The sequence below is a fragment of the Uranotaenia lowii genome, chromosome 2, assembly GCF_029784155.1.
Source record: "Uranotaenia lowii strain MFRU-FL chromosome 2, ASM2978415v1, whole genome shotgun sequence".
In the NCBI taxonomy this organism is placed as follows: domain Eukaryota; kingdom Metazoa; phylum Arthropoda; class Insecta; order Diptera; family Culicidae; genus Uranotaenia; species Uranotaenia lowii.
This window is the reverse complement of record NC_073692.1, coordinates 31,687,403-31,751,747: the sequence shown is the minus strand read 5'-3', so window position 1 is coordinate 31,751,747 and position 64,345 is coordinate 31,687,403. Positions and strand designations below refer to the sequence as shown.

General features: G+C 37.3%; 10 protein-coding genes across 13 annotated transcripts; 3 read left to right on the top strand and 7 right to left on the bottom strand.

Moving 5' to 3' along the window:
- Window positions 1–18,980: 18,980 nt before the first annotated feature.
- LOC129741221 (uncharacterized) lies at window positions 18,981–19,543 on the bottom strand. Its single transcript, XM_055732934.1, has 2 exons — window positions 19,511–19,543; window positions 18,981–19,445 (listed from the first exon to the last, which is right to left on the bottom strand). The coding sequence occupies exons 1-2, from the start codon at window positions 19,514–19,516 to the stop codon at window positions 18,981–18,983; spliced, it is 471 nt and encodes a 156-aa protein (XP_055588909.1). The 5' UTR covers window positions 19,517–19,543.
- Window positions 19,544–29,575: 10,032 nt separating this feature from the next.
- Window positions 29,576–30,478, bottom strand: LOC129747157 (uncharacterized). Its single transcript, XM_055741198.1, has 2 exons — window positions 30,114–30,478; window positions 29,576–30,050 (listed from the first exon to the last, which is right to left on the bottom strand). Exons 1-2 carry the CDS (start codon window positions 30,117–30,119, stop codon window positions 29,592–29,594), a joined length of 465 nt encoding a protein of 154 aa, XP_055597173.1. The 5' UTR covers window positions 30,120–30,478; the 3' UTR covers window positions 29,576–29,591.
- Window positions 30,479–30,537: 59 nt separating this feature from the next.
- LOC129741220 (uncharacterized) lies at window positions 30,538–31,060 on the top strand. The gene is made up of 2 exons (XM_055732933.1): window positions 30,538–30,543; window positions 30,602–31,060. The coding sequence occupies exons 1-2, from the start codon at window positions 30,538–30,540 to the stop codon at window positions 31,058–31,060; spliced, it is 465 nt and encodes a 154-aa protein (XP_055588908.1).
- A 174-nt stretch (window positions 31,061–31,234) lies between these two features.
- On the bottom strand, window positions 31,235–31,992 carry LOC129747158 (adult cuticle protein 1-like). Its single transcript, XM_055741199.1, has 2 exons — window positions 31,854–31,992; window positions 31,235–31,792 (listed from the first exon to the last, which is right to left on the bottom strand). The coding sequence occupies exons 1-2, from the start codon at window positions 31,857–31,859 to the stop codon at window positions 31,373–31,375; spliced, it is 426 nt and encodes a 141-aa protein (XP_055597174.1). The 5' UTR covers window positions 31,860–31,992; the 3' UTR covers window positions 31,235–31,372.
- A 565-nt stretch (window positions 31,993–32,557) lies between these two features.
- Window positions 32,558–33,079, bottom strand: LOC129741219 (uncharacterized). Its single transcript, XM_055732932.1, has 2 exons — window positions 33,074–33,079; window positions 32,558–33,001 (listed from the first exon to the last, which is right to left on the bottom strand). Exons 1-2 carry the CDS (start codon window positions 33,077–33,079, stop codon window positions 32,558–32,560), a joined length of 450 nt encoding a protein of 149 aa, XP_055588907.1.
- A 346-nt stretch (window positions 33,080–33,425) lies between these two features.
- LOC129741218 (uncharacterized) lies at window positions 33,426–33,950 on the top strand. Its single transcript, XM_055732931.1, has 2 exons — window positions 33,426–33,431; window positions 33,492–33,950. The coding sequence occupies exons 1-2, from the start codon at window positions 33,426–33,428 to the stop codon at window positions 33,948–33,950; spliced, it is 465 nt and encodes a 154-aa protein (XP_055588906.1).
- A 5,046-nt stretch (window positions 33,951–38,996) lies between these two features.
- Window positions 38,997–43,786, bottom strand: LOC129749062 (uncharacterized). Of its 4 annotated transcripts, none has more exons than XR_008737916.1 (6): window positions 42,375–43,786; window positions 42,129–42,318; window positions 41,697–42,063; window positions 40,583–41,646; window positions 40,345–40,490; window positions 38,997–39,400 (listed from the first exon to the last, which is right to left on the bottom strand). XR_008737916.1 is itself a non-coding variant. In XM_055743902.1 (5 exons), the coding sequence occupies exons 3-5, from the start codon at window positions 41,275–41,277 to the stop codon at window positions 39,360–39,362; spliced, it is 882 nt and encodes a 293-aa protein (XP_055599877.1). In that variant the 5' UTR covers window positions 41,278–42,063; window positions 42,129–42,318; window positions 42,375–43,786; the 3' UTR covers window positions 38,997–39,359. The 4 variants fall into 4 exon arrangements, 1 of the variants encoding a protein (XP_055599877.1); XR_008737917.1 differs by having other exon boundaries at window positions 40,583–41,637; XR_008737915.1 differs by having other exon boundaries at window positions 40,583–42,063; window positions 42,375–42,789; window positions 42,856–43,786.
- A 3,911-nt stretch (window positions 43,787–47,697) lies between these two features.
- On the bottom strand, window positions 47,698–48,277 carry LOC129744887 (uncharacterized). The gene is made up of 2 exons (XM_055737639.1): window positions 48,227–48,277; window positions 47,698–48,160 (listed from the first exon to the last, which is right to left on the bottom strand). The coding sequence occupies exons 1-2, from the start codon at window positions 48,230–48,232 to the stop codon at window positions 47,702–47,704; spliced, it is 465 nt and encodes a 154-aa protein (XP_055593614.1). The 5' UTR covers window positions 48,233–48,277; the 3' UTR covers window positions 47,698–47,701.
- Window positions 48,278–48,602: 325 nt separating this feature from the next.
- LOC129741217 (uncharacterized) lies at window positions 48,603–49,169 on the top strand. The gene is made up of 2 exons (XM_055732930.1): window positions 48,603–48,651; window positions 48,711–49,169. The coding sequence occupies exons 1-2, from the start codon at window positions 48,646–48,648 to the stop codon at window positions 49,167–49,169; spliced, it is 465 nt and encodes a 154-aa protein (XP_055588905.1). The 5' UTR covers window positions 48,603–48,645.
- Window positions 49,170–55,183: 6,014 nt separating this feature from the next.
- Window positions 55,184–55,706, bottom strand: LOC129741216 (uncharacterized). Its single transcript, XM_055732928.1, has 2 exons — window positions 55,701–55,706; window positions 55,184–55,642 (listed from the first exon to the last, which is right to left on the bottom strand). Exons 1-2 carry the CDS (start codon window positions 55,704–55,706, stop codon window positions 55,184–55,186), a joined length of 465 nt encoding a protein of 154 aa, XP_055588903.1.
- Window positions 55,707–64,345: the final 8,639 nt, after the last annotated feature.

Genomic DNA, 64,345 nt, shown 5'->3' with positions numbered 1-64,345 from the left:
AGTTTGTTCCAAACTGTCTTAGCAATTGATAAATTAGCATTTGTAAATATTATGAAGGTGTTTTGTATCCTTTATAATCAAGAAAACTAGGTTAAAACCGTCAAAATAGAGACTGATCAATGTTACCCTAAAGCATCAAATTCTAAAGAAAGACCAAACCGGTTTTCAAATCAAATTTAAAGTAGTCTAATGAATTTCTGCAACCATGTTTAACCTTAATAGGAGTCCAGAACTGGTTTAAAAAATATGAAATATGCCACATTAGACTGAGTCGATTTGGGGTCATTTTAGAATTTCTCAAACCCTGGGGTCTAAAAAGCTGAATATTTTGTTCTGAAAAATCAACATCGTTTTTGTTTCTTCTGTGGAACCGAGGCAGCTGACAGTTTTTTTGCCAATTTATAAAATTCCTAAGGGAATTTTCCGCTGAACAACTTTGTCGAAGATCGTAACTTCATATCTTATTTGGCAAAAAAAATTAGGTGTGTATGGGGATATGTCTTTTCGCATTGATAAACAATAAATTCAATTGACATCACTGCAGGGCGTCTAGCGAGGTATTGCATGACTACTTTTCTTGCATTACTTCGTGAGGCTTCAGCAGTGATGTCAATTGAATTTGTTTTTTATCAATGTGAAAAGATATACCTCTGTTAAACAGCTAATAACTTTTCTGCCTTATAGGATACGATGTACAGTCTTCGGCAAAGTTGTTCAGCGAAAAATTTCCCTTAGGAATTTTATAAATTGGCACAAAAACTGTAAGCTGGCTCGGCCCGTCAGAAGAAACAATAACGATGTTGATTTTTCAGAACAAAATATTCAATTTTCCCATACAAACCTATAAGTTCAAATTTACTCATGTAAACGTTACTTCAAAATTCTACAAAAAAAACATGGATGGGTTTAGGACCAAGATGAAGCTTTTTAGACCCCAGGGATTGAGAAATTCATAAATGACCCCTAATCGACTCAGTCTAATGCCACATTCCCTTTAACAGAAAAAATAATCGAGAAATATTTAAAAGAGTGGTCAATTTTACCCCGTTTTACGGTAATTATAAGCCCAGGACTTCTTTCATAACTCTTTCGTGAAACTAATTTTACACTACATAGCTAAGTTTGCTAAACTTATCACATAAACTATTTATTATTGCTTTACGTCATCAATATTCCATAATTCTCAGCTCCAATTTTCTCGGGATCATTCTTTCGTTTCACGTTTTGCTATTGGAGCATTTGGCATCCGAATGTAGTTATTGTAGTTCCAGCCATAGTTCCCGTAAGGCGTTCCCCAAGGATTAGTCCGAGCATAGTGTGCGTTACCATTGGGCCAATTCCATGCGTTTGCTCCATAAGGATAGTTTCCGTAGGCAGGCTCAATGACAGAGCTCACACCGGCTCCATTCCAACCACTCCATTCACTCCAGCCGAAGGGGCTGTTGTTGTTGTAAGGGCTCGGAAAACCGTTGAAGACATTCGAGTTCCAGAGATCGTTGTTCCACCCATTGGCACTGGGCCAAGCTCCAGAAAATCCTCCATACTGAGCAAATGCTGCTGCCAGTGCCATTGAAAAGACTGCTAGAACCTGAAAACGGAACAAAGTTTTAGTTTGGATGATGAATGAATGCTTTTATTGAACTCACTTTCATATTGTTTAAAAAATTAAAATTTTGATAAGAGATTATTTTAGATGTTCAGACAGAGCTCTTTGCGTGAACTGTGACTTTCAGAGAAGAAAGAACCATATTTATATCATCCAACTCTATGGTTCAGATTTCTTCCAACTCTATGGATCAGATTTTTTGACGAGCTTCTAATGGTTATCGTTTATGCGTGAAATTTGATTATTGCATATATTAAAGAAGCCCAAAACAACTGATCCAATGGTTAATGAAGAAGGCTATTGATTTAATAGTCATAAAAAATTAAATCTTGATTCGTAAACAAAAAACTTCGTTGATATCAAATTTAGATGAAAACCCCTATTTTGAACAATTTGGCATTTGAGTGCTCAGTGATTTCATCTCAAACGAAATTTTTGACCAACTAATTGATTATCATTTGTCTATGAAAAAAATCTGATTGATTTCACGCCTAGCAGATCATCATTAAACTCCGTCTGTGATCATACTGTGGCATCCACTGGAGTGATCTTGACGATCATTCATCAGATAGTATAAAAATCATTATGTTTTGTTCAGTGATCACAGTTTTTCCTCAGTTTTTTCAGCTAACTGTCTCCTCGTTTAACAAGATCGGTTATTTTGGGTTAACAATGAAGGTAGGTCACTCATAAAAGAATTCAATATTTTTTTTGAATATTTTGAATCATTGCAGTTCTTCGTCATATTTTCAATGGCCCTGGCAGCAGTATGTGGTCATCATCAGTCGAGTGGGTTTCCAGCAGCTTGGCAAAACTCTTATGGTTCTGCTGTTAATACTTGGAATGCTGGACTTTACAATCCTATCGGTCCTTTCGGCAGAAACGGATGGAACAATATTGGGCCAAACCCGTTGACAAATTGTGGACATCATCCTTTTGGGCCATACGGTGTCAACCCCTACATTGCTCCAGGAACCTCCCGATGGTCACCAAACGGACTTTACCCTAATGGCATTAATGTTCCGAACAGGAGAGGCAGTCCAGCGTATGGAGCTTACAACGGGTTGCCACATGAAGCTTTTCATGGACCATTGAATGGACTCAATCATCAAGTAAACCCCTTTGCATTGAATCCGATAAACTTTGGAGGCGGTCATCGTTCATTTAAGCACATTGCAGCCACTCCTGGATCACTGCATATTGTGGCATAAAGAAGGAAAATTTTCATCAAAAATAAGTTTTGTAAATTTGTTTATATTATCTTTGAAAATAAATAAACTGTTTGCGTTGCATTGTTAAAATGTATATTTAGTTGTCTCCAACGTGAACCTAACTTATTAAAATTGTACCTAAATTCAAAAAGTAATAAACATTTAAGTACTTACACAACAAAACAACACTAAGGCTTCAACTATGATCATTAAAAAAAATCTTTAGTCGAGGATTCGGTAAAAGCTTTTTGATTTTCAATTGTAAAATTTTAAGGTTTCTTCATTTCAATTAAAGTTTCATTCTTTATTCAATTTCTACTTAATATTTCACATTTCTATTCTGTCAAAAGAAAACGTTAGTGAATTTTTAAAACAAACACTGATCTGATCTAAAATGAATTCTTTTGGGAAGAGAAATAAAATATATTTCAAATAAACCTTAAACGTTTGTTCTCACCTCAAAAATATTTGATAAATTTCTTATAAAAATTTCATCAATATGTTTTAATACATTATTCAATATTTATAAGGCTCCATTATCAGAAATCGTGATTTCTGTCATCCAAAACATACTACAAAAATGACTTAAAATCAGTAGACTACCAGTTTGAATTGAAATATATTTATTAAATTCAAAATATTTAGGCAACGATCAGCTTCTGATTGACGGCATGCCCAACCAATGGGGCAACATGGACTGATCCTGGATTGGCAGCAACATACTTGGCAGCAACGACTGGACCACCGTGAGCAGCATAGCTGTTGTAGCCATGTCCATAACCATATCCGGCCCATGGAAGACCCCACGGGTTGACCTTGGCTAAGTTGGCCTGAAAGACAGTTGGCTTCGCTCCATACCATCCGTTTCCGTTAACCCAAGCGTTGTCATAGACAGAGTTCACTGCTGGCCAGGATCCATGAACGGAAGAATGAGGATAAGACACCAGACCCTTGGTGTTCCAGTTGTTCCATTCATTCCATCCGTTGTTCCATCCGTTGTTCCAGGAGTTCCATCCCAGGGAGTTGATCGGCCACGAGTTCTCCACGTATCCGGCTTGAGTAGTAACGGTCAATGTAGCTACCAGGAATGCGACGAATGCCTGTTTTGGAAAGACGCAATTTGGTCAATCAGTTCGTCTTGGGGAAATAATTTTCGAAAAACTTACCTTCATTGTGTTATGGATGGTTGAGTTTGGGATCAACTGTTTGCTTCAAAGTGCTGCAGACTGAGTATGATTTTTGCTGCTCGCTGTGTGACCTTTTATATTCCAAGCGATCGATTCTGCAGAAAATCGAAAATGGAAGGTGTTTACAATTACTTTTTCATTTAAACTGTGTGAACGTAAGTCTCTCAAAAGAAAAATCAAATAAAAAACAATTACATGAATTGTTAAAAATAATTGTGTGTTTTCAACCCGTAAAATAAACGTTCGTTTTATAGATTTTTTTTTATAAATTAAACTATTTTTGAAACTATGACAATCACATCGGCATTGGTCATTATGAATCATACCTCCCAAAAAAAGAAAATAATAGGAAACGATTTGCTTTCTTACTTTTATTATTCAAGCGATGCCCAAGTATGTATATAAATAGTGAAAAATTGAGCAGTAAACATCATACTTCTAGTGCTCATTTCAAGAAACAGTCGCTCTTTAGCTCAACCCAGCATAACACTATGAAGGTTGGTGACAATTTTGGTATAGAAATATTAAACGATACAACATTTAAATGATAATTGTTCTTTTCAAAAAAAGGTATTCGTCGCATTCTTGGTAGCCAGCATGGCCGTTGCCGCTCAAGCCGGATATGTCAAGAACTCGTGGCCAATCAACTCCTTGGGATGGAACTCCTGGAATAACGGATGGAACAATGGATGGAATGAATGGAACAACTGGAACACCAAGGGTCTGGTTTCGTATCCTTACTCTTCCGTTCATGGATCCTGGCCAGCAGTGAACTCCGTGTATGACAATGCCTGGGTTAACGGAAACGGATGGTATGGAGCAAAGCCAACTGTCGTTCAGGCCAACGTTGCCAAGGTGAATCCATGGGATCTTCCATGGGCCGGATATGGTTATGGACATGGCTACAACAGCTATGCTGCTCACGGTGGTCCAGTCGTTGCTGCCAAGTATGTTGCTGCCAATCTAGGATCAGTTCATGTTGCTTCTCTTGTTGGACATGCCGTCAACCAGAAGCTGATCGTTGCCTAAATATGAAATATTAAATAAAAAATCCATTAACACAAAATCATTCTCACTTTCAATTCGGAGGACACAAGGTTCAGCAAGGAAAGCAAAATATTTTCATTATTTTGTAGTTAGATTTTCACGATACTAGAGAGAACAATCGCAATATCAATGAGGACACTCGTGATCAACAGTTCCAATTACTCAACTGAATCAATTTTACGTATCGTATTGTTTGACAAGAATTATTTTGCATTGTTGTTAAAAGTTAAAGGTTGATGCCATAGCTTCCATAAGGCGTTCCCCGAGTATAAGCCCGAGCATAGTGTGCGTTACCATTGGGCCAATTCCATGCGTTTGCTCCATAAGGATAGTTTCCGTAGGCAGACTCAATGACAAAGCTCACACCGGCACCATTCCAACCGATCCATCAACTCCAGCCGAAGAGACTATTGGCACTGTAACGACTCGAGAGCTCCTTGCAGGGCCAATAGTGTAAAGTCTCGAGGTTCCACTCATTATTGGTACTGGGCCAGAAATGAGGAAAATGAGGTATGAAAATCTTTCATACCGCCAACTGGGGCAACATGCAACAATTTTCAACTTCAATGGCTTCTAAAAAACTTATGTTCACAATTAATGCCCTTATGCATCAAAAGTTTTAAGGATGCTGGGGTATCAAATTAACGTAGTTAGAAAAATTATAGGTTTCTTCAGTTATTTTTAATTTTCTAAAAACATGCGATTTTCACCCTCCTTAGAAAATGGGGTAACTTGCAACAAACTTTGTTTTTAATGAAAAATCTTATGAACACGTACAAAAATTTATAGTTTTTAATATATTAGCGATGCCTTAAAGATCATTACGCATGACAACACCAATTCCAATAGTTTTTGGGTCTGTAATAACTAATTTTCACATTTTTTCTGAAAATGAAGATGCTGCATACATTTAGGGGTTAAATAATACCACGAAAAATTCTAAATGCTGAAATCATTAAAATAAATGTTTGGATGAATGAAATTTCAATGTTTACAAACGCGTGATGCAAAACATTCATATCCCAACACATAGAAACAAGATTTACAAGGTATTTCTTTGATTTGCGTTTTGTTGCATTTAACCCCAGACACCTAACGGAATTTTAAAAATATTTATTTATAAAAATTGGATGATTGTTCGAAAAATATTTTCACACCAACAATATTGGTATAACATGAGGAAACCAGTAAAAAGTTTGTAGGTTATATTATCAAGCCAATCTGTCATACTGGGTAAAGCTTTTTTCGGCATCAAAAAATGTTCAAATTTGTACGTTTATTGCTCGATTTTTCAAATTTTAAATAAAAATGAAAAACTTAATAAAACTAGCTTAAAATGTGAGAAATTATGTCATCATCATTTTGTGATCATTAAAAGATAACTTTATAACAATACATTAAATTAAAAATTGATTTAATGTAGTGTTATATAAATGTTGCATCGAACCCCGCTGTTGCATGATGCCCCGTTTGACGGTATTTCGAATGCGCTACTGCGCGAGCCATTGAGAAGATCAATTTAACTTAAACAGAATTCAATATTGAAATTTTATTAAATATCAGTCGTTTCACTGTTAAAATAAGAATTGGTTTATCAGCAGTTACAGAAGACTTTAAAAGAACTTTTATTTTTAGCAAAGAAAAAGTGAAATTGATATTTTAACAAAACTTTAGTAGCCTAACTAATAAGTTTTCATTTATCTGTAGTCTGATGAAGATATCAATCCAAATTTGATCTTAGATACCAGCCACGCTGATTGAATTCATTTCAACTGAAATTTTCAATAATCAAATATCAGTTCGCCATGGGAAAACCTTGATTGATTTCACGCAAAGGAGATCATCTACAAACTGTTTCAAAGCTAAATGAACCAAGCCTTTTTCGAATCGTTTAAAAACCACTGTGCTCTCTTCGTCAATCACAGTTTCACAGCAGATCTTCTCAGCAGAACAATCTCATCAATCAACAAGAATCTGTGTGTTTTTTCAATAATGAAGGTAAGTTTATTAAATTATTACAAAAGTGCAATCCTTTTCATGTTAAATAAATTATTGCAGTTCATCGTTCTGATTTCGATGGCACTGGCAGCTGTTAGTGCTCATCCTGGTGGAATTCCAGCTGCTCAGACGAACTCTCATATTTCAACTTTGAATCCCTGGAATGCAAGAGCTTTTGGTCCGAATGGTTCGTTCGGAAGGTTCGGCTGGAACAATTTTGGCCAGAATCCAGTGACAAACCTTCATTGTGGGCCACATCCGTATGGACCAAATGGAGTTAATCCGAACACAGCTCATGGAGCTTTCAGAGCGTTTCCTTATGGCATCAATTCGCCGAACTGGGGAGGTTTTGGAGCAAACAACGGATTACCATATGGGACGTTTAATGGACAATTCAATGGTCTCAACGCTCGTGTAAATCCTTGGACATTGAACGCTGGAAATTTCGGTAACAATCGTCAGTCATTCAAGCACATCGCGGCCACTCCAGGATCTCTGCATATTGTGACATAAATCTAATGCTAAAAATATATGCCTTTATTATTTTGTAAAAATGTTGATAAATAAACTGTTTTTGCTAACCATATGTATGTTTGCATTGACTTTTTTGTTTACCGAATTGCTGACAGTTCCAACCAGTGCTGCAAATAATCATTTTCAGCTTTCAATTTTCAATTGAATTTACTGCAGTGTACGCTCAGTTCATTTCCATCCGCATTCATCAGATAATGAACAGAAAGCTCAATCCCGAAAGCACTCTGCATACTCATTCACGAATCGACAACATCGGAGCTCAGTATACATTCAGGCTCTTTGCAGGTTCATGAGATTATCCAATCTTCATTTTCAGTATCAAGCAAACATTGCTGAAAGTGAAAAAAGCTCGATTCGATTATCATTAAGTTTAGTTGAATGGTGACAAAGCTTGTTCGATGCACTAGACTTGCGGAAATTGAATTATTACTGCTGAGATTCCTATTTTTTAAGGATTTTGATAAGGAAAAAACGTGATTGTGTGTAGAGGTGGGAAGGTTGAGAAATAGGTGTTCGGATTGGCGAGAAGAACGCTGGCGAGGGAGCGTGTGGGACGAATGTGCTGGACAAAATTACGACAACATGTAAAAAAATTAAGACACAAATATGACAAAAATTTAGCAATAAAATTACAAAACACGACAAATGTGGTAAAGTATGACAAAATTATGACAAAAAAAAGTACAAAAATCTGACAAATATGACTTAAATTTTACAATATAATAGAAAAAACCAACGCAACTCTGTCGAAAATATGACAAATGTGATAAAAATATGACAATTTTTTTTAACAAAAATGACAAAATTTTGGAAAAATATAACAACTGACAAAAGTGTGACAAATGTAACAAAAATATGACGAAATATTGGCAAAAAAACTCAAAAATAAGACAAGCGTGGTAAAAATATGACGAATACATAACAATAAATAAATTAAAAATTAAATTGAAGGGACAAAAATGTCGTCAAACTATATAAAATTATGATACAGTGATGAAAATATGACAAATGTCAAATCTTTCAGATTGTTGTCATTTTTTACCAAATTTGTCATAAGTTTGCCAAGTTTTTTTCATTTTATTGTTATTTTTTTGTAATGATTTTATCATATTTATCAGATTTATGTCATCATTTTGTCTTATTTTTAACATATCTGTTATATTTTTGGCTAAGGTTTGTCGAATTTTTGTCATTTTATTGTTAAATCGAAGTCATATTTCTGTCTTAATTTTGACATAAATTTGTCATATTTGTCAGATTTTAGTCATAATTTTGTAATTTTTTTTGTCATGTTTTGTTATTGTATTGTAAAAATTTCGCTTTATTTTTGTAAAATTTTTCATATTTTTTGTCATATTTTTATCACATTTGCCAAATTTTTATCTCATCTGTCAGATTTTTGTCATGTTTTTGTTATTTTTAGTTATTTTATAGTTAATTTTATTGTCATATTTAGGCCATACTTTTGTCATATTTGTCAGATTTTGGTCATACTAAAAACAGTCATAATTTTGTAATTTTTCACCATATTTATTACATTTTGTCAAAATTTTGTCATTTTTTGACCACAATTGTCATATTTTTGTCATATTTGTCAGATATTCGCCATGTCGTCATCAAGAAATTTATATTCATCTCTTTTCCCGTCCCTTCTGAATAATCGTATAGTCTTAGCGAATTTCCAATCGTGTTTTCTTTTCGAATCCCATTTTACAATTTTTGAAAATGGCAAAAACAAATGCCTACTGAAATTATCAGCAACTTTCGCTGACACTGATTGAATGCTAAAGCTACATTCACTGATCGTATGCAGTGAGTGACAGAAACGCCTAAGCGAAAGACGCTTTCGTAGCAGTCGAGTGAAACAAGTTAGTTCGGGTTTACGAGTAAGCTTCCTACTGACTGATAGACATACTCGCAAAGCTTGCCGTAGGCACGAAGATGACCGAGCCGATCAGAAGCTTTTATATTCGTTGACTTTTCTATTCCGTTCATTTCAGTTCAAGCTTTTTACACTGATAGAAAATCACAGTCAATATCATTCGTGCTTTCAGAAAATTTGCAGCACTGGTTCCAACAAATCATTCTTTAAACGGGCTTGTGATATAGCTCAGAAAGTGCGTCAGTTGGCTTTTGAGTCGATGTCCGCGAGTTCGAGCATAAGAGTTAACATCGAACACAGTTGTAGTGGATAAGTTTTTCAATAACTGTCCGCCAAATGCATCGTTGATATAAAGTCGCCAATGCCATAAAGATGGTAAAATGGAACAAAAACAATAACAATACTTGGGCGAAAGGCATACAAAGCAGACATTCTTCCACACATTTCGCACCATAACAAAAAAAACTTTTTTACATTAAAATACTCTTTATTCATCAATTGATTCAAGCAACAATCAGCTTCTGGTTGACGGCATGTCCAACAAGTGGAGCAATATGAACTGATCCTGGATTGGCAGCAACATACTTAGCAGCAACGACTGGAGCTCCATGAGCAACATAGTTGTTGTATCGTTGTCCATAACCATATCCGGCCCATGGAAGTCCCCATGAATTAAACTTGGCAACGTTGGCCTGAACTACGATTGGCTTAGCTCCATACCATCCGTTTCCGTTAACCCAAGCGTTGTCATAGACGGAGTTCACTACTGGCCAGGATCCATGAACTGAGGAATAAGGATAAGAAACCAGACCCTTGGTGTTCCAGTTGTTCCATTCATTCCATCCATTGTTCCATCCGTTGTTCCAGGAGTTCCATCCCAGGGAGTTGACTGGCCACGAGTTCTCGACATATCCGGTTTGAGCAGCAACGGCCAAAGAAGCAACTAGAAATGCGACGAATGCCTTGAAGAAAAATTTTAATTAATAAATCAGCAGTTTTGAACCAATTCGATGAAAATTACCTTCATTGTTATGGTTGATTGAATCAAGGAACAACTGGTTGCTTTCAAGTGCTGACGACTTTGAATGTGCCTTACCACTCGTGTGGTGCCTTTTTATATCCTGGCTCAGCTTTGAACAATGAATTGAAAACTTAAAAGTTTCTTTCCAATCGCTTCCTCCTTTTGAAGGTTCATCGGTTGACGCCTTAAACCTACTGACTTCTATTTCGCATTCTTTCATTCATTTTTTTAAGTGATAGATTGATATAAATTCACATAGGTTTTTCCGAGTCTACACATTCTCGGTTCACATCTTAATCAACAAACAATTGCAATTCGGCTCGATAGTTTGAAATCATGAAGGTTTGTAAAGTGCTTAAAAAGCATTTTTGTTGTGTTTCATCAAATATTGAATTAAACCTTTTCAGGCTATTATCACCTTGTTGTCCCTGGCCGTTGCTGCTCATTGCGGTTATGTTGAGCCAACCTGGGATTCCGTCAACAACCTGGGATGGAACTCTTGGAACGGGTTGAACTACGGAAACAACGCATGGAACAATGGCTGGAACAACTGGAACTCTAAGAGCTTGGTGTCTTATCCTTACTCTTCAGTTCATGGATCATGGCCAGCAGTGAACTCCGTCTATGACAACGCTTGGGTTAACGGAAACGGGTGGTATGGAGCAAAGCCAACCGTTGTTCAGGCCAATGTAGCCAAGGTCAATCCATGGGGACTTCCATGGGCCGGATATGGTTACGGACAAGGATACAACAACTATGTTGTTCATGGTGCTCCAGTCGTTGCTGCCAAGTATGTTGCTGCCAATCCAGGATCAGTTCATGTTGCTCCACTGGTAGGACACACTCAACCAGAAGCTGATCGTTGCTTAAGTATTCGTCAGTATTATGTGAATAAATCCTTACTTAACATTAGTTGAATTGTTTTCTCTGTGAATGTTAAAGTTTAATGGGTGAAATATTTTCGTTAAAATCAACATACCTATTATCAACTATCTAAGCAATGAACTCACAACGTGTTCTTTATCTTTATCCGGAGGCTACTCACGAACTGGGAATTTATGGTGTATAATCGATAATCCCGTAGAAAATTTAGGAAGCATTGCGAAGGCATCTTCAGATGGCAACCCAAAGTGAAAGATCTTCAGATTTTAGCTGGGATTCAATCGACCCCAGAAGCTTTATTGGTTTTCATGTCTTTTATTGCAGCTTTTATTTCAGCCAGTGAGCGCGCTTCCGTTTGACTTGCTGTTGGCGCTTCGAGCTGCCGGTTCTGTTGACAATCGCTATTCATGAAAAAAAAAGAGTTGTTTTAAGTGCTCAGTCCATCGTTTGAGCTGATCTGTTCGATTGGTCTTCATCCTGCTTGATCTTTAAGCGGCATTCTTGTATTAGTCCTTGCACCACTAAGGCGGCGGGAAATGTAACAAAGTAATCGGAAATCCCAATTGGCGGTGGCTCTTTCTTCCTCTTCGGCTAGTTCCAAGTGCGAATTCGTGTCCGTAACATTTAAATAAATCGGGAACAGTAGGTTGTTATCCTAAGAAACCTATCCCGTGATGGGACTGCCATCTTGGACTTGGAGCCGCAGTTAATAAATTCATCCGCTCGGTGCGAGACAGACGCTGTTTTAGCCGCTCCTGGCCCGATGTGGTCCGGCCAGCGGTAAGAAGTGTTTATCGGATCCGATGTCAATGGAAAATCAAAGATGGAACCCACACCTGTTGAATTTTTCTGCACACTTCGTGAATTTATTTTCTCACTGTGTGAATTTCTTGCACAGTTGGTGAATTCTACTGCACATCTGATAAATTTCCGTCCGTTCCAGCGCACACTTTTACACACTATAATGTGCTAGCAATAACGTGCTTTCTACGCGTTCCAAATGAACATTTCATATCACTGGGTCCGGTAGCCGGCAGTCTCGGGCAGACCATGGCAAATTTCACTTCCGGCAATCGTCAATAAGTACAAAACGCTTCATTCGAATAAACTTAACTTTCAGATTCTCTTCACTTTCGGAACTTCACCTCGGTTTCTTTCGTTCGAAGATAGCAATCGTAATTTTAATTTCGAAACCAAATTTGAGCAAATCCCTTTCAATGAGAGTTTCATTGCTTAAAGCGGGCCACAGACTACACAACATTTGTACAAATGCGATGAAATTCGATGAAATTTTGTCGCTGTAAACACGATTTGCATAGTGTATGGCACTGCTTGAATGAGCGCCCAAACGGTTGGAGTAAAATCGGTAGGGATCGAAATATATTGTACAAACCATCCTCCCAGCCGGGGTGGAGATGGTTTTTTTTTGTTGCTGTTGCTGTTTTTGCCAGCAACCGTTTGTTTTCGCGTGAAATATGTTTGTATCGTGTGTGGGCGAGCATAGATCAAACAATCGTCGTGGAATAATCGAATTTGTACAGGCCATTTGTGTAGTCTATGGCCCGCCTTACATATAAAAGCCTGCTGGCTGGGAATCAACAATACACTCCAACAATTTGCTGGCACCCAAGAATAACACCAACATTGCCACATTTAAATCTATATTTTCGAGGCAAAACATCTTTTTAATCTGTATAAAATCTCAAAAATCTGTATAGAAATCTGTATCTAAATTTTTTATTCTGGATACTAACGCTGCATTACGGTGACCTTCTTATAATCTGTAGCGCACATAATTGACTGCAGACTGTCAAATCTGTGTAAATTTTGCCATTTTGCTACACGCGAACCGCTTTTTGAATTAATTTTGTACGAAGAAAATGCGATTACAATACTTTGCCGAAACATGATGTGCACCGCACGATTTAAGGTCAAGCAAAGTTTTGAGTCGATGTATTTCGTTGAATGTATCAAGCCTTATCCTTCCTGGATTTAACAGTGAATTCGAGTAGTCTCTTTTCTCAGTTATATATGCAGTATACTTTGAGATAAATGTTCAAAGATGCAGAAGTAATTCAATGATATTAAACCATGCGCGGTCCTATGGGGGGGGGGGTGATCGGGGTGATCACCCCCCCCCCCCCCCAAGCGGCAAAAATCCGTTACAAAATATCCGTAAAAGCTCGAATTTCTTTAAAAAGTTGAAACTTTTCTTAGTAGATGTGCTTTACAATTTTAAAAATTTTCCACTCCGTGGGGGTGTTTATTCAACAAAAAAGTTAATTTATCACTTTAAAAGGCTAAATATTGAAAAAAGTCGATCCATCAAACTCAAACAGCTTTAACTTAGGATTCCCTGGACTGAATTATACCAAATAACTTTTGTTGATAAGTTACTCAACAAAAGTGTGTTGTTGAGTGTTGATTTGGAATTTGCTATTAATAAAATGTAGAGACAACTTATTTTTAAATTGTCACTAACTTCCCTCATATGCCTCAATTAACACGAGCAAATCGCAACAAATTTTAGTATTTGCTTCAAATTCAGAGCTTCTGAATTCTTGATTTTGTTTTGAATTTTAATGAAATGAAAAATTTGGAAAAGTCATATAGGGGGGTGAAAATGGTTATAACACTGAAAAACTTGAAATATTTGTTCTACTTTCATCATACATTTATTGCCTTCAATTGCAAAATAAAAAATCAGCTTCTGAATCACAGTAAAGATTCTCTTTTGCGAGAATTTTTCACCTTCAATTAATCCACCATTCAAATATGAATTATAAACTTAAAATTAATAACCTATATTATGAAATTCAAAAACAAAAATTTAAATTTTAGATCTGTTCTTTTTTTAATTCTGTTTAAAATGTATCACATCAAATATTCATATTATGGATGACTGTGAAAAAAATATAAGTACTGCCAAACCGAAATCGAATATAAAATATTCATAGTAAGAGTTTAAATTTCAATAGATTATTTTGTTGTAAAATTACTTTTGCGTTTCCTATGAGTTTTTAGTGCCAAAAAGGAACAAATATCAGCTGTTTCAGGAATTGGTGTTGGATATAGAGATTCAAATTCATCTCTAGAACCCAAAATCTGCATTCAAAACTATAACACAAGAAAACAAAATTCACATTTCCCGAAGTGCAAAGAATTTGAAAACTGATTTCAACTTATTTAGAAGCTCTAAATGCAAATTTTTTATCATTTTATCAGCTCTTTTTTCCGGTATAAATTTTGAAATTACAAGGCTCATTGGAGAAATTTGTGCTCTTTTTAGCAAAAGTGTAAAATATAAAAAAAAAAAGATATTAACTAAATGATCAATTTTCATAAAGACTGTGAGTAATTTACCCTGAGAAAAATTATAGAATTAAGTATCTTTCCCCATTTTGAAAAATACAAAGATTATTTAGACGAAATCTTTATTGTTTTTTTCCGGAAATTTGTTACTTTTTAGCATTCTTCTTTCTGGCCTGCATCGTTGAATGAATAAAGGATAAGTGAAAGATTTTTTGTTGCTCAGGTTAGTTACTTCATCAATTATCATTGATCGATTTCACTCTGAACTGCTAAATTTTAAAATTACTCAATGCCAGAAAATAAGAAGGGGAAAAACAGACAAAAACCGAGTTAGAGACGCAAAAAGCTTCCAAAATTAGTTTGCCACGTTTTTAATTTTTCCCTTGTGAATTAAAATTTTCCCCATACCATTTCACTATTTTTTCGGCAACAAGCAAGGTCGGATTAAAGGGGGGGCAAAAGAGGCAATTGCCCCGGGCCCCCCGGCTCAAGGGGGCCCCCCGAGGGGAAAAAAGTTTAAACATGACTTAAATCATACTACCTAAATTTCTACAAATAAATGAAAAGTTATCAAAACTAGAAAATCGGAATCAAAACTTGAAATATAACAACTAAAGGGGACCCCGTGAATTAATATCTAGAATAGTTTTCCTCTCACATAAATTAAGGGGGCCCTTAGGGTAAACAATGAAGAATTTCTCCCGCATTTTTTGGGCTGAGAACATCAAAATCTTGGTATTAAAATTCAAAATTTTCAAAATCTGGGAAAAAAATGTAAACCGAATTCGAAAAAAAATATGAGGAAAAATACCTCAAATTTTTCATTTTTTGTCAGAAACATGTCAGTCAGGATATTTGGTCAGGATCTCCTCATTTTCATTCCATACAAACGTCTTGCACAATTATAATGTTTATTTTTACGTTAACGTTCCAAGTAATGGTTACTGCTCTAAAATAGCAGCTAATTTCGTCAAAACTGGCTAACAGTGCTAAGAGAGTACAGAGAAGCTTCATGAAAAACATCTCAGATTTTTACCCAGGCAATATCCGGGTTAATACCGGGTATTATTAAAACTATTCACTTATCAATCATTTTTATTGAAATAACCGTTGGTTGATAAATTCTTTTTTCCTCTCTATTTTTGAAAACAAAATCTTTGAAAAAAAAACTGTAGTTACGTAAATTGAACCAATCGACAGTACTGAGTTTCTTTATTGAATTTCCATTCCAGTTCCAGATCATTCTAAAATTATCATTAAAACGATCTCATAGTTGAGTTGCTAATATCATTGAGTGATTCTCTTAACATGAATATTTCTTTGTTTTTTCCAATTTATCCAGATTCAATGCATTGAGATTTTCAAGTCTTGTGTTGTTTCTTCAGTTATTGAAGTTCAGTTATATAGTTTTTCTGAATTTTGAGAACTTACAATCTTTGTTTAAGGTACTAAACCCATTTGGATTTCTTATCTGATTTTTTGCAATGATAACTGATTCTGTATTTTAAACATTTAATATCTATTCTGTTTTTTTTCACTTCTACCCTTTTGGCTTTGGGGACATCGAATGAAACTTTAGTCACATTTTGAAAAACAATTTGATAACTTTTTTTTTATCTGATGAGAATCATATTCATAAACATCTCATGAAAACGCTTTTTGTGTTTCAAAGATATAAAATTGAAATATGTATTACATTTGGTGCAATTTCTGCTGTGATTGTAACTTTAAATCTTCATTTTTTATATTAAATTAATATTTCGTTTCTCAAAACTTGATTTGAACTTATGATTTAGATATGGGGCACTGAATTGTGGTTGTGAAAATAACCGAATTTGAGGTTTTGAATTCTTCAACTCTTACATCTGTATTTCTATAAAATTTGAATTTAATTATTTTCTGTATTTTTTTTTTAAATTTTGTGTTCTATGTTTCAAATCTTCATAATACTTTCCATTTGTCATAAGGTGAAAATTCCTCGACGGTCAATGATGAAATGAAAAACATTTAAAATATCTATTCGGTCATTATTCTAAATCAGAGAATTTTAGTTGGTGATAAGAGTATTAAAAAAATTGAAAATAAATTTTTTTATTTGGAAGCTCCAATCGACTTTTATTTTTGAGAAATTTCTAAACTCTTCCGCAATGTTTGCACTTGATAAATGAAGAATTTTTATTTGAAGATACCAGAAGCAAATTTCTACAACGAAAACATGGTTATTTGAAGAGAATATATTGAACACACATCTCCAGTTCTTTTACACGTTTAAAATGTTTTGTATTCTCTGGGATAGCATTTGAAAAAAAAACGAATCATAGGGGCCCCCCGAGAAAAATTGCCCCGGGCCCCCCGATGGCTTAATCCGGCCCTGGCAACAAGGCATTCTATCATGCAAAAAAGTCAGAAGATCTTTTAGTGATTTTTAACCAACACTCCTGGATTTCTAGATCTACAGCAATTATGTCACCGATACTGCTTTCAAATATAGCTTAAGGTTTGATATTCTTAATCTGAAAGCTTGGCTATTTCAATTGCAAATGATTGAGACTGTTCACTAAAGAAGAATATTAACATTCAAAACTAACCCTTCATTTCATATTTTTTTAATAATTCAAAATTATTTAAAAAATTGGTAATTATGTGAAAGTGAACAAAGATTAATCACTTTCCTTTGTAATTTATTTATTGTAATACAATTTAGATTGAAAATTTTGAATTAAAACTTTAAATTCAAGAGCAAATCAAATAAAATTCGGTTCCAGAATTTAGAAATTGATTTTGATAATTGGTTTTTTCTACTTATTTATATTTAAAGTGTTGATTTTATATATTGCGTTTCCAAATTTGCAAATTATAATACTAAATTTCCAAATCACGATTCAGTAAAATACCCCAATGAAGAATTCAATGCCCGTTAGTTCTGTTTGTTAATTTGTTTATCGAGCTTATCGGTAAAAAGTAAAATACTTCCGATAAATTATAAAATACCAGAGCCCTAATATTTAGAAGCTCAGGAAAAAAATGAAGATAACTTGAATTTTTTTTCTACATGTTCATCTCTCAACAACGTATGCATTATTCATTGAAAAAATTACATTTATAACTAGAATTTTTTTAAAGAGCTCTTAAAGTGACAATTATAAAATACCAGATATGTATACCTAAGAAAAATATCAACATTTTTTCGCAGTGGTTATTATTATTATTATTATTATTCGCTGGTTGTTTTATAAAGGGATAAACCCCCCTCCCCATCCCTTCTCCTTTCGCTCACTCAAATGATTGTTTTTTTCACCAGATAGTAACGTTCCTTAATATTAACTGATTTTTGAAAATTGGAAAATCACCCCCCCAAGAGCCGACTCTAGGACCGCCCCTGTTTTAAACTGGCATTGAACTTTACATTTCGTGTACAGCAATAGTATATTTTGGTGTATGATTTGAATGCAGGGTTCAAAAATGTTTTCAACCTTTGCTTGTATTTATAAGCACTGTATTTTACGGTCCCAATCTTTGATCTGGATTTCTTTTAATTTGCCGGTGTGACAATTGAAGGTGGCTTGAACATTGGATGTTCGAAATAGCTTGTTATCGATAAACTCACTGTATAAGCAAAATATCTTGAAAATTTTTCGATTTGCTAAACATCGAAATGGTATAAAAATTTAAAAAAATATGTATTATTACAGAAAAATCTGTATATATGGTAACGCTGATTGCAGGCAAGACAATGATTTGAGACAATGAAAGCGTTCAGGATCAAAACATCATTAAAATTCTCTTCTGGTGACTTTCGGACTTCTTTCTTTCACTCGAGCAGTGAATATGAGTGGGTAAAGAAAGTGATCTGCTCGAAATTGAAATTTTTTGAAGTGAGACGAATAGGAGGAAATTTTAAATTCATTCCTTCGTTTCGACGATTCCGAGCCCTGCAACTCACAGTCTGAAAATGAAATATTTTAAATAACGTTTAATTAAAAAAAAATTAAAGCATTTACATAAAAATAAGAGAAGAAATTGAAAAATTGGCGTCTGAGCTAAACCAAATGAATGTCAAATTTTCATAGCGTTGTTAAGCGACCCCTAACAAATGAGCTGGACTTGGTATAACACCTACCAAGGAGTACTAAAATTATCAAAACTCCAGAAAAAAATATGTTTCTGTATTCATTACTTAGATAGTAGGTAATATGTTGATTTTAACGAAAATATTCCACCCATTAAACTTTAACATTCACAGAGAAAACAATTCAACTAATGTTAAGTAAGTATTTATTCACATAATATTGTCGAATACTTAAGCAACGATCAGCTTCTGGTTGACGGCGTGTCCTACCAGTGGAGCAACATGAACTGATCCTAGATTGGCAGCAACATACTTGGCAGCAACGACTGGAGCACCATGAGCAACATAGTTGTTGAATCCATGGCCATAACCATATCCGGCCCATGGAAGTCCCCATGGATTCACTTTGGCAACGTTGGCTTGAACAACAGTGGCCTTTGGACCATACCATCCGTTTCCGTTGATCCAGGCATTGTCATAGACGGAACTCACTGCTGGCCATGATCCATGAACTGAAGAGTAAGGATAAGACACCAAGCTCTTAGAGTTCCAGTTGTTCCAGCCATTGTTCCATGCGTTGTTTCCGTAGTTCAACCCGTTCCAAGAGTTCCATCCCAGGTTGTTGACGGAATCCCAGGTTGGCTCAACATAACCGCAATGAGCAGCAACGGCCAGGGACAACAAGGTGATAATAGCCTGAAAAGGTTTAATTCAATATTTGATGAATCACAACAAAAATGCTTTTTAAGCACTTTACAAACCTTCATGATTTCAAACTATTGAGCCGAATTGCAATTGTTTGTTGATTAAGATGTGAACCGAGAATGTGTAGACTCGGAAAAACCTATGGGAATTTATATCAATCTATCACTTAAAAAAATTAATGAAAGGATGCGAAATTGAAGTCAGTAGGTTTAAGCCGTCAAACGATGAACCTTCAAAAAGAGGAAACGATTGGAAAGGAACTTTTCAGTTTTCAATTGTTCATTGTTCAAAGCTGAGCCAGGATATAAAAAGGCACCACACGAGTGGCAAGGCACATTCAAAGTCGTCAGCACTTGAAAGCAACCAGTTATTCCCAAATTTAATCAACCATAACAATGAAGGTAATTTTCATCGAATTGGTTCAAATCTCTTGATTTATTAATTAAAATTTTTCTTCAAGGCATTCGTCGCATTCCTTGTTGCTTCTTTGGCCGTTGCTGCCCAAGCCGGATATGTCAAGAACTCGTGGGCGGTCAACTCCTTGGGATGGAACTCCTGGAACAACGGATGGAACAATGGATGGAATGAATGGAACAACTGGAATACCAAGGGTCTGGTGTCTTATCCTTATTCCTCAGTTCATGGATCATGGCCAGCAGTGAGCTCCGTCTATGACAACGCTTGGGTCAACGGAAACGGATGGTATGGAGCGAAGCCCACTGTCGTTCAGGCCAATGTTGCCAAGGTCAATCCATGGGGACTTCCATGGGCTGGATATGGTTATGGACATGGATACAACAACTATGTTGCTCATGGTGCTCCAGTCGTTGCTGCCAAGTATGTTGCTGCCAATCCAGGATCAGTTCATGTTGCTCCACTTGTTGGACATGCCGTCAACCAGAAGCTGATTGTTGCTTGAATCAATTGATCTATAAAAATATTTAGATTTTGAAAAAGTTTTTTTTTGTCATGGTAAGAATTGTTTGTAAAAATGTCTGCTTTCAATGCCTAATGCCCAAGTATTGTTTTTTTTTTTTGTTCCGTTTTACCATCTTTATGGCATTGGCGACTTTATATCAACGATGCATTTGGCGGACAGTTATTGAAAAACTTATCCACTACAACTGTGTTCGATGTTAACTCTTATACTCGAACTTGAGGACATCGACTCAGAAGTTAACTGGCGCACTTTCTGAGCTATATCACAAGCCCGTTTAAAGAATGATTTGTTGGAAATGTCAGTAATTTCGGTAAACAAAAAAGTCAATGCAAACATACTTATGTTTAGCAGAAACAGTTTATTTATCAACATTTTTACAAGATATCAAAAGCATGAAATTCTTTTAACTATTGACTTATGTCACAATATGCAGGGATCCTGGAGTGGCAGCGATGTGTTTGAATGACTGACGATTGTTTTCGAAGTTTCCAGCGTTCAATGCCCAAGGGTTTACACGAGCGTTGTGACCATTGAATTGTCCGTTTAACGTCCCATATGGTAATCCGTTGTTTGCTCCAAAACTTCCCCAGTTCGGCGAATTGATGCCGTATTGAAACGCTCCGTAAGCTCCATGAGCTGTGTTCGGATTAACTCCATATGGTCCATACGAATTTGGCCCACAATGAAAGTTTGTCACTGGATTCATGCCAAAATTGTTCCAGCCGAATCTTCCAAACGAACCATTTGGACCATAAACTCTTTCATTCCAGGGATTCAAAGATGGACTATAAGATTTCGTCTGAGCAGCAGGAATTCCACCAGGATGAGCACAAACAGCTGCCAGTGCCATTGAAATAATAACGATTGTAGGGTCTAATGGATTTAAAGAAAAAGTAGTTTGTAGAAATATTGCATATTCAATAAATAGTATTATCCGTGTGGAACTAAAGAAAAATAATCGTGTATTAAAATAAACTGTGGTATATCAGGCTGAATGAAGTGAGAAAAAGACGGGTATACGTTCGACGGATATGATAAAATGATTGCATCCTTGTTGCGCACATAGAACGTTAAGTTTGCCGGTAGAGCTGGTTTGAGTGTGTGAGAGAATTAACGATCATTCTGAAAACGAATGTTGAGGCGTACGGACGTCCTTTTTGTAACCGTGTTGTTCAGTTTAAAGAAAAGCAACGTGTTTTTTTGGAATTATTGTTTAGTGGTTAAAACGTTCCGAAGTAACAATAAGGTCAAGTGTTTTGACATAGTTGAGTGCTCAAAATGGATGTTCGAGCGAGGCGTGGTCACGACAATAATGGCGCAGAAAACGCTCCTCCACGGTAAGTGATGCAACAATTTATCAATTTGACCCTAAAAAGAAAATGGCGGATACATAAAAGCTGATTTCATCAAAGTGATGCTTAGAAAATGAGCTTTTATAATTGTTAATTTAACATCAATATCTCTCGATAATTTTATTTAACGCTGGAGATGAAATAACGAGTAACAGTTAATTCGGTTCACATACTTTGGTGCTAGACAAATTCTGCAAAAATGGCGGATGCTGTAAAGTTAAATTCATGTTTTTGGAATGGTATCAGCATTTAAAAATATTCTAATAATTTTATTTCACTTCACCCTGAAATAAAGAGGCGGATAAAAGCTAATATCACTCATAAACTTTAGTGGAAAACAAATTCAATGAAAAGCAAATGGTGAATTATTTGTTGCAAAATTATTCAATGGAGTAAAGTTAACATTGCTCATACATTTTAAGTGTCGATTTAATACAATGAATCCAAAATGGCGATTTATTTATTGCAAAACTATTCATTTAGCTTTAAAAAAAAAAAAAAAGTAAAAATTAATTTGTTTTCGAAGTTTTATAATCAAGGTGGTTGTGGTTATAGCTATTGCCCTTCAAAAAAGCCAAGAAGAAATGAACGCAGATGTACCTAGTAACGCATTTCTTTGCAACGGCCATACACTACGCCGTTCTCAGCTTAAATTGATTATTCTGCTGAACAAACGTATATATCTTAATGAGCGAGAGGACTCAAAAAAAAAAAGAAGAAGCGTGAGGTCTTCTACATTGCCAGTATGAGCGAGAGGTCTCAATATTTCAAGTGAAACTAAGAAAGCTCTTTTTACAGTCAACAGATTGATTTGATTTGAACAAGACGTTTCAATTTGTACATCATATTGAGCATATTGAAAAACTATACATTGGCTTGAAAAAAATATATAAGTAAATCATGATAAGGAGCGAGAGGACTCCGCTGTTTGTATGGCTGAGCGAGAGGTCTCAGCTTGTTGCATGATTATATCCGATATTACAATGAAAACTAAGTGATTATTAATAAGGAGCGAGAGGACTCCGTCTTAGTATATCTGTGCGAGAGGTCACAGTTCGTTAATGCTTTCGATAATCGACAAAACAATGAAATGGAATAAAGATATCAAAAGCATTTAAAGTCTCACAGTCAGTGGATAAATCGTCTTATTTGAAAATGGAGCGAGAGGACTCCAGAGTTGTAATTCTGAGTGAAAGGTTGTGTGCTTTCAAAAATGATGTTTAACATTCCAATCTGATACTAGTTAAAAAAAAAGAAAAATGTCGTTGAAAAGAGTAAATTAAGCAGAAGGCTTCGACCTGTAACAACCATAATATGCTACTTTGACTTTACTTTAACTTACATGGCAATGTGAATTGGTTCAAATTAAACCTTGACCATTGACTAATTTCAAGAACAAGCTTGTTGTGAATTATAAGTCTTGGTTGGAACGGTGTTCACTTTTAAACATCGTTTTTTACTTCTAAATTGAATTCACTTTCGATTAATGCTTCGTCAGTTCATTAAAAAAATAAATAAATAAATAAAAACAAAACTTCTGCTATCCAGAGCTTAACGATGTTACAGACAATTAATACTAATATACGAACATGAATGTCTTTCAGGAAAGTGTTGAGAAATAAAGAAATAGAAACATTGAGTAATGAGCTGAGCGCTGAAAAATTGAAATCTGCCGAGTTGGCCACGGAACTTGAAAAGGCAGGGGAGACGATTAGGTCACTTCAAACTAGCTTAGCTAGACCATGTCCTGACACCCAAAACGTGGCTGATGAGTTGGCAGAGCAGAAAGCTAAATTTGCTGAACTTGTTAGGGAGCTGAACGAGGCTAAACAATTAATTAAAGCCTTACAGAGTAGTGGTCGTCATGTGCGAACAGAAACGCCAGAAAGCGATTTTAACGCTGGGTTAGGCCCATCAAGTACCCATCGCCGGGGCGTGGCATCTACTCTGGAGGAATCTCGATTTTACTCTTCTATGAACCAGATTTCAATCGCGTCAATTACAGTGCCAGAATGCAAGCCAACTGATGACGGGCCTAATATAGAGAGACACGTGTTCAATGCGTGGAGAGATCTTCTTGAGGATTCTCTCAGACTGGCAGGCGTAACCGACGAAGCAACTCAATATACGGTGTTCAAGGTCAAGGCGGGGCAGCGTCTTTTGGAAGTATATAGAAGCACTCGTTCAACACCATCAACTCCAGATTTCGTAAGATTTCCTTTCTCGAACGCAATGCATCGCCTGGAAGCTCACTTCGCTTCCGACTCGGATGTCATGATGCAAAGGCGTAAATTGGCTTTGATTGAACAGGGGACTGATGAAACTGATTTGAATTTCGTAATGCGTGTCGGGTCCTTGGCAAGAATGTGCAACTTTGGGGATGACAAGGAGTATACTGAAATCATCAGTACTATTGCGGGTACTGCTCGAAACAAAGCTGTACGAAAAATGGCTCTCGAGATGATGCGACTTAAAGGAACGTTTCCTGAAATTGTCGATAAAGTTAAGGAGATTGAAACAATAAAACTTAACGAGGAATATTTTAAGTTAAAGCACTCCACCAATGATACTGCTATGCTTGCTCCAGTGCGTGCTGATTATTCAGTCAGGGGCCGCAATTATCGAGGGCAAGTTCCAAGAAGTCGTTATTTACATCAGAAACAATATCGCCAAAATGATAATCGCTTTAAACTCGAAAACGATTCGCGTGGCTCTTGGAACAGATCTTGGGGTACTGTACAAGGTGGCAGTTCTATGCGTAGAATTCCTTACAGCAGCTCTTCGAACAGAAACTTCAAAACTGCATTTAAAAACGACCGCAGTGGATCCTCGAACACGAATATTAATGATTGCACTTGAAAGGATTGCACTTTTGTAATAATTTAATAAACTTACCTTCATTATTGGAAAAACACACATATTCTTGCTTGTTGATGAGATTGTTTTGCTGAGAAGATCTGCTGTGGAACTGTGATTGACGAAAAGATCACAGTGGTATTTTAATGTTTTGAAAAATGCTTCGTTCAATCAGCTTTAGCTCAGTTTTGATTCATGATCCGCTTAGCACGAAATCAATCAAGGTTTTCCCATGGTGAACTGATTTATGGTTGCTGAAAATTCCAGTTAAAATGAAATGAATCAGTGTTTTTCGTCTCAGAGATCGAATCTTGATTGATATCCTCATCAGACTACAGATAAACGGAAACTGATAAGTTAGGCTTCCAAAAATTTTGCATTTTTTGGCTGAAAATTAAGGATCTCTCAAAGTCTTCTTAGGCAGTTGGTAAATTATTTCACCTTTCAACAGTGAATATATTCTCTAAACATAATGAAAACATAATGAAAGTGAGTTGGGGATCACGGTTGATCTTCATTCATAATTCAATATTTAATTCAGTTTAAGTTTTAGTGATCATTTCAATGGCCCTCCCAGAAGCATATGCACAATATGGAGGATATTATAGAACCAATGGGTGGAACAACGATCTCTGGAACTCGAATGTCTTCAATGGTTTTCCAAGTCTTTACAACAACAATAGTCCGTTTGGCTGGAGTGGTTGGAATGGTTGGAATGCTGCCGGTGTGAGCTCTGTCATTGAGCCTGCCTACAGAAACTATCTTTATGGAGCAAACGCATGGAGTTAGCCCAATGGTAACGCACACTATGCTCGGGATAATCCTTGGGGAACGCCTTACAGGAAATATGGCTTGAACTACAACACCTGAGTTCGGATGCCCAATTCTCCAGTTGACAAACGTGATACGAAAGAATGATGATGAACAATTGGAATCATGAATGATGTTGACTCAATGATAAAAACCAAACTACAAAATATTTAAATTATTTTTTCTTTCCTTGCTGAACCATAAGTCATATCTACGAATTGAAAATGAGAATTATTTCATTTCAATGGTTCTTTATTGGATGCTTCACAACTAGGCAACAATCAGCTTCTGGTTGACGGTATGTCCAACAAGTGGAGCAACATGAACTGATCCTGGATTGGCAGCAACATACTTGGCAGCAACGACTGGAGCACCACGAGAAACATAGTTGTTGTATCCTTGTCCATAGCCATATCCAGACCATGGAAGACCCCATAGATTGACCTTAGCAACGTTGGCCTGAGCGACAGTGGGCTTCGCTCCATACCATCCATGTCCGTTAACCCAGGCATTGTCATACACCGAGTTCACTGCTGGCCAGGATCCATGAACTGAGGAATAAGGATAAGACACCAGACCTCTGTTGTTCCAGTTGTTCCATTCATTCCATCCATTGTTTCATCCATTGTTCCAGGAGTTCCATCCCAGGGAGCTAACTGGCCACGAGTTCTCAACGTATCCAGCTTGAGTGGCAACAGCCAAAGTAGCAACGAGGAATGCGGCGAATGCCTGGAAGAAAAATTCTTATTCTAAAAATCTGAGGGTTCGTAAAAAATTGACGAAAATTACCTTCATTTTTATGGTTGATTGAATTTGGGAACAACTGTTTGCCTGAAAGTGCTGACGACTTCGAATGTGCCAAACAACTCGGGTTATGCCTTTTTATATCCTGATACAATGAATAGCAAAAAAAAATCAAAAATGGAAAGTCAGTTTTCAATCACTTCCTCGTTTTGAAGGTTCATCGGGTGACTCTTTTGAACTTGTCGAATTGCGTTCTTCCAGATCAAATCATACCCGAAAGATTTTTTTTATAGCTTTTAAATTGATATAAATTCACACGATTTTGGTTCAAATAAAACATTCTCCATTCACATCTTTCTCAGTAAACAATTGCACTGCTGTTGCATAACTTTTAGCTATGAAGGTATACAGGGAGCAAATAAAAAATAGAAAAAGATTTTCGTTATATCAGATAATTACATTCAAATTATTCTAGGTCATCATCGCCCTCTTGTCTTTGGCTGTTGCTGCTCAAGCCGGATATGTTCAGCCAACCTGGAACTCTGTTAACAACCTGGCATGGAACTCATGGAATGGAGTGAATGCCTGGAACAATGGATGGAATGAATGGAACAACTGGAACACCAAGGGTCTGGTGTCGTATCCTTACTCTTCCGTTCATGGATCCTGGCCAGCAGCAGTGAGCTCCGTCTATGACAACGCCTGGATCAACGGAAACGGATGGTATGGAGCGAAGCCAACCGTTGTTCAGGCCAATGTTGCCAAGGTCAATCCGTGGGGACTTCCTTGGGCCGGATATGGTTATGGACATGGATACAACAAATATGTTGCTCACGGTGCTCCAGTCGTTGCTGCCAAGTATGTTGCTGCCAATCCAGGTTCAGTGCATGTTGCTCCACTAGTTGGACACGCCGTCAACCAAAAGCTGATTGTTGCCTAAATTGTAGACAGTTTTATAGCAATAAAAATTAACAAATGGTAATTATTTGTGTTTTAATTATGGTAACCTTCGAATCGAGTCATGATTCCCTATATATCCCACGTGTTAATGAAATACTCCAAGCTGTTATTTAATCCCTTCTTTTTTAATTGAAAATATTAATTCTCTCCTCAAATACGACGTTTTAATTTTTTCTGGAGTTATGTTCGTTTGTAGAACATTATAGTAAACTTTTCGTAGTAGTTTGGAGATCCTTTTTAAAAAAGCTTTTGCTTAAATTCAAATACGTGTTCCAGCTTTCTTGCTCCTGAAAAAATCATTCCCAAATTCAACACTTTAAACCTTACGGTTACAAACTCCACTTAAGATGCAATTCAGATAACATTTCAAATTGGTACAGCAATGGGACGTCATTCCATTAAATTTTTTTGACATTTGGTTTTTATAAATTGGCACAATATGGACAAAAATGAAAAAAAAATGACAAAAATGACAAAAATGACAAAAACGAAAAAAAAATGACAAAAATGACAAAAATGACAAAAATGACAAAAATGACAAAAATGACAAAAATGACAAAAATGACAAAAATGACAAAAATGACAAAAATGACAAAAATGACAAAAATGACAAAAATGACAAAAATGACAAAAATGACAAAAATGACAAAAATGACAAAAATGACAAAAATGACAAAAATGACAAAAATGACAAAAATGACAAAAATGACAAAAATGACAAAAATGACAAAAATGACAAAAATGACAAAAATGACAAAAATGACAAAAATGACAAAAATGACAAAAATGACAAAAATGACAAAAATGACAAAAATGACAAAAATGACAAAAATGACAAAAATGACAAAAATGACAAAAATGACAAAAATGACAAAAATGACAAAAATGACAAAAATGACAAAAATGACAAAAATGACAAAAATGACAAAAATGACAAAAATGACAAAAATGACAAAAATGACAAAAATGACAAAAATGACAAAAATGACAAAAATGACAAAAATGACAAAAATGACAAAAATGACAAAAATGACAAAAATGACAAAAATGACAAAAATGACAAAAATGACAAAAATGACAAAAATGACAAAAATGACAAAAATGACAAAAATGACAAAAATGACAAAAATGACAAAAATGACAAAAATGACAAAAATGACAAAAATGACAAAAATGACAAAAATGACAAAAATGACAAAAATGACAAAAATGACAAAAATGACAAAAATGACAAAAATGACAAAAATGACAAAAATGACAAAAATGACAGAAATGACAAAAATGACAAAAATGACAAAAATGACAAAAATGACAAAAATGACAAAAATGACAAAAATGACAAAAATGACAAAAATGACAAAAAAGACAAAATGACAAAAATGACAAAAATGACAAAAATGACAAAAATGACAATTATGACAGTTTCAATATATTTCTAAAATTTTTGAGGATCATTTAAGCTTGTGGATAGTATTTGAATATCCAGAAGATCAAAAGAAAATCATTCATGCCAGATTTGCTTATTCGCTATATAATAAGTTGTTTTCAAGTAGCGTGATTAAAAAGGGTTATTCTACCATTCGAGGCAATAGCATTTGCAACTCATGAAAAAGTGCAAAAAAAATTAAGCAAAATATGCACTTGTTTTTCGGATTAAGGGGGGGGTAGGGTCTAACACTTTCAAAAAATCGATTTTTTTATTTTTTTATTTTCTTATTGTAAAACATTTCAAGAATGTTGTGTCAAATTTTCAAGTCAATTGAAGCAAAATTGTAGAAGTTATAGGCCTTTATCTCCTCCTATCTAATACTGCAAGAAAGCAAGAGCAGAAACTTCAAACGCGTTTTTCTCGAAAGCACATTTTTAAAGTCCGTGGACATCGTCATTTTAAAACTACTTATCCGATTCTTTTCAAATTTGGAACCTATTTTCTACATATAAAATACCAGACCCCAACGTTTTCCTTTTTTGATTTTTTTACTTTGGGGAGATTTTACAGGTGAAAAATGGCGGATTTTTTCGTGAAAAATCGTAGTTTTTATTTCAAACAGCCACAAAAATTTCATAAAAATATTTTTAAGTTAAATAAAAACGTTGGGGTCCAGAAAAACATCTATTAAAAATATTTTGCTCTGATTTTTTGACTTCAGATGATTCTGTGCTGAGATACAGTGTCCACCGCAAATCGTGTTTTTTAAAAGGCATCCTCGAAAGTGCTCCGTCACCGGCTCATTTTTCAATATTTTTCTACGAAAAAATTACTAAATGTTCTTTTAACAATGCCTTGTATAATGCAAAAAATTTTAATACATTTGTTTGAACGATAGCTCTAGAAAAAAATCGTGAAAATTATGTTTTCTTTTACCCGTTAGACCCTACCCCCCCCCCCCCCCCCCTTAAATAAAATTTCATCGATCAAAAGCAACGTGTTTAAATTTAAACTAAGGATTTTATTCGGAACCAATTCTCATAAGTTTATGCGACAATCACCTTCTGGTTGACGGCATGTCCAACCAATGGCGCAACATGAACTGATCCTGGATTGGCAGCAACATACTTGGCAGCAACGACTGGAGCACCATGAGCAACATATTTGTTGTATCCATGTCCATAACCATATTCGGCCCATGGAAGCCCCCAAGGGTTGACTTTGGCAACATTGGCCTGAACTACGGTTGGCTTAGCTCCATACCATCCATTTCCGTTGATCCAGGAATTGTCATAGACGGAATTCACTGCTGGCCAGGATCCATGAACTGAGGAATAAGGATACGAAACCAGACCCTTGGTGTTCCAGTTGTTCCATTCATTCCATCCATTGTTCCATCCGTTGTTCCAGGAGTTCCATCCCAGAGAACTAACTGGCCACGAGTTCTCGACATATCCGGCTTGAGTGGCAACGGCCAAAGTAGCAACGAGGAATGCGACGAATGCCTGTTTTGAAAGAATGAAATTCTGTCACCCAATTCGACCTACAATAAAGTTAGCGAAACTTACCTTCATTGTGTTATGGTTGGTTGAACTCAGGAACAGCTGTTTGCTCTGAAGTACTGCTGAATTGTTATGGTTTTGCTACTCGCCTCTTGGCTATTTATATCCTTGCTCATTGGTTTTTTAGTTTAAATACAAATGAAAGGTGATCAGAATCACTTTTTGGAATTGACAATTCACTGAACCGTTAACTTTTATTGTTTACGATTAGAACGTACTTGGACCAATACTTCAAAATCAATAATTTACTCTTCTTTGCTGTAGATAGGTACATAGTCAGTGTTTAAAAGTGAAAGTTATTGAAAATACATCAAAAGTTCGATTCATTTTTGAATCGTTTTTTGAGGATATAAAAAGGTTGATTGCCAAAGAACTCAGTAAACAGTACTTTGAGACAAACAGTTGCTCCTTAGCTCATTCATCCACAAGAATGAAGGTTAGTATTGCCGCACATTTTGTTTGAATTGATAACGCTAATTTTGTTTTTCAAATAGGTATTCATCACTTTTCTGGTAGCCAGCCTAGCTGTTGCTGCTCAAGCCGGTTATGTCCAGAACGCATGGCCAGTCAACTCCCTGGGATGGAACTCCTGGAACAACGGATGGAACAATGGATGGAATGAATGGAAAAACTGGAACACTAAGGGTCTGGTTTCATATCCTTACTCTTCCGTCCATGGATCCTGGCCAGCAGTGAACTCCGTCTATGACAATGCCTGGATCAACGGAAACGGATGGTATGGAGCGAAGCCAACTGTCGTTCAAGCCAACATTGCCAAGGTCAACCCATGGGGACTTCCATGGGCCGGATATGGTTATGGCCATGGATACAACAACTATGTTGCTCATGGTGCTCCAGTCGTTGCTGCCAAGTATGTTGCTGCCAATCCAGGATCAGTTCATGTTGTCCCATTGGTAGGACATGCCGTCAACCAGAAGCTGATTGTCGCCTAAACTAATGAAAATTGCTTCCGAATAAAATCCTGATTTGCATTTAAAACACGTTTCTTGTCATTGATGAACTTATTCTTAATCCGAAAAATCACACTCTGCCGCTTTAAAGCCTAGCTTTTTTTTTGCTGAAAATCAAAGTGGAAGTTGTCATCCGAAAAACATCTCAACTCACTGTTTTAAGTCGAATCCATAATTGGTTCATTTGCTTGTAGTGGTAGAGGTTTTCATACTGATGTTTTTTCACATAATTTCTGTTATAAAATATGGCTTGAGGAATGGTGTCGATGAAGTCCAGATGACTAGGTTTAGATCCTAGGTGCCGGGAGCCGGAGCCAGATTGAGCTGTTGCTGCGAAACAGAATGGCCGGGAAGTGGCGCCACGTGGACAGCTCCACGTGTAGCCGAAACGGAAGTGGCCACTGGAGCTGGAGGAGCAGGTGCCACTACAGCTGGTGGAGCCGGGAGCAAAACCACTGGTGGAGCAGCTGGAGCTAGAATCACCGGTGTTCCAGAACTGTTATCTACTGTAATCGCTGGAGGTGGTGCAGGGGCAGGAATTACGACAGCAACTGGAACCGGTGGAGGATTCGATTGGACTACGGTTGCCCCTGGAATGGCTAAACCTTCTGGGGCCGCAATAGCTACTGGAACTCCACCTGGTATGACCCAAGGAATGACGGCACCCTCGCCACAGGTCAAGAGGAGGGCAACGCTCGACAAAATGGTTACACACTGCAAAAATGAACAAAATTGTATTGTCTAAATATTTACAATTCACTTGAAAACTGATCACCTTCATCTTTGACAATCGATAACGCGGAAGTCAAAGTCGAACTGAAACTTCAGCTGATGATCAATCGGATACTTATATAGAGAGACAATCGTGCAAAAACTCCAACGCTCTATGAAGATGTCTGTTCCACAGTTCTGGGATCGGTAGTGCGACCTGGAATTAATTACACTGTAGCTTCGGATCAAATTAATGAATCCAGACATTGTCATATAGTATCCCAATAGTAAAAAGAACATGATCCAGGCTGAGCGACCAGCAGTCGTATTTCCACGGAATGGCTCAAATGCCGGCAAAAATTTCATCAGCAACAAATCCAACTGAGAACCAGAAAAGTGAATAACTAAATCACCAGCTCCAGTATTAGCATAAATGGCTCAGTTAGTTGGATCTCCGAACTAGCGGGGATAACAATGTGAACTTTTGACTAGATTATTCCATGATAAAGAGTGATCGAACAGGAATGCCTGGAATGGCGCTGTCTGCATTTCATTTTCTAGCAGCATCCAATCAACTGCACGTGAGCAGTTGTGAATGGTATACGATTTCAGCTGATCGATTACAACTTTGGTTAAGATGGATTCCATTGACGTAAATCATCTTGAAGTAAGCAGCGTGAACAATGAACGAAAAATTTCTAGATGAGAAAAAATAACTCGTTATTGATCAATTTCAAATATTTTATTGAGTTAAACATTTTCAGCGCGTTAGGCAACAATCAGTTTCTGATTCACTGCATGTCCTACCAATGGAGCAACATGAACTGATCCTGGATTAGCAGCAACATACTTGGCAGCAACGACTGGAGCACCGTGAGCAACATAGTTGTTGTATCCTTGTCCATAACCATATCCGTCCCATGGAAGTCCCCACGGGTTGACCTTGGCAACATTGGCCTGAACAACGGTTGGCTTTGCTCCATACCATCCATTTCCGTTGATCCAAGCATTATCATAGACGGAGTTCACTGCTGGCCAGGATCCATGAACGGAAGAGTAAGGATACGAAACCAGACCCTTGGTGTTCCAGTTGTTCCATTCGTTGTTCCAGGCATTCACTCCATTCCATGAGTTCCATGCCAGGCCAGGCCAGGTTGGCTGAACGTATCCGGCTTGGGCGGCAACGGCCAAAGATAACAGGGCGACAATGACCTACAAAAATGTTTCAACAGTTATTTGAGAAATCGAAAATTTAATTCGAGTTTTATTTTGCTCTCTATATACCTTCATAGCTAAAAGTTATTAAACAGCAAAGCAATTGTTTACTGAGAAAGGTGTGAATTGAGAATGTTTAATTTGAAATAAAATCGTGTAAATTTATATAAATCTGAAAGCAATAAAAAAAACTTTTGAGTATATTTTGATCTATAGGAAAGCAATTCGTTAAATTGAAAGGAGTCAACCGATGAACCTTTAAAAAAGGAAGTGATTGGAAACCAACTATCCATGTTTATTTATCAATTTTGCTTAACATTGTGTCAGGATATAAAAAGGCATAACTCGAGTCGTTTGGCACATTCGAAGTCGTCAGCACTTTCAGGCAAACAGTTGTTCCCAAATTCAACCAACCATAACAATGAAGGTAATTTTCGTCAATTTTCTATGAATCGTCAGGGTTTCAAAATATTTTTTTTTCTTCTAGGCATTCGTCGCATTCCTAATTGCTATTTTGGCCGTTGCCACTCAAGCTGGATACGTTGAGAACGCATGGCCAGTTAGCTCCCTGGGATGGAACTCCTGGAACAACGGATGGAACAATGGATGGAATGAATGGAACAACTGGAACACAAAGGGTCTGGTGTCGTATCCTTACTCTCCCGTTCATGGATCCTGGCCAGCATTGAACTCCGTCTATGACAACACTTGGGTTAACGGAAACGGATGGTATGGAGCAAAGCCAATTGTCGTTCAGGCCAACGTTGCTAAGGTCAACCCATGGGGTCTTCCATGGGCCGGATATGGTTATGGACATGGATACAACAACTATGTTGCTCATGGTTCTCCAGTCGTTGGGGCCAAGTATGTCGCTGCTAATCCAGGATCAGTTCATGTTGCTCCTCTGGTAGGACATGCCGTTAACCAGAAACTGATTGTTGCCTAAATCTGTGGTAGTAAATAAAGTACGGAGATTCGAATTTCAATTGTAAGATTTCATAAAGAAAATGATGACAACATGCAATGAATTTAATGTCCTTTGGCCTTCAATTTGAGTTCTTGTCTTTCCACTTCAGAATATTGATATGAATAAAAAAAAACTGCAATCGAACTACGAAGCTTAGAATAATCACGGTAAAATGTACAATTTTTATAATTTTATTCGTGAGAGTTCGTCATGTGCTCGATATTAACTTAGCTCATTCAATGCTGAATAAGCCATTTTTTTTTTAACCGAAATACACGATCTTCGTAACCTAGTTTTTAATCTGTAAACAAGATTCTTTGATATTCTGTATCTCATCGTCTGTAACGCTTTTATAACGAAAGTCAAAAAATATCAAGGGGCAACTGATTTGTTTGCCGATTTTTATAGCAGCGTGTACTGCCCCTACTCGCATAACAGTCCCATATGAATTTTCGTCATTTTTCATCTAACCTGACAGTTCGTCATTTTGAACATAAGGCTTCAATATAAAACAATAAAAAAAGAGATTTAGTTCTAGAAATTTTGAAAAAAATATCAACTTGTGGCTGTCCCATATGAAATATACCCGCATAACAGTCCCATATGTGAAATATCACGGATTTGGTTTCTTTTCAATGCTTCTTTCGGCGAAATAGTCTTTGATTTATTGCTTCGAATCATTTAAAAAAGATTTAAACTCACTTGATGTCGAATTATGCACACTAGTTCTCGAAGGCAGGTCAGTAAGAAGGAAGGAATGTCTTCCTGAGCAAAAAACTAACCGATGCAATCAAAATCGTAAAAAGATTCAACTTACAATGAAGAATTCACGATATTTTTCCAAAAGTGTGTTTCTTTTTCTGATAACTGCATTTAGAAGTTCAAAAATGATCAAATTTAAGTTTAAGAAAGTAGCTTGGTTAGCAAAACATATTCTGGATGGGACTGTTATGCGAGTAGATTTGAAAAAGGTCTCAAATATGCTCGCATAACAGTCCCATAACGAATAAAATGGTGCTCCCGACGTTACCGATGGCCCAATTTCTAAAATTTCAGGTCGTACGATTTATTATGACAACCTAGAACACATTCCATCAAACGATTTTCGTTTATGCTGAATGTAATGGTTATAGTTTAAAAATATATTCCAAAACAGAAAAAGCTGATTTTTCGCTTGCTTGTTTTTGCATATGGGACTGTTATGAAAGTCGGGGCAGTGTATAGCTTAAGGTTGCCAGATTTCTTTCAGCACATATCCGGTCCGGACAAATCCGGGCTTTGATTTCAAAATTGGCGATCAAAAATCCGAGCAATTTCCGGGCAAATTTTGTCAAAACCCAAAAATTATTCAACATAAATAAAAAAAAATTGAAAAAAAATTACATCAAAACTTATCGATTATTTTTATTTTTATTTTTCATGATTATTTTTATAAAACTTGCTCAAAACACTTAGTTTTGAAGGCATAAATAAAATAACAACACAATTTGTTTTTTTTTTATTTTGTTTGATTTTCCAAATAAAATGAATAAATCCGGTCAAAATCCAGGCATTTTTCAATGAAATCCGGGCAAACGGACTGTCCCCAGGCAATCTGGCAACCTTAGTATAGCTCGGTCACAAAGAGCGCCCTAGTGTAAATGAAGAAAGAGATAATTTAGACCACCACCACACAACGTAGAAAAAATAACAGCAATTGCTCCCTCGGTACTATGTCCACCACCTATGTTTACTGTTTTGGATTCTTTTTTCTCGCAAAAGGCCAGGGATACAGAAAAAAACAAAAAAATCGAAATTGATCTGATTTAATCACCGACCAGTGAGCAGGCATCAAATTTTGTTTCGTTAGAACGACCATTCTTAAAACTTTTTTTGAGTCGATGAGAGAGTTTTGCACTGGATAAGTTTACAAGTTTCACCAAATTGAGATCTACAAAACAACAGCTTTGTTGATTTTGTTTGGTCCCGGCACAATTTTTTATCATAAACGATTACAAATCTTTTCAAAAAGTGCTCCTTTTTTGTCGAAAAGTAAGAAATGCTGCAGAAAAATTTCTATTTGCCTGATCTAGGCAAAAGGTAGCGTTCGGAGAAGAGATGGCAGATGGTTTCGTCAAAAAATCAGGACACCGCGAAGAATTTTTTTTTATTTTGCATTTAAAAAACCTGAACACCCCTCATTTTGAAGGTGTGTGTGTGTGTGTGTGTGTGTGTGTGTGTGTGTGTGTGTGTGTGTGTGTGTGTGTGTGTGTGTGTGTATGTGTGTGTGTGTGTGTGTGTGTGTGTGTGTGTGTGTGTGTGTGTGTGTGTGTGTGTGTGTGTGTGTGTGTGTGTGTGTGTGTGTGTGTGTGTGTGTGTGTGTGTGTGTGTGTGTGTGTGTGTGTGTGTGTGTGCGTGTGTGTGTGTGTGTGTGAGTGTGTGTGTGTGTGTGTGTGTGTGTGTGTGTGTGTGTGTGTGTGTGTGTGTGTGTGTGTGTGTGTGTGTGTGTGTGTGTGTCTGTGTGTGTGTGTGTGTGTGTCTGTGTGTGTGTGTGTGTGTGTGTGTGTGTGTGTGTGTGTGTGTGTGTGTGTGTGTGTGTGTGTGTGTGTGTGTGTGTGTGTGTGTGTGTGTGTGTGTGTTCCTATTTTGTTTTTGGAATTCACTCTTCCTTTGTCAAAATGCCGCCCGAGGAAGAAGAGCAGCGTATCAAAATTTTGCTCGCGCATCGTGAAAATCCGAGCTACTCGCACGCAAAGCTGCCAAAATCGCTAAAAGTTGCCAAATAAACCGTTACAAGTGTAATTTAAGTGTTTGGGGAACGTTTGTCGACAGCCAGGAAGTCTGGATCGGGGGGAAATCGAAAACCGGAAGCCGCTGAGACGACAAAGAGAGTTGCCGATAGTTTCAAGCTAAACCCTAACCTCTCTCTCCGAGATGCCGCAAATATGCAGGGTGTATCGTCTACAACCGTGCATCGAGCCAAAAAACGAGCTGGACTATCGACTTACAAGAAGTTAGTGACTCCAAATCGCGATGATAAACAAAATACGACGGCCAAAGCGCGATCCCGGAGGCTGTACACGACGATGCTGACGAAGTTTGACTGCGTGGTAATGGACGACGAAACCTACGTCAAAGCCGACTACAAGCAGCTTCCGTAACAGGAGTTTTGTACAGCAAAAGGAATAGGAAAGGTTGCAGATATTTTCAAGCACATAAAACTGTCAAAGTTCGCGAAGAAATATCTGGTTTGGCAAGCCATCTGTACCTGTGGCTTGAAAAGCAGCATTTTAGCATAGCTTCTGGGACTGTCAACCAAGAAATTAACGTGAAAGAGTGTTTGAATAAACGTCTGCTGCCTTTCCTGAAGAAACACGGTTGTTCCGTACTGTTTTGGCCGGATTTGGCATCTTGCCATTACGGTAAAAAGGCCATGAAGTGGTACGCCGCCTACAACGTGCAGGTGGGTCCCAAGGACAAGAACCCTCCCAACACGCTAGAGCTCCGCCCAATTAAAAAATACTGGGCTATTGTCAAGCGGAACCTAAAGAAGACCAAAAAAAATTGCTAAGGACTGGCTTTCCGTGGCGAAGAAGGTGGACAAGGTGGCTGTACAAAATCTGAGGTCAGAGGTTAAACGTAAGGCCCGGCAATTCGGATTTGGAAAAACGGAAGCCTAATTATATACTTATTAAACTTGAAAAAGAAATTTAATTTATTTTTTTAAATAAACGATTTCACCGATTTACACGCGTTGTCCCTTGACCAAATTTTGACCGTATCACCCTTTATCTGGACACCAGTAGATTGGTGGAAGTTAAATGCAGCTCTTTTTTTATTGCATAAATTATGGCGAAATAACGGTGCTGTATAAGCCTTAATTTATGCAACAGAAAATATAAGAAGTTAGCTTGCTTTTAGTTAATATACAAAAAAAAAAATGCCGAACAAATATCATCTGAACCAAAGATTACCATCGGTTTAAGAGGTTAAACTGTTTTATTACAAATTCAATCATAATCAAGACTTTTTTTCAAAAATCAAGATGGATTCTCGTTAATCAGGACACCTCTGGCACCTTTGGTTCGGAGATCAGCGTCTTTTCTCGTGAACGTACCAATAATAAACTGAGTAAGCTGTCAGATTTCTCGTCAACACAATGCGCAATAGAATTGTTCGAAGCAGGGAATTCCCTACATCAGCGGATGTGAATGCTCTCGCTCAATCTTATGTGGTGATAATCTCACTCTCGATTTCAGTGCGATTTATCTCTCCCCACACAGCTTAGGAGGAGATCAGACGACAAAAAATAACACTCTCTTTCAATGAACAAGCCGATCTGAGGAGTTTTGCCATCAATGGTTCTGAAAGAGCTGAATTCTCTGGATCCCTCGAAAAAATCTGCGCCTGATGGGATACCAAAGTCGCTAATTGTAACCAGCATAACCCAGACAGGAAAAATCGCCCGAAATCGGCCCGATTTTTGTCCGTACATCTGCTCGATCGGTCCGAAATCGTATAAGAAATCGGGCCGAGTTTAGTAGAAAATCGCGCGAAAATGAAACACTTTTTCGGACGACGATAACTTTTTTCAACCAGTTCAAGCAGATCAAATGTCAAAACAAACGGACCGTTTTCCAACCGAATCCAAACAGTTTTCGAATCGTTTCTGGGCCGATGGCCATGGTCCCTCCGAAATAAAGGACCGATTTTGAACCGAAACCGAACAGTTTTTCGAACCGTTTTTGGGCCGATTGCCATAGTGTCCATCCGAAAAAAGGGACCGATTTCGGACCGATACTGAACGATTTTTCGAACCGTTTCTGGGCCGATTGCCAATGCGTCCATACGAATAAAAGGACCGATTTCGGACCGAAACCGGACGAATTTTCGGACCATTTCTGGGCCGATTGCCAAAAGTTTTGTTGTTGTTTTTTCAAGGTTTCGAATGAATTAAAAAAAAAGAAAACCATTGCTTTGTGAACATTTATTGAAAAAATTTAATTTTGAATTCAATGATACATTGTTGTTTTGTTTTTTTTCTCATTTCACAAAACCTAGCTTTTTATGTAGGAATTCTATTAATGCCCAGGTTTGATGCGATACTTGCCCAGTTCTATCAGTTGGACGTTTTTCAATCGGGTGACTACATCGTCGTGGTGTGTGACTATACCACCAGATTGTCGAGGCTGAGTGTTGTTTGTGCTTGGGTTGGCATGGTCGGAACATCCTTTAAATTCTTTTAATGCCGGCCTTACTCTACGAATGACAAATGATACATTTTGACAAACCGAAAAAAAATCCCAAGTTTGTCCCAAGCCAGAAATGTGTTGTCTGATAAGCATGACATCTTGCGACCGGAATATCATAAGGCACCTGATCATTTCAGCCATTGACGTTCTTGTTGTTCTATTTGGCGGTGGGCAGTAGGCCAAGAAACAACTTTAAACCTGAAAAATGATATTAAAAGCATTAATCTACAAATAAAAAGTTGCTTCATGAATTGAATATTTCAAATAATAAAAAACATTACAAACGCAGTGTTGAGAAAAGAACGCTTGTTTTACAAATTCCTGTTTATAAAAATCAACAAAAAATGTTAAACCACTAACTAACAGTGGTTTAAATTTAGTTCATTAAAATTCGTTCCAATTTCCAAATGTTTACCTATAATTTGTTTAGGGAAAAATAAAAATATTGCCAGTTTGGAATACGGGTATAGATGTCAAGATTTCAAATAACGACCAGAAATAAGATAAGAATAAACATTTAGTATCAAATTCTGAAGTATCTAACAAATTTTGAAAATTACTTCTAAAAAAAATCCAAAAACACTGGCACCTAGTAGTTGGATCCATGGGAATTTATAATACTAAACAGGATCACCAGTTTCTGTGGAGGGAGTAGGCGTCTCTCAATCTCAGGAAATAATAATAATAATCGATCTATTAATGTTAATTAATGTTAAATAAATTATGCTACACAGTTTAAACGGAAAACGTTCACCTAAGAACCATTCCAGGCGGATTTTTTTTTATCATAATTCCTTATCTTAACATTTTATTATTGTTTGATAAATAAATTGTGCTTCTTATTTGCAAATCATCAACCTCACTTCTGCCTTAAAGCAAAATTTTTCATTTCAACAGGACTGCCAATCTGACGAATGTTGAAATGTAAGCAGATATAAATTTGTAATAATAAATTCTCAATTCTGTGTTGTATTGTATAAATTTAAAATTTATAATTTTGAAATAATAAAATCAATAAAAGTAGCTTTAACAAACACAGAATGTACTTTCTTACAAATTTTGTCATCTATTGTACTACACAAACATATTGTACAGATGAAGGATTGTGATATACTTCTACTGAGTTAATACGCAAAACTTACCTTTTATACAAACAGCGAAGATTCTGCATTTCGCAGGGAGCACTTGGGTGGAGGTGGTTTCCTTCCCTGCTGCGGTGGTGGCGTAGAATTGACAGGTTGTGAAAAATATTGGGCTTCCTCTTTGGAGTATATTGGGTTTTTTGGTTCTGAAATTAAGCATGAATTGCAAACGTTTGCAAAGATTCAGTGTCATTTGTGTTTTTGATAGAACTACTAAAGGTACAATTTCAATACTAACCTTGGAACTAGGACCAGTGTTAGAGTTATTATAACCACTGAGCCGTTGCCCGTTGCATTTTGCGGTGCATAGTGGTTGGAATAAATGCTGGGGTGCGAATTCTGGTGTTGACCTTGAATCGGTTTACCAGAACTGGTGGCGTAGCTCGTGTTATGAGAGGGACCGCGTTGCGAATTGTGCTGCTGCTGCTGCTGAGAGAAATGGGTCGAGTTCGAGACATTTGTATTTTTTCTCGAATCAGCTTGACCGTTGCAGTTTTGGGAGGTTCGGTTTTCCGCGTGACCGTAATAATAACCTGATTGCTGACCTTTTCCACCATCGCCATGTGAAGAAGAATTAAATTTTCCTTGGGGTATTGTAGTCGGACGACTGTTTGTAACCAGTAGAAGAATTGGCGTTCGTGTTGTGAGATTAGGGCTGTTGATGATGTGGATGACCATTATTCGTAGGGTTGACATTCCTGTTTGCAAAACTGTTAGAGATATTATTTTCAAAACGTTGCTGTTGATATCCTTTACTTGAATTATTGTAATGCGAGGTTGAGCTCGACGGGTATTGGCTAACATTATTATTGCTGGCAGAATGAGATGTCCTATTGATTGTATTTGCATTTGAATCACCATAGCCTTCATTAGCCAATGATTTATTGAAAGGTGTAGATTCTTTACTCGAACTCTTTTATTTAGTGGCATCATATATCTTCATATATATCATGGCAGGATATCTTCCAGGAAATCAAACAGTGAAACTTTAGCCGATTATTCTGACTCAGAATCGCGTTTGCGTGGTTTAACGGGTGGTTTCGTTCTTCCGGTACGAATGTCATTCTGGACCTGCTTCCTCTCTTCTATTTATTGGAGATTGCTTAACGCTCGATTGACCTTGTTTCTAGTTAACTTCAAAGCATGATTTACTTGATCTTCCGAAAATCCTTTATCCATGATCTTCTGAACGTTTGCATCCACCATTTGTTTAGCACCTCCGCCGAAAGTTTTTTTGGTGCCTAGTTTATTAGCTTCGGCTGCGTTTTCCTTCGATTCACGCTTTTCCTTGTTCTGCAAAATCTTAAAATTTTCGTTAATTTTTTGATAAAAAATACCATCTGGTCACCTACTTAATTACGAATCCTAATGCTGATTGTCCGACATACCATCTGGTCTTGAGCCCGGTGCAAATCGTCGATGGCCAGCTCGTAGTTCTCCAGCCGATTCCAGCCTCACCGCGCCGAAACAATACGCTCATATTATCCGAATTCAGGTCAGAGGTTGCAGGCAAACAGAACCACCGTCAAGTAGTTTAACTTGAGTCCAGACAATTGATCCGCTGGAATTGCTCCAGAAGAGTGCGATCTTTGTATTAACTACAAGTAGTTAAAAAAAATGAAAGTATCGTTCTGCTCGGCAATATAATTTGGGTGCGGTACTGATTTCCTGCCGCTTGGAACAGTTCCATGCTTCCAAGTGAGAGAGCATTTCCGTTGTCTAAAATAAAAATAAGATATTTTAGCAGGGGATTTTTCTGTGATTTTCCACCTCAAATTTCTCACAGTTTTTCGGAAAGGACGGTAAACAATCTCCGGTTGAAGTCTCTAATATAAATTTTTGCTGCCAAAACATCCAATAACCGGCATCTCGCGAATCTCATAGCCAACGCCCACATTGGTATCGTTCAGAAGGGGGCATTCGCCACAGGTGATGAAAAATCTTTGGTCTGATTTGCACTTATTTATCTTCATGCTAAAAAAAAGGAAGTTATCTTCTTAACATGCAATGTAAATAAAAAGTCTACCAACCAAAGGAAGAAATTCTCCTTAAAGAACCGCCCGTAGATACTTTCTTAAAGGAACTGTAGTAGTTGAGGATGTCCCCTCCCAGGGACATGAACAGAGATTTTACCGTTCTAATTTTTCCGAAGTTGATTCAAACATCTACCGCTTAGGGGTCCTAGGTTTCATTCCTTTCTCTGCTGATCCCGGTTTGTCGCTTTACTATGGGTCTAATTTTAAACTGTTAGGTAGGTACTTTTTTAGCACTCCTCTTTAACCGAATGGCTTTCATGGACATTAGTTAATCGAAGCAAAACCGTTTGCAAGCTTTACCGAAAACAGCAGTCGCTTCCGGAGTTGATTTATTATCGGAGCGCATTTTGGCTTATATGGAAACAATCTAAGCAGCGTTGGTGATTAATTTTTCCATCGAAGCTTCGACCTAGAAATAACATGTTTATCTTTAATTAAAAGAAAACTGATAGCTTGTGTAATCAGAATATCATACCTTCCAAGGATCGGGTTACTGCTTTCACAAGATGAAGATCACCATGATAACATTTTGCCTTTCGTGCAAATTGGCCACAAGCCAGTGATTTACCTTCTCCAACGCCTCATGTAATTTGATTGTTTCGGGCATCTTATTTCAGAGGTCACAAGTCCGGAAGCACTTTTCTTACAGCAGATGGACAAAGCGGCGAAAACTTCCGTCTGAACTATTCAACACTTGCAGCAATTCTCGATACAACTGCTTCCCCTTCCAGGGAAACCGAAAACCCCTTGAATTTTTGGTAACTAACCTTCAAGAAGCAGAAAGAATTACATTAAAGTTAAAAAAATTAGTATCTTCCTAAACAAAAAAATAAACCCAGACTTACAACATCTGGACTGCTCGATGCCAGATTTCTCAAATTTTTCTTAATCCGATTCGGGCAAAATTACCCGGGAGATAATGCCTGAGGGTGCGGCGGAATTTGATTCGGAGTAGATGTATTGTTTGGTCCATCTGCAGGTCCAGTTCCTCCGTCCTTTTTTTCTGGGATTTGTTGGCCCCAATGCTAGCATTGGCGGCAGCGTCGTCATCGGAAATAACGGCTGGTTTTGCTGTTTGGCTGCCTGTTGCTGTTTGATAACGGAGTGAGCGACCGGTTACCGGTGGTACGTTGGGTGCTTGTTGAGCCGTTCCAATGAATGATGACTCATCCAACGTTAACGCGAAATGTGAGAAGGAGCAATGTAAATATTTAATCAAATGCGATTTTCGCGATTTTAATTTAAAATAATGAAAAGCGCAAATGGCGGCTTCGACTTACCCATTCGAATATTTCATTTCGGCTTACGAACTATAAACTTCATAAAGTGACCCGTTGATACCAGCTGATAGACTTTTCGCCCTCAGCAAACAATAATATAACAAAAACTGATAAAGAAAACTCTAATTTTCCATTAATTACCAGTATTGTAATGATTCGCATTGCGACGAAACCAGACCGACATGACAGTTTTCTCGTTGGTTCGTTTTCGTACAGCCGATGCGCTTTGCAAAAAAAAACATACCGTTTAGATTTCGAGCAATCGAGCAGACGGATGGAAATCGAACCGAAAATGTACCGAATTCTAACCGCTAGAATTCGAGTGCCGCCATCTCTGTTTTGCAATCGGCCCGATTGAGCAAACCTTCCTGACAGGGAACCTGTACTGCCTAGTTCTGTAGGGATCTTTGTTAAAAGCGCGTACCATGCAAGGAAGCGCCTTAGTGAGCAACGAAGGAGGACCACCTGACATTCCCTAGCGCACCACCAACCAGTGCGATCAGGTCAACGGGAGCGTATTTGGCGGATAGATGGTGCTGTACGCCTTGGTAGCACCATTACCAAGAATGACAAGAGGGCATGATGGGAGGAATCCATGGATACACCACAAAGCCTTTGACCTGGATCGGGATCAAAGACCGCATGCAAGATCCGCTTCATTTGGATGGAAGATCTCGACGAAGCCGCACAATCCTGTGAACGCCATCAACCAGCTGCGAAGAGCGTTCGAACATCCAGGACCCCGATATTTGGCTTTGGAAAACCATCCCACCGTGCCAGCGTCCGTCAACCAGTGCTGGTCGTTTAGGGTTCATTCCACCGAGCCACCTTGGTAGCATCCGTTTACCTGTGCTGGCCATTCTAGGGCTTAAACCCAGTTGGCTGGATTACCGGCCTCAGTCAACCTTGCTGTACGTCATTAGGCCCGTGCTGCACCTGACCTGGCTCCTCGACCGCCCGTACACTGACCGCCTGTGTCGACCATTTGCACCGGAAATCCCCCCCAGAGGTGTTCGGAATTAGTGTAGTGCAATCAGGCAGCCATCAACAACCGACGGCCAGGACGTCAGAGATGCAGTATCAGCAGTGACCCGTTGACCTACCTGTGACCCACGTTCCAGAGGTCCTTCCGGCATCCGTTTCGGGGAGAAGTCTTTCCTTGGCCCACAGGCTTCGGCTGTTCCAGCTCACCGCCTGTAAGACGCCACCCTAAGGTAGGATACAACCCAGCTTGATCTAGGGAAAGTTCTAGTGACCATTTGTGTGAACCCCAAGATAGGGAAATAAAGGTGGGATTTCTTTAACGCGCGTTTAAGGTGTTTCCTTGTTCCGAATCTTCGAGTGTTCCGACCCTGAGGCTTAGAGGGGGGGTTCTAGCTCGGCTGAGCAGTCTGGGGAACCGTTGGTTACATAGTTTAAAAAAAACGTGTCCCGCTTGTCACACCGCTTTGCATGATTTTCAATTGATCGATCTCGGAAAGTACTTCTCCAACTTCTTAAAAAAAACGCCTATATTTCACCGATCCACAAGTCTGGTAATGCTCATCGTGTGGAAAATAACAGACCAATTTCAATTCTTCGCTGCTTTGCCAAAGTGCTAGAAGTCTAGAATACAAAAAAAAATTCAACACCTGCTCCGATACTCACCAAGGTCCAGCACGGGTTTTCCAGGAAACGTTCAACCTTGATAAACCTAATGATCTATGCCAGCGATTTGCATACTGAAACAAGATAAATTCTAAAAACTAATTCGATATACGTAGATTTCTCCAAGGCTTTCAACCAAATACCTCACAGATTCGCAAGCGTAAAACTTGACCGATATGGATTTTCTGAGTGGGCATCTGAATAGCTATATTCGTACCAGCTGAACCGCCAAGGTTTTCTAAACATTCGTGGAATTCACTCCTCCGTTTTCCACATGCCTTCTAGAGTCCTGCAGGGCAGCCATCTTGGACCGCTTATTGTCGTACTTTTCAAGAACAACAACCAGGTAGCATTCCTTCAGTCGCCGAAACTGATTCGTTGAATCGATAGTGGATTGTGCTGCACTTCAGGAGGACATCGACCGTTTATTATTATGGTGCGATATCCACAATATGAGAGTAAACGCCGAAAAATGTAAGTTAACTGTTTTAAAAATTGATCAAATTTGGGGACAAATAAAAAGTAGAAATTCAACGGTTAGAACTTAAATTTTCAGTTTTCACATGTATTAAATAGGGCACCATGAATCGATTCAAAGATAACCGTAAATAAAACACAAATATATACCCTTCGCCATGGCCGTAGGAACGGGGGGGGTTTTGGGGGTTAAACCCCCCCCCATGAGGATCCAAAAAAGCAAGCGAGATATTCTACTCTGCACTCAAAATTTTGAATTCAGAATCAAATTATGATAACAGACTAAGGTTGTTCAAGAGTAAAAATATAGACTACAAAACTAATGCCAAAACCTCGAAAACCCATCCCAAATTCAAAAATTTTGCATAATATTTTCAAAATTTTCTCACTTGTTCATAGAAATTTAGGTTTGAATTTTCGGACTATCTGATTCCATAATTCGCATAACCAAAATTGTATATCTAGTTTCGTTTTACGGATTCTGTACCCAGTTCAGGATTCTTGATTTTCAGTTCGTATCATCATAAGAAATTAGAGCTGAAAAGCTGCTTAGAACTCATGTTTCAATTTCAGATCAAATTTGATTTATGTTTTTCGAGATCATATGCATTTTCAATACTTTGATAACGATGATGATTTATATTGAAATTGGAAGTTCTTAAACTTAATTTTTACGAAAAATTCCATCATTTAAAACTTCGAAATAGCAATCCGAAATAGAAATTCAGATTTAGATTCGGAAATCGTATTTTTGTACATTTCAGAAATCGTATAGAAATTCGGGAACAGATTCAAAGCTCAATTATTGAATTGAAGTTCAGAATTTCGATTTAGAACGAGATTCAAAACTCAGAAAAAGAATTAGGCTGTTGCTAATTACAATCAACAGAAATTGTTGAGGAATTCAAAAGATCATGAACATAAGATTTCTTGTCAATTCAATTTCCAAATTTAAATTTTGAATCCAAATTAGTTTGTACACACAATTCAGCTGAAAATTGCTAATGAAAAAATAAATTTGTGTTAATTTTCTAAGTTTGTACCTTATCTTCACCTAAGAAATCTGCAAAAAGTTTTATATTTTCCAATCTATTGTTTAACATTATTTACACATTAAAGATATCGAGAAAATCTTAACCATCAGACCCCAAAATTCGGCATTTTATGTTTCAGAGACCAATTGACAAAATTCTACCAGTTTAATATATTCGAGTAAGTAATTTGTGTTTTTTTTTTTAATGAGGTTTCATAAGATTCATAAACATTTGAATTATGCTTTGTATTGGAATATACTTGGTCCAGCGAAAAACGAGATATCTCGTATTTGGTTTGAAATGTGTTAATATTGTAGATTTTATTGAAGCCAAATTGCCAGCTAAAATCTTAAATTTGGTTCATGTTTGCATCAAGAAATTTGATCCGAAAATGTTTTATCCATTTTATTTTTTGAAAATTTGATTAAATTTCATCAAAGTTAAAAATCTTTCAATTTGCTAATCTCTTTTGCCAAAGCCAATTTTTTGAAGATTGGGCTTGTTTGATTTGAGTATAGAATAAGTTGAAAGACTCTCCTAAAAAAAAAATTATTTTATGCTCAATTCATATAAATTTGAACTATCAGACTTTTAAATAAATTCAAAGATTTAACCATCGAAGAAAGCGAATTAAGCTCACCTTTATGGTTAGGACCAATTTTTCAAAGTCACGATTTATTACGAAAACTTGTATTGTACAAGTACTTAAAAATGAATAATCATATAGTAACAAACATAATTTGTTTTTATTTTTTTTTGTACTCGTGCATTGTTGGGCAAAAAATCATAGGTAAAAATAGTCAGCAAAACCCCCCCCCATGAGTCGGTTCTTCCTACGGCCCTGCCCTTCGCTATTTTTTATTGCTATAATACTGTCTACAATTTAGGCAACAATCAGTTTCTGGTTGACGGCATGTCCTACCAATGGTGCAACATGAACTGATCCAGGATTGGCAGCAACATATTTGGCAGCAACGACTGGAGCACCATGAGCAACATAGTTGTTGTATCCATGTCCATAACCATATCCAGCCCATGGAAGACCCCATGGGTTGACCTTGGCTACGTTGGCCTGAACGACAGTTGGCTTAGCTCCATACCATCCGTTTCCGTTAACCCAAGCGTTGTCATAGACGGAGTTCACTGCTGGCCAGGATCCATGAACGGAAGAGTAAGGATACGAAACCAGACCCTTGTTATTCCAGTTGTTCCATTCATTCCATCCATTGTTCCATCCGTTGTTCCAGGAGTTCCATCCCAAGGAATTGACTGGCCATGCGTTCTGGACATAACCAGCTTGAGCTGCAACAGCTAGGCTGGCTACTAGAAATGCGACGAATGCCTATTTTGATAGAATAAAATTTTGTCAACCAATTCGACCTGAAATCAGTTAAGCAAAACTCCTCACCTTCATTGTGTTGTGGTTGGTTGAGCTCTGGAGCAACTGTTTGCTTTGAAGTACTGCCGACTAAGTATGAGCTTTGCTACTGTGTGCTTAAATTTATATATCCTTGCTCATCGCTTTGGAGGAACATTCAATCTGAAAGGAGCTTCCATTCACTGTTGTTTGACTTATAAATTCATTGAACCGTAAATTTCTATGTTTTTACGGACAGAACGTTCTCGCATGGATTTTAACTTCAAAACCCATTTAAAAAGTGAAAGTGATTGAAAACACATTCATCATTCGATTCTCTTTTTTTAACTTTGACCTTTTCGAAATGATTTTTTGACAATATAAAAAGGTGGATTGCAGAAGAACTCATCATACTTAGTCAACAGAACTTCGAGGCAAACAGTTGCTCCTTAGCTCATTCATCCACAACAATGAAGGTGAGTATTCAACACATTATGTTTGATTTAATAACGCTAATTTTGTTTTTTTCAATTAGGTATTCATCGCATTTCTGGTAGCCAGCTTAGCTGTTGCTGCACAAGCCGGATATGTAGAGAACTCGTGGCCAGTCAACTCCCTGGGATGGAACTCCTGGAACAACGGATGGAACAATGGATGGAATGAATGGAACAACTGGAACACCAAGGGCTTGGTTTCGTATCCTTATTCCTCAGTTCACGGATCCTGGCCAGCAGTGAACTCCGTCTATGACAACGCTTGGGTTAACGGAAACGGATGGTACGGAGCAAAGCCAACCGTTGTTCAGGCCAATGTTGCAAAGGTCAATCCATGGGGACTTCCATGGGCCGGATATGGTTATGGACATGGATACAACAACTATGTTGCTCATGGTGCTCCAGTCGTTGCTGCCAAGTATGTCACTGCCAATCCAGGATCAGTCCATGTTGCTCCGCTTGTTGGACATGCCGTGAATCAGAAGCTGATTGTTGCGTAAACCATTGGAAAAGTGCTGTGGAATAAAGTGATTGATTATCACTTAATTTTGACTCTTTTGAATGGATGACAGAACGAAACTCGGAACATGTCAATTTGAATCAAAAAGGATTTTGATATTTTTTAAACTTGTTTATGCTAAACAATATCTCAGAATGGTGTGTTATGATAGCTTACAATATTTCAAATGGATTTAAATGTTATCGCATGTTTCACAATACATTCACAATACAAATATGTAAGATATTTTCCACGTTTAATATGTATATTAAATGCCCTGCTGACACTATCGGATCAATGATATGATATGAATCGTTCAAGCAAATCTTGATTTAAAAACTAGAGATTTGCAAATAGGCCAATCAATTAAAGCTACCAATTTAATATGAATTTAAACAAAAAAAAAACTAATGGATAAGATGTTCGGTATAAAATTAAGTTCAGAGAGATTTTGCTCTGTGCGTAATTGATTATGGATATTAAATTGTTGAAGATGTTTAATAGGGAAGTTACAGTTGAAATTTGACAAGCTGCCATTCCTCTCTTGGTTGAAATTTTTTCATGAAATTTCTACACAATTTAGTTCAACTTCCCAACTTATACTCTACAAAATTTGAAGGCTTTACAATGACTAAAAACAAAGATACAACTTTTACCGTAAAAAGGGGAATTTGTAATTGCTACACTAATTCGCTGTAACTTTGACAATTTTCATTTAAAATTCTTGAAATTTGGTCCAAAGATGTAGAAATGTATGATCTAGTACCTGAACAAGTTACATCAAAATCAGTTGACGCGACCAAAAATGGTGCCGGGTAGAAAATGAGGTTCATTATCGCCCAAAAGACGATTTCATTCTATTTCTAGACGGATGTTTGTATGGAAAGCATCGTAATCAATGTTTTATTGTTTTTTTCTTTCACAAATTCATAATTCATCCAGAAGAACGTTGAAAATTGATAAAAATTTCATTCGTGCTTTTATTTGAAATAGAAAATGTTTCAACAGAGTTTAAAATAAGAAGAACAGAGTTTCAGAAATGACCTGCTAATTCTACTGATAAACAAATTTGATATACAATTAATATGTTCACTACTGCTATCAAATGCGATGATCGATTACCTTCGTATTTTTTAGGAGGGAAGATCACCACCCGTAGTAGCATCAAGCAAAAGGAAAATTCATTCGTTCGTTCGAAATTAACTCGGCCCGAGCGAATCTCGGCTACAGTCGGACGGAGTAAGTAGTACTGTCATGCAAAATTCAACGCATTGAAAACTGTCAGGAAGATTTTCCCAAAACTGTCACGGAGCTTAAAAAACTTTCATACCCACGAACAAACTCTCGCATGAGGTGAAACAAGACATCGCTGTACATCGCACGACCGCTCCTTTTAAAACTGTCGGGGAAGAAATATTCGGGAAGCTTTCATCGAGGTGCATGTGCGACGTTCGCAAGAATACTGTCGTTCGCCAGTACTTTTCGGAAGCCTGGGTATTTTATCCCAGGCTGCCACGAGATGTCGCTTCAGGACCTCCACACCTTCATGTTTCTTAGAGCAGACTTCGGCTTCCGACATACTCCAAACAGCGAAGTCCATAGTGTTCAGGTCTGGCGAACTCGCCGGCCACTCGGAGCTCGAAATAAACCCTAAAAAATTGTTGCGCAATCCAAAGTTGGGTTTTCTTCGCTTTGTGAGCCGGCGCCGAGTCCTGTTGGAAACCCCAATCCCTGGAATCAAAATATCGAAGTGCCCACGATTCGACGACATTTTGTAGAACTAGTTCTCGATATGTATTTTGGTTGATCCCACTCCTTAAGGGACAAAAATCAGCGGAGTCCGGCTATCTCGGGTAATTCCGGCCCAAACCATCTCCGATGCTGGTTTCTGTCGCCAGGTGGCCGTCAGCAAGTCGGCATGGCTTCGTGATCTGTCTGGCAACCAAACTCTGTCGTTCTCCTTATTCACGAACTGCTGTACGGTGAAGAGTTTCTCTCGGTAAACACGATATTCTTCAACCTTCCTTCCGCGGCCTTCGCTCTTCTTACCCGTTTTTGTTTCTGCTTCACCGTAAGTTCTTGAACCTTTTGGATCTTGTAGGGCTTGGACTGAAGTTTATCTTTCAGGATCCGACGGAGACTTCGATCCGATATGTTGAGATCCTCTGCCAATTTAGTGGCACTACGACGAGGATTTCTCTTAAGGCGCTTCTTGACGATCTTCGCCATGGCAGGTGTTACCACAGTAGGTCGGAGTCCTCCACCATACCGTTTTTTGGCACTTGCGGTCTCCAGGTATCTTTTAACTGTACGGTATACAAAACTTCTACACACACTTATATCGGTCAGCTCACGAACTATGTCCTTCTGCCGTTTACCAGCTAGGAACAAGGCAGCCACAGCGCTACGTTTATGTTCGAGATCCATTTTTCCGAATAACACCTGATTATAAAAGTAACACTTACATCCAATGATAGCTAAGACTTAATGTAAACAAAGCGACAAAGGGTCGTTCAATACTGTTTCGTGTGCAACAAAAAAATTACTGTTGAAGTAATGTAGCAGTTCAATTGCCGGACCCTGTAAATCAAATTTGAAGACTAATTAAAACGCTGGAATTTAACGGAAAGAACAAATACTTCCAATTTAAAAAGAAGGGTTTGAAAAAAAGTTTGGAGTAATTTATTAACACGTGGTTTGGATAGGAAATCAAGAGTCGATTCGAAAGTTACCATAAAAAAATACAAATAAATATCATTCGTAATTTTTTATTGCTATAATACTGTCTACAATTTAGGCAACAATCAGTTTCTGGTTGACGGCATGTCCAACAAGTGGAGCAACATGAACTGATCCTGGATTGGCAGCAACATACTTGGCAGCAACTATTGGAACACCATGAGCAACATAGTTGTTGTATCCATGTCCATAACCATATCCGGCCCATGGAAGTCCCCATGGATTAACCTTGGCAACGTTGGCCTGAACAACTGTGGTCTTTGATCCATACCATCCGTTTCCGTTGACCCAAGCGTTGTCATAGACGGAGCTCACTGCTGGCCAGGATCCATGAACTGAGGAATAAGGATACGAAACCAGACCCTTGGTGTTCCAGTTGTTCCATTCATTCCATCCATTGTTCCATCCGTTATTCCAGGAGTTCCATCCCAAGGAGTTGACCGGCCACGAGTCCTCGACATATCCGGCTTGGGCAGCAACTACCAAAAAAGCAACTAGGAATGCGACGAATGCCTGGAAGGAAAAAATTTAGTTTTCAAAACCTGAGGGTTCATAAAAAATTGACGAAAATTACCTTCATTGTTATGGTTGGTTGAATTTGGGAGCAACTGTTTGTCTGGAAGTGCTGACGACTTCCGAATGTGCCAAACAACTCGAGTTATGCCTTTTTATATCCTGACACAATGTTTAGCAAAAATGAAAAAATAAAAATGGATAGTTGGTTTCCAATCACTTCCTTTATTTTAAGGTTCATCGGTTGACTCCTTTCAAATTATTGAATTGTGTTTCTCTAGATCAATATATACTCATAAGTTTTTTTTATGGCTTTCAGATTGATATAAATTCACACGATTTTGTTTCAAATCAAACATTCTCAATTCACATCTTTCTCAGTAAACAATTGCACTGCTGTTGCAGATCTTTTAGCTATGAAGGTAAACATATACAATAGAAATAGATTTTCGTTTAATCAAATAGTTGCAAACACATTTTTTTAGATCATTACCGCCCTGTTATCTTTGGCCGTTGCTGCTCAAGCCGGATATGTTCAGCCAACCTGGGACTCCGTTAACAGCCTGGCATGGAACTCATGGAATGGAGTGTATGCCTGGAACAACGAATGGAACGGCTGGAACAACTGGAACACCAAGGGTCTGGTTTCGTATCCTTACTCTTCCGTTCATGGATCCTGGCCAGCAGCGAACTCCGTTTATGACAATGCCTGGATCAATGGAAACGGATGGTATGGAGCAAAGCCAACTGTCGTTCAGGCCAACGGTGCCAAGGTCAACCCATGGGGACTTCCATGGGCCGGATATGGTTATGGACATGAATACAACAACTATGTTGCTCATAGTGCTCCAGTCGTTGCTGCCAAGTATGTTGCTGTCAATCCAGGATCAGTTCATGTTGCAGCATTGGTAGGTCATGCAGTGAACCAGAAACTGATTGTTGCCTAAATTGAAGACAGTATTATAGCAATAAAAATAAACCAAGGGTATTTATTTGGGTTTTATTTACGATTATCTTTAAATCGAGTCATGGTGCCCTATGTAATACATGTGAAAACTGAAAATTTATGCTCTTACAGTTGAATTCCTACCTTTTTATTTGTCCTCAAATTTGATTTATTTTTAGAACAGTGAAGAAAAATGATCGTAGTATGGAAATCCTTTTCAAAATAGCTATTGCAAAAATACGACTACTTATCCCAGCGTTCCTACTTCAAAATAAATGGTTCCCAATTTCAACGCTTTAAAACTTAAGGCCACTGACTCCATGAAAGATGCAATTGAGATAAAAATTCAAAATGGTATAGCAATGGGACGCCTCAAATACAAAATCTTTCTGTGTTATTTCAAAATTTATATACATTTTTGAAATGGTTTGATTGAACTTTATGGTGGCCCTTTTTATCAAACTTTTTGAAACTAAGCTTCCACAATGCAATCTGAATCCAATCTTCTACTAATATATAAAGATGAGCAGGAGCTGGAGTACGTCACGGTGGTTGAGTGGTTAGCGTGGTTAGACGGTAATCGCTGGTCCACTGATGGCATGGGTTCGATTCCCATCTTGATACTGGGTGTTAAATGTTAATCTTAAGTTGTCCACGTCATTTATTCAGTCTGTAAAGCCTAAATCGGCTAAGACGGTGTATGACTTTTAATGTTTGTTGGTTTGTTTTGTTGGATTGTTTGTTTGTTTGTTCATTTCATGACAAGGCTAAACTCGGGCAAAATTAGTTAAAATGATGAATACAATGCTTCCTATATTTCGAAAAGCCAAACGACTCTTTTTTATATATATTTTATTTAAACCCGAGAAAGACCGGGTAAAATCAGCTAGTTTAAACATAAATTTAGTTAGATACATATGCGTAGCGTAGGATTTTTTCTAGATCTTTTTGATTCTTTCACTGTAGACAAAGTGGTAGTTGACCAGAAAACTGTTTTCAGGGCTTATGGGTCTTTAAAGCTGATTGTTTTCCGACGCAGCAAGCCGAGCAAAGCGAAGGCTTTGGCTGCAGTTGTCACAGTTTGTTAAAAAATGAGAGTTTCAGGTCATCGCTACTCAGAAGTCTGTAACGGAGATTACTCTTTATTTAGAGGTATTTAGTGAAATCTACGTATATCGAATTAACTTTTAGTTTATTACCTGTTATAGACGATGACGATGGGATACAGTAAGTAGGGCGGCGAGCATTGATGTATTTCCAGAGTGTCTAAGAATCTTCTTTACAGATTTAAAGCAGCGTTACGAAGATTCGTGTATTTCGGTTCAAAAAATGGCTTATTCAACATTGAATGAGCTGCGTTTAATATCGAGCACATGACGCATTCTCACAACAAAAAAATATAAGAATTGTACATTTTACCGCGATTATTCTTCGCTTCGTAGTTCGAATGCAGTGTTTCTTAATGTCATCTACCTATATTAAGAAGTGAAAAGACAAGAACTCAAACTGAAGGCCAAAGGACATTAAATTCATAGTAATTTTTTTTTCGTTTCGATTATAGTCGTTTTACCATCTTTATTACATTCGCGACTTTATCAACGTTGCAGTTGGCTGATCGTTATCGAAAATCTTATCTGGTTCAACTGTGTTCAATGTTTACTCTTGGGCTCGAACTCGCGGACATCGGCTCAGGAGACAACAGACTTGCCAAATGATCTATATCACAAGCCCAAAATTCATAGCATGTTGTCATCATTTTCTTTATGAAATCGAAAAATTGCAATTCGAATCTCATTACTTTATTTGTTATCACAGATTTAGGCAACAACCAGTTTCTGGTTGACGGCATGTCCAACCAATGGAGCAACATGAACTGATCCTGGATTAGCAGCAACATACTTGGCAGCAACGACTGGAGCACCATTAGCAACATAGTTGTTGTATCCATGTCCATAACCATATCCTGCCCATGGAAGTCCCCATGGATTGACCTTGGCAACGTTGGCCTGAACGACAGTTGGCTTCGCTCCATACCATCCGTTTCCGTTAACCCAAGCGTTATCATAGACGGAGCTCACTGCTGGCCAAGATCCATGAACGGAAGAATAAGGATACGAAACCAGACCCTTGGTGTTCCAGTTGTTCCATTCATTCCATCCATTGTTCCATCCATTGTTCCAGGAGTTCCATCCCAAGGAATGGACTGGCCATGCGTTCTGGACATATCCGGCTTGAGCAGCAACAGCCAAGCTGGCTACCAGGAATGTGATGAAAATCTGTTGGAAAAACAAAATTAGCGTTATCAACACAGACAAAATGCTACTAAAAATTTACCTTCATTTTTCCGGTTGATTGTCTTAGGGTGCAACTGTTTGCTTCAAAGTACTGCTGACTGAGTATGATGAATTCTTTTGTAATCCTCCTTTTATATCCTCAACAATCATTTAAAAAAAGCCAACGTTCAAAAAGTGAATCGAATGTTGAATATGTTTTCAATCACTTTCACTTTTTCAAATGTGTTTTGGAATTTAAATCCTTGTGAGAACGTTCTATCCGTTAAAAATAAAAATTAACAGTTCAGTGAATTTATAATTCAAATAACAGTCAATGGACGTACCTTTCGTATTAATTGTTTCTTCACAGCGATAAACAGAATATAAAAAGTCAAGCAAACAGTAGCAAACCTCATACTAAGTCAGCAGTACTTCAAAGCAAACAGTTGCTCTAGAGCTCAGTCAACCATATCACAATGAAGGTAAGTTTTCTTTAACTAATTTCTGGTGGAAGTGTTTGACAAAATTTCATTTTATCGAAACAGACATTCATCGCATTCCTGGTAGCCAGCTTGGCCGTTGCCGCTCAAGCCGGATATGTCGAGAACTCGTGGCCGGTCAACTCTCTGGGATGGAACTCCTGGAACAACGGATGGAACAATGGATGGAATGAATGGAACAACTGGAACACCAAGGGTTTGGTTTCGTATCCTTACTCATCCGTTCATGGATCCTGGCCAGCAGTGAACTCCGTGTATGACAACACCTGGATCAACGGAAACGGATGGTATGGAGCAAAGCCAACTGTCGTTCAGGCCAACGTTGCTAAGGTCAATCCATGGGGTCTTCCATGGGCTGGATATGGCTATGGACAAGGATACAACAACTATGTTGCTCATGGTGCTCCAGTAGTTGCTGCCAAGTATGTTGCTGCCAATCCAGGATCAGTTCATGTTGCTCCACTTGTTGGACATGCTGTCAACCAGAAACTGATTGTTGCCTGATTTTTGACAGTATTACTTTGAATAAAAAATAATCCTGAATTTATTTTTGTTGGTTTACTTTGGATTATATCAAGATCACCAAGCCTCAATATTTTAATTAAAGTTTTATCGAGTTGTCTAAAATATTGATGCCTTCTTCCAGTAAATAATTAGTTTTAGCTAGAGTCACAGTTGTGGTGAGTATTAAATACGTTACAATTTACTCAGAATTTTGAACTCAATTTTGTAAAAACTAAAAATGCTTTATGATGGTTCACCAATTCAAATTACTGGGTATCACAAAGAGAATATCATCGGCTCTACACAAAACTTATTGTAAAGCAGACATGTCAAACTCGTTGTGGAATCGACAAGCTGCAGAAAAAATCAGCTGAAAAACGTGAAATATGCAGATATACATAAGTTTAACGTAGATAAGAAACAAATATAAAAATTATCAGAAAACTTGCCATAACAACATTCCAGTTTTTTATGCAAAAGTCGAATTCTCATCGTTTTGTTATGGTCTGGGTCAGGGCCGTAGGAAGAACAGCCTCATGGGGGGGAGGTGGTTTTAGGCCACCCATTTTTCTCTATGACATTTTTACTCAAACAATGCATGAATAATACAAATTAAAAAGAATTGTTTTTATACTTTTTGTAAAGAGACTACATACAAAGAGGCGCAGTCTGGTCCCTTTTGAAATAATAAGCATGCAACTCTTCTATAGGGCTGCCTTAAAGACTGCTTGGATTTGCTCGATTTGAATGACACTGACAGAAAATCGAAAATTCCAATCGTGACATTTCGTTTTCATTTTTAAGTTCTTTCACTCTCACAGCAGTCACAGCTTTTGTATTACATAGATAATTTATTTATACTATACTTATATAGTAGTAATAAAATAGGAAACTTGAAATATTTGAAATAACTCGACTTGTTTTTTCTGACGTCGCGTTTTCTCGTCTGTTTTTTCGCGTAAAAAAAATTCGTTAATTTGGAGTGTTTTTTTCGTCTGAGTGAAAATTATTATAATTTTATTACTATTAAATAGAAACCTCAAACAAACGATTGAGAAAGGTGTTAAACGAGTGGCCGTATGTATTCAGAATCAGTGATCATCGAGATATTCTTCAAACAACTTGTGTTTTGATTTATTGGCTTCCGGAAGTTAGCTATGGACGAATGTGTGGAAAAGTTAGTTTGCATTGCTGAAGTGTACTCCCTCCGGGTCAAGCAAAATTCACTTTGTCCTGAAAATCAGTCCATGATCTATTTGTATTAAAATCTGTGATCGGTGGAGCAATTGATAAGATTATAAGAAGTTAAGATTTAAGAGATGATGAAGTTTGGAAAAACTCGTGGTGCCACTGTGGGAAAGAAAACTTTCCGGATTATCGAATACAATTATTTCAATGCATGCTACGATCATAAAAGAATTTCGCTCTCTGCTGATGGACCGCTGAAAGATTGCTGTAGCCTTCCGATGGCTCTACGATAAGTATTCTTTCTTAACGTTTCAATTGGGCTGATTCTAGAATCATTAATTTTTTTTAAATTTAGTAGTTTTTTTATATTAATAACAACAATTTTATTGCTGGTACAAAATTTTTAAATAAGAAAACCAATGTCTTCCTTCTAATGGAACGTTGGGAGTGAAGAGGGCCTTTTTTGATAGGAGATTGGGTTTGGTGTAGGAGGTGTTTTTATGATTGTTTGAGACTCCCCTCCTTGAAATAGGAAGTGGAAAAGGGAGAGGGAATTAATTAATTGACTGTATGCTATAGTGAAGTTCTGTGATTGATTGGGATAGCTCCCAGTTTCTACTTTTGTTTTACGAAGTTTTAGGTTGTACCCGGCTACAGAAATTCAAATTGCTTCATTGCAGGTAACTAAGCCAATGGAAATACATAACAAATTGCTTAGTTCTTCAACCGTTTGCTAATAATTTTAACCTCATTAACCCCTCATACTATCCACAGAGTAGACGGAAAGATACGAAGGTAAAATAGCTGATCTTCAGCAACCCAATTGTAATATTCTATTCTCTTTTTGTTATTGCAGTCAGTATAATGTTGGTAAGTATCGAAATTACTAATTCCGTAACAGCATTTGATGTAAGGTACACCGGGGTAAGTGGGGACGGTGGCTATTAAAACAATATTGTCAACTATTTTTTCAAACTTTTAATGCAAAATGTTAAATTTACTTGTAATCTATCCAATAACTGTAAAAGAGACACGGTTCCGACAATAACGGATGTTTACGGTGACTTTTCGTTAATTTTTTTTTTTTTTCAACTACGTCAACTCCAGTGCATCTTTTTCAATCACAAATTTATCGTAAACCAGCTGGCTCTTGACGAAAAACTGTACATTGAAACAATCCTTGCATTAGAAACAACCAGTTAGGAAAAAAACGACGATTAAAAATTAAGAAAAAAGAGTTTATTTTCAAAAATCTAAAATGTTGTCTCTCTCCTGGGGTAAGTGGGGACGGCTTTATACATTCTTGATGTTTAGATATTTTTTCAATTTTTTCTCCTTCATTCAATACATTTTAGCTTTATTTAGCATTCGGATCATGAAAAGTTGGGAAAAGTACTTGGAATAAGCATATATTTTCGATAAAATCGAATCTCGTGTGTTGCAACATAAATTACACCCAATTATCTCTACCATGAACTTTTTTCAAAATTTTGGACGTTTTGAGCAAAAAAGTAACGTATTTAACCAAGAAAATACAAATTTTTTGAAAAGTTCCTGAAAAGCCCGGTGTACCTTATCTATTTTTCATACATACTTTTCCAAATGGCATAAATTAATATATTTTCGTAAAAGTTTTGTATGAAGCAGGGATCTCCACGCTGCATTCCTCCCCTGTATCCCCTGTATCCTGTATCTTTCGCGGTTTCCATCACATGGTTGGCCTGGCCGTAGTAATATCTGCAATGCATAGCAATATATAACAGATAATACGCTGAAATGAAAAATGAAAGACGCAAGTCTTCCATTTTCCAGGATGCCTACATGTTTTGGCCATGTTGATGTAAGAAGAAGAAGAAGACGAAGAAGAAGAAGAAGAAGAAGAAGATAAAGAAGAAGAAGAAGAAGAAGAAGAAGAAGAAAAAGAAGAAGAGGAAGAAGAAGAAACTTGAAATATTTGAATTAACTCAAAAATTAGGTTAGTTAAGCTTATTCGATTTCTAATTTTTTTTTAAGGAAGCCTTCATGAGGAATCAAGCTTTCAAAAATAGAAGAAATTGATTAACCCTTAAATAAATGACTTTTTTTAATTAGAGTTGCAGTTATTGATTCAGTAAAATGATAACATTTTATTTCGAATAACAAGGTTTGAAGTCGTTATTTTGAGTATTACAAAAGTTATGGCCCATCAAAGTTGAAAAATAATTTTTTAAATTATTCCCATACGGTTTTGCTAATTTCTTATAAACGTTTTTAATTGGGTTTCGGGAGGTGTTTGTGATTTATGCATATTAAAAAAATGGTTAGAATCTGCAATTCTAATGAAATAACAGCGATTTTCCAAAAACTATGTTTTATAAAAAAAAATAAATAAATTTTATTTTCTCATTTTTTTTTCGCATGCTTTATTCGATTTCTCAGACATACATTGAAATGTCGTTATAAAAATATCACGAGCTTATTTTTTTAAATTTCTAGAATATTTTTTGTGAAAACATCACACAAAAATATCCACTCGATTTTGAGATATTTGGATATTGATTAGTGTTGTTTTAAAACAACACTATTCATTAAAGGGTCAAAATTCTAAGGTTCGAATCTGGTTCTTGCTGAATCATTCCAAATTCAAAATTTTTGTTTGAAATTTGGTTTTTGAAAAAACTGGAATATAAACAATGTTAAACAATACACTAAAAATTATGAATTCTTGCAAATTGGTGGACTTAAAAATGGTAGAAAATATTTGCCATAGAAAATCAATTTCATTATTAAAATCCTGTGGATGAATTTTTAAATATACAGCGCGTGCCAACAGGATGTATCCGATTTCAACGTCGAATAACTCTGCAATTTTTCAGCCGATTTTGACAGATGAACACATTTTCGAATGAGTCAATACACACTTAAAGCTTAACCTTTCATTTCATGATTTTTTATTTTTCCTTAAAAATCATTTTTCACAGTTGGAAATGATGAGTGCATCAAGAAAAAAAATTGAATATAATACGATTTTTCACTTTTTCCATACATTAATTGTTGCAAATTTGTTACTTCATGAAACGAAGGGTTAAAGAATGCGCTTAAATTGTAGCGCTTTACATAAAAAAATATGGTTCAATTATGAAAACTGTTGATACTTACAGTTTCGGCAGAGGAAATCTGCCGCTCCGTCGGTGAAACCAAAACAGTTTGTTTTGGTTCCGCATGCTTTGAGTCAATTCGCAATTGAAACAATAGCGGTGATGATTGATGATGACAGCTGATGATGGTAAACACGGTATAAATGTTTACATCATCACACGGTCAAGCGAGACAACACAAATTGGGTTCGTGGTAACACAACAGTGTTGCCAGATATTCTGGGTAAGAATATCAAAGTACTCATTGAGAAATGAGTACCTTCCCGGTTAGGGAATATAAGATGTGGAAGTGACAATTAGCTATCGCTAATTAATATAGTTGTAATCTAGTGACCTCATAGACAAAACATGAATAAAGATAACTCTATTCCACCACTGAAACCTGCGTTTTCAACAGGTTATGGGCCCAGATACATCTGGATACAGAAATTACGAGTTAGTTCGAGAGGGGTACTCTCAAGTATTAAACTTGCGGTTAGCAAGTGGAGCAGCCAGCAGCCAGAGGACCACCAAGAAGAGGGCCACCAGCCAGAAGGACCAGCCTGCGCCGAGACGACCCAGCCCAGAGGGATTAGCCGGAGAACTACCAGGCAGCGAGATGTCCCAGGCCAGCCAGGAGGTGCCGCCAACGGTCGAGCCCGGGATGGTTCGCGGATCGAGAGGGTTACTCTCGATGCCGTCACGAGCCACGCTGCGGTTAGCCGACGGCCGGGAGGAGTCTCTGGATCCGCAACCGGGCAGCGCGAAGGTTCGAAGGTCAACCTGGAGGAACACCCTGGAGGAGTTGGTTGGAGCTGCTAGCCGAGAGGGTTACTCTCGTGCTCTGGCTGTGCGCTGCTGTTAGCATGCTCGAGCACAGCTGGAAGCAATTTCTGGACTCCTGGAGGAGGTGGTTTGGGCTATGGTTAGTTGCCAGCGACTTTAACCACCCCATGCTGCTGAATCTTAAGGTTTCTCGAATCACTTCCATCTGTACCGTTGAGCCGTCAACACGTACGCCGGAGCATCGTATCGTTGCTGTGTACCTGCAGGAACATTTTACATTATTTATTTTTTTCTTACCTGTATTTCAATCAGCACTTTTCAGTGCTAAAATTATTTTCATTTTCTTTTGTTCATATTTTCTCTTTTCTTTCCAGCATGGGGAAGTCTTCGGCCGGCTCAAGGGCCGGAAGAAAACGGATTGCTGAACCTAATCCAGGGCCATCTGCCAAAAAAGTTGAAATTTCCAATTCATTCGATGTCCTTCATAACATCGGTGATGAGGAAATATTCATATTTAATTCTGATAAGAGTACTAAGAAACCTTCTTCTTCTTCTTATACTCTTAAAAACGAAAAAATTCCACCAATAACGGTCACGATTCCTGACTTCAATGCCTTTCGAAAAGAAATCGTCACTTCCGTCAAGGATGTGAAGATTTCTTTTCAGATCGGTCGAAGGGGAACTGCTCGTATATTGGCGGAATCTTTTAATGATTTTCAAAAAATTTTAAATTATTTGAATAATAAAAAACACCAATTTTTTACGTACGACACTAGAGGTGATCGTCCTTTTAAAGTTGTACTTCGTGGTCTCACCGGCGATCAGACACCGGATGAGATCACAAATGAATTAAATTCTTTGTTAGGTTTTTCTCCAATTCAAGTAATTCAAATGAGGAAAAGAACCAACACGAATAATATCAGTAGTGTTGGTTTTGCTCCTGAACTTTATTTGATCCATTTTAAAAAGGATCAGGTTAATAATTTGAAAATTTTGGAAAAGGCTCGTCTTATGTTTCATTGTCGAGTAAAATTTGAACCTTTTCGAAAATCCCCTACCAATTTTTTACAAAATATAACGCAATGTCGTCGTTGTCAAGCTTTTTGTCATGGCACTAAAAATTGTAGAATGAATGCCAGATGCATGTTTTGCGGCTCATTCGATCATGAAAAATCTAAATGCCTTTTTGGTGGTGATAAGCCAAAAACAGAATTTTTTAAGTGTGCGAATTGCGCAGGTAATCATTCCTCGAATTCTCTAGATTGTCCCGTTAGGGCAAAAATTGTTGCTTCTAGGAAAAACCCCAAAGTTTCCAGAAAAGTTTCTTCTCCTCCTTCCTCTTTTTCGTCTTCACATGTCAGACCGGCAAACAACCTGCCTGTTCGCAGTCAGCCTCGGCCTACATTGGAATCACGGCTGGGTAATACCCGAAGTGATTTTAATGTTACCTGGGCTGATTCTGCGCCACAGACTCGTTGTTTATCGTTCTCAGAGGTGGTTGAAAATGGGTTTCCCTCTTCAGGTTTAACTAATAAAAATGGGAAAAAACCAAGTCTCAACGTTCATGCGAAGGCTTGGGAAAATCCCCGAAATTCAAATAATTTTTCTTCTCTTTCCTCTTCTGATTCTAACAATTTTGTTGATTTGGGTGAGATTACTGAGGAAAAATTAAAATTTTTGCATCAAAATTTAATGGAAATGATGCAACTTATGTTGAAAGCAAATTCAATGTTTGAAGCTTTCCAAACTTCTTTTAATTATGCTAACAAAATTATTATGACTTTACGATTCCCAAATGGATCCAAATAGATGTTTAAATATTATGAATTGGAATGCTAGATCTTTGCTGGCTAACCAAGATGAATTCTTTTTATTTTTGAAAACTCAAAACATACATATTGCTGCCATCACTGAAACTTTTTTAAAGCCAGACAATAACTTGAAAAGCAATGCTTTCTTTAAAATTTTGCGAAATGATCGACTTGATCGACAAGGTGGGGGTGTAGCTATTGTCATCAATAGTCGTCTCACATTTAGAATTTTTCCTTCTTTCAATACAAAAGTCTTAGAAACAATTGGAATTGAATTAGAAACTTCTATGGGGAAAATTATAATTGTTGCCGCATATTTGCCTTTTCAATGTAGCGGTGAACAGAAAAATTTTTTGAAGGGAGATTTACAAAAACTCACCAGAAATAAATCTAATTTTTTTATTATTGGTGACTTTAATGCAAAACACCGATCTTGGAATAATATTTCATCAAATTCAAATGGGAATATTTTGTTTAATGACTGCTCTGCAGGCTATTATACTGTTGAATATCCTAATGGGCATACTTGTTTTTCTTCAATTAGAAATCCCTCCACAATTGATTTGGTTCTAACGGATTTAGGCGAGCATTGTAGTCAATTAGTTACTCATGCGGACCTCGATTCAGACCACCTTCCAGTAACTTTTTCTTTATCCCAAAGTCCCATTGAAAACCCTTTAAAATCAACTTTCAATTTTCAAAAGGCTAACTGGGAGCGATATATGAATTTTATTGAACGTAATTTAGATGTAAACGTTCCACTGAATTCAATAGAAGATATTGATTTGGCTGTAGAAAATT

Excerpts from the sequence above, each read along its gene's own strand:
- LOC129749062 (XM_055743902.1), bottom strand. The coding sequence starts at position 41,277 with ATGATGCCACTAAATAAAAGAGTTCGAGTAAAGAATCTACACCTTTCA. Across the intron at positions 40,491-40,582 it reads ACACTGGTCCTAGTTCCAAG|AACCAAAAAACCCAATATAC; the intron begins GTTAGTATTGAA and ends GCTTAATTTCAG. Across the intron at positions 39,401-40,344 it reads CTTCGCTGTTTGTATAAAAG|GTTTAAAGTTGTTTCTTGGC; the intron begins GTAAGTTTTGCG and ends ATCATTTTTCAG.